This window comes from Stegostoma tigrinum, chromosome 1 (assembly GCF_030684315.1).
Source record: "Stegostoma tigrinum isolate sSteTig4 chromosome 1, sSteTig4.hap1, whole genome shotgun sequence".
NCBI classification, from domain to species: domain Eukaryota; kingdom Metazoa; phylum Chordata; class Chondrichthyes; order Orectolobiformes; family Stegostomatidae; genus Stegostoma; species Stegostoma tigrinum.
The window spans coordinates 179,595,836-179,667,924 of NC_081354.1; the positions used below are offsets into that span (position 1 = coordinate 179,595,836).

General features: G+C 42.3%; 1 protein-coding gene across 1 annotated transcript; it reads right to left on the reverse strand.

Moving 5' to 3' along the window:
* Window positions 1-7,342: 7,342 nt before the first annotated feature.
* LOC125454891 (interleukin-12 subunit beta-like) lies at window positions 7,343-31,579 on the reverse strand. The gene is made up of 8 exons (XM_048536193.2): window positions 31,574-31,579; window positions 30,709-30,790; window positions 25,558-25,791; window positions 20,612-20,702; window positions 18,216-18,400; window positions 14,127-14,293; window positions 11,749-11,883; window positions 7,343-7,402 (listed from the first exon to the last, which is right to left on the reverse strand). The coding sequence occupies exons 1-8, from the start codon at window positions 31,577-31,579 to the stop codon at window positions 7,343-7,345; spliced, it is 960 nt and encodes a 319-aa protein (XP_048392150.2).
* Between the last annotated feature and the right edge of the window lie 40,510 nt (window positions 31,580-72,089).

The following is a 72,089-nucleotide window of genomic DNA, read 5'->3' on the forward strand; positions in this document are numbered from 1 at the left end:
TTTATAATCACCCCTTTCAGATCTCCATTTGGTATCATTTGAGCCTAAGTCAAATTGTTGTACCTCGTACACCTCTCTATTGGTAAATGGTATTACTGTGAGAGGGATTCCAGATTCTCCATGGTGTGGGATTGCAGCACATACCCAACAGTCGGTACGCTCCGTTACTCTAGCATAATTGTGACATAAAGCGGTAAAATGATTCTTCCCAACCCCCTGGGCAACTAGCGCCAATACTATCGTAATGACATAAAGCTGCCTGCTCATTTCAGCTTCCCAACCCCTATCTGTCTATTCTCTAACCCTTTAAATACCCGGGAAGTGTGAGTTCACGCAACGCTTACAATACAAAATTTCTAACCAATACTTGATAGTCTTTCAAATCAGTTCAGTTCATTCTTTTTTTTTTGCTCAGCTTGACTTTCAGAGGGTTGTCTGTAGTATGAACTTGCCGGAGGGGAAGGAGCGTCCACCGGACCCTTAACACGAGTGTGATGACTCCACCCTTTTTCAGCAGTACGGACGGCTGTTTCAGTAGTCAGGAGGGTCAGGAACGGTCCCTCCCAGCTTGGGTGTAGTTTGGTATCTTTCCAGGTTTTGATCAAGACCCAATCACCCGGTCGTATCTGATGTACTGCGAACTCTAGTGGAGGTGTCTGGGTCAACAGACCCTTTTTCCTAAGGACAGACAAAGAAGAACCGAGCAACACAATATAGTTCTTTAAAAACTTATCGTTGAACTCTACAGTCGGAAATTCCCCTTTTCCACCCAAGAAAGGTAACCCAAACATCATTTCATAAGGAGAGAGGCCAATATCACGTCTAGGCGCAGTCCTAATGCGTAACAAAGCGATAGGTAAATATTTTGTCCATGGTAATCGAGTCCCTAGGATTAGCTTAGACAGTTGCTTCTTTAAGGTTTGATTCATTCGATCTACCCGTCCAGAAGAAGGCGGGTGCCAGGGAGTGTGGAATTCCCAAGAAATGTCTAACCCCACCATTACCTCTTGTAGGATCTTAGAGGTAAAATGGCTACCTTGGTCCGAATCTATACTTTCCACCACTCCATATCGAGGAATTATATGCTCTAAAAGAGTTTTTGCTACTCCCTTCGAGGTGGCCGAGGACATTGGAAATGCTTCCACCCACCCAGTTAGATGATCTATTAGGACTAATAAGTACTTTTGCTTCCCTACTGGGGGTAATTCTGTGTAGTCTACCTGTATCCTCTGAAAAGGTCTTGCCCCAGGGTTTCTTCCACCTTTTGGCCCCTCTCTCATTACTTTCTTATTAATCCTTTGGCAAGTCGGGCAGCCTGCACGTACCTGCTGAGCTAACATGTATATCCCTTTGCATCCATACTTTCTTAACACTATGTCACACATAGCTTGGGAGCCCCAATGACTGCCTTGGTGCAAAGTGGCTAGGATGTTTCTCATGACTGGTTTGCTCAACAACTCCCTCCCATCCGGGAGGATCCACCTTCCTTTGGTTGTCTTAGTGGCCCCCATCTCCTGGAACTCCTTTTCTTCTTCTTCCGTGTACACGGGGCTCACGGAAGGGGACTCCACTAGGGGTGTGAGAACCCGTATTTCTGTTACTGTAAGGTTCATAGCAGCCTCTTTGGCTGCCTCGTCTGCTAACCTATTCCCTCTTGCTTCTAGGGTACTTCCCTTCTGATGTCCGGGTACATGGACTATAGCTATTTCCCGGGGTAATTCCAAACTTTTCAACACTGTCCTATCAACTCTTCGTGTATTAACTCCTTTCCCCGACTATTGATTAGTCCACGTTCTTGCCATATTTTTCCGAAAGTATGTACCACCCCATAGGCATACTTAGAGTCGGTATAAATTGTCCCATCCCGGTTCTCTAATTGCTTTAAAGTTTGGTTTAATGCATACAACTCACAAGTCTGGGCCGACCATGTGTTAGGCGGTCGATTAGCCTCAATGATTCGATTCTCATCACCGTCCAGTATTGCATATCCATTGTGTCCTTTTCCTTGTATCGCTCTTGATGACGCATCTATAAAGAGTCTGCCCCCATCATGTAAGGGGATATCCTTTAGGTCCTGTCTAACTTTGGTTTGATACTCTATGATATCTAGGCAGTCATGTTCTAATTCCCGTTGGTCTAGGGGCTCTCCCTTCCATAGGAAGGTAGCCGGATTTAAACAGGTGTCTGTTGCTAACACGAGGTCATCTCTCTCCATCAGGATGGCTTCGTATTTTAATATTCGTGAGTCTGTCAGCCATCTCCCCGCCTTTTGATTTAACACAGTTCTAACTTGATGGGGGTACTCACAACCAGTGCCCCTCCAAAGGTAAGTTTACAGCTTTCCTCTACCAGTATGGCAGTGGCTGCCACTGCCTGTATACATTCAGGCCAACCTCTTGAGACAGGATCCAAGATCTTGGACAGGAAAGCTATGGGCGGTCTCTTTCCCCCTCCTTTTTGGGTTAACACCCCTAAGGCCGTTCCATCATTTACTGGCACAAAAAGGTGAAATGGCTTATCTAGGGAGGGCAGGGCTAACACCGGAGCCTGTATTAGACTTTGCTTCAATTCACACAACCCATCCCTTTCCTCTTCTGTCAGTGCAATCTTTCATGTCCAGATTCTGTCAATTTATAGTACAATCCCTTCGTTTTCTGGGCGTATGCTTCTTTCCATAATCTACAATAGCCCAACAGTCCCAAGAACTTCCATAATTCTCGTTTGGTGGCCAGGAGGGGCAGTTCCAATATCCCTTTAATCCTTTCAGGGTTAATGCGCCTGGTACCTTCACTAATAAGGTGTCCTAAGTATTTCACTTCTTTCTCTGCATATTGTAGTTTGTTCCTAAATACTCTTAAACCCTGTTGCCCTAAAAAATTTAGCAGTCCAATTGCGGCCAAACTCACATCATCTCTCTTTTGTCCTGACACAAGTAAATCATCCACATATTGCAACAATGACGTTCCCCTAGGCATTTTGTGTTGTTCCAGGACTTGTTCCAGTACTTGTCCGAATAAATTAGGTGACTCTGTAAATCCCTGGGGGAGTACTGTGCACCGGAATTGTGGTTTTCTACCCGTGTATGGGTTTTCCCATTCGAAAGCGAACATATCGCGGCTTTCTGAGGCCAAGGGACATGCCCAGAATGCATCTTTTAAATCTATCACACTAAACCAACGGTGATCACAAGGTATTTTACCCAACAAAGTATAGGGGTTGTGTACTACCGGGTGTCGCGTTCGAACCAATTGGTTCAACGCTCGGAGGTCCTGCTCCATTCGATAGGTTCCGCCTGGTTTGCGGATGGGTAGTATTGGAGTATTAAAGGGCGACATACATGATTCTAGCAGTCCAGTTTTTACCAGGGAATCTATAACGGGTTGTAGATCTTTACGGCCTTCTGATGATATAGGCTACTGTCTAACCCGAACCGTCTCATCTTTTCGAGTTAGTGTGATCACCAACGGGGTAATAGTTAGGTGCCCTGCGTTATCAGCCCTTGCCCACGCATCAGGACTGATTTGTTGTTCTTCCCTAGGCGTTAACATAGCCATTGTTACAGCTACTGCACTATTCTCTACCCCAATTTTTAAGCCCAGCAATATAATCAAATCCCTACCCAGTAAATTACTCCCAAAGTCGGGAATGTATAGTAATTGTCCTGTCACTTCCTTATCATCGTTTCTAATTAGGGTTGGCTCAAAAATAGGCACTGGGAATCCATCGCCTTTTACTCCAGAAACCCTGAGATACTCATTAGTCAATTTAACACTAGTAGGTATGAAACTTAGGGATGACCATGCCGCACCAGCGTCCACCAAGAATACTGCCTCCTCCCCTTCAGGTCCCACCTTCAAGTTTATCAAGGGTTCCTGGTGGGCCTTAGGAGGAAGGAACCCCTGACTCCCCTAATCCTCATCGAGGGCCATTAGGGAGACCGTTTCCCTTTCCTGTGTTAACTCTGGGCATTCCCGCTTAAAATGTCCCACTCTTCCACAACGGTAACATCCTGCCTGTCATCTCCCGTGTCTAGTATCTGCCTCTTCTCTTTGTCTCTCTCTCTGCCTCCGTGTTCCCTGTTCAACTCTTTCTTTCTTTGTCACTTCTTTAATGGCGGCGGCCATCATTTTTGCTCTTAGTTTCTGCTTCTCGTCATCCCTTTTTACATATACCTTCTGCACCTCTCGTAGTAATTCCTCCATCTGTCTCTCACTCCATCCATCTATTTTCTGTAATTTCTTTTGTATGTCCAGTCACGATTTAGTTACAAACTGGACTTTTAAAAGTCCCTGAGCTACCGGATCATCAGGATCCATCCCCGAATACTTCCTCGTGGCCTCCTTGAGCCTTTGAAGAAATGTAGAAGGAGTTTCATCCTTCTCTTGTCATACTTCAAAGGCTTTAGCAAAATTCTGCGATCTGGGTGCTGCCTCTTTAATTCCCAATATTACCATTTCCCTCAAATCCCGCATTGATGCTCTATCGTGTCTATCATTATTGTCCCAATGAGGATCGGCATTTGGGAATTTCTGATCTGCGGGGATCACATTCAGTCCTGCTGGGTGTCTTTTTCCCCACTCCTGTAAGGCCGCCCTCCTAATCATACCTCGTTCTTCCCCCGAAAATAGGGTTCCTAGAATTGCCATCAGTTCTCCCCAGGTATATAAATTGGGCCCTAGGAATTGATCTAACTGTTCGGCCAGTCCGACCGGATCGTCTATTAAACTTTTCATTTCTTTTTTAAAGTTTCTGACTTCGCTACTGGTTAAGGGCACGTCCACATACCCAATAACACCATCCCCAATCGGGACCTCCCTTAAAGGATATAAGTTTTCCTTTTCCTTTACTTCTGCCCCTTCTTTAGGTGTGGCAGATCGTGTAATTCTGGACCCCCTAGGTTCCGTGTCTCTTACCTCAGAGTCTGGCTCTTTCTCAGGTGCTGGGGTTTGTTCTGGGGCTGTGGGCTCGTTGTAGGGAGGTGGCAAACATGTTAGGGGATCCCATTGTGGTTTCTCTTGTTCTTCCTTTCCCTGCCCTCCCCCTGATCTTTCTGTAGTCATAGGATATAGTCCTACCTTCGGACCACCTATCCAACAAGCCGCATAGTCTGACTCTTGTTGACTAAATGGCTCTTTCCAATTGACATATATATTTAATTCTTGACACAACCAATCCTCATCGGACCCATATTTGGGCCAAAAAATATTAGGTACCTTAATGCTTTCTCTAGACCAAACAAAACAACAATAATTTATCATTGTGGTCTTATCTTTCTCCCACGTTCGGGAGCTGGATTCCCAACTGCTCAACATTCTTGCCAAAGGGCTGTCGGGCGGAATATATTGTCATTCTTTACAGATTGTTCGCTACTCAGGCAACTCCCCTTGCCTCCCATTGTTGCTAATTTAATTAATCTTGTTGAGATCTGGTGGTGCCTTCTTCCACACCCGCTTCAGGGTCCTAACCCTCGCGTGGGGATTTCCCTTCTTAACAACCGGTCTAAGTCTGGGTGCTCGAATCAGGCAGACACCTTACTCGTCCAATTAATGAGGCCAATTAAATACTTTTTATATTTCGCCAATTCCCCGTACTGTCCATACGTCCCAACCACCAAGGCAATACTTAAAGGTCAGTTTTCTTACCTTGGTCCATGCACGGAGTTACCTGGTCGTTACAACTCTTCCCCGTACTTCCCGTACGTCCCCGTGGCAATACCTGCAGCAAATACCGCTGCTCCCCCGGTCACCCGGACAGATCTTTAAGACCTTTCCTGACCCGGGTCTTGTGCACAAGAGTTACCCGACTGGACCCGCCGTGTCTACCCGTCTTGTTTCCAGGGTCTCCCAGTCCGGATCACACTGGCCCAAACCGCAAACGACAAACAAGGGAGTTGGGAGATCGCCGAAATCGGCGAGGCGTGCCTTCCCCGTCGTCCCACGAGTGTCGAACGGTCGGAGTGTCGGATCCCGGACGAGCCCACAATTGTGAGAAACAGTCCCCGCTCACAAATTCAGCCTGAGACAAAGCCTTGGAAACAAGACAATTTTATTCTGTACGATTTATTTATTTATTTATTTATTTATTTATTTATTTTTTATTCTGTGCCTGTCTAGCAGACACCCTTTCTTGCAAGATCGTACAGAATAAAATTGGCTTGTTTCCAAGGCTTTGTCTCAGGCTGAATTTGTGAGCAGGGACTGTTTCTCACAATACCACCTAGAAAATAGCCTCTTCATGTTTCTAGAGTAAGTCTTGAGCTCAGTTCTAAAACAGACTTGACAGGGCTACTCATCGAATAACTACAGACTCATCAAGTCATTGCCATCAGCTTACTTGATAACCTTAATTGATTCACTTTCTCATCCTTTACCAAATACTTCACTCTCAAAGGTCATGTCCTATTATCAATGGGTCTGTTTAACTCCAGTCTCTGCTTTCACCACATTCTATCTCCCAGAAAAAAGATTCCAGCTATGTTATCGCCTGTTCGAAGAGAAGATTGTAGTTCTAATAGACCTTGTCTTCACTTCCCAATGGGAATGTCCTTATTTGGTGAGTAATGGAGAACAAGGACAAGAGAGCTGATGATGAGCTTACTTGATTCATTGCCATTTAGGTTTTCAGTTCTCAAGGACAGCAAGGCTTTGTACCCATCACAAATTGGCTTTTGATGATGATGAACTCCCACAACACTGCCACCTCCTGCTGACGTCTGTCTAATAAATAATATGCAGGTTGGGGAGGTAGGGGGTGGGGGTGGAAGGTGAATGGCTGATCACAGTTCAAACCATTAAGACATTGCACTCAACATGTAAGACATTAGACACCAAATTGGAAATTGTCATGAATTCTTTATTTTACTAAGAAACGCATTGTGTACAGATTGATCTGCTGTACTTATAAAACAATATTACATTGCATTCCAAGAAGGAAGTGAATAAATAAATAACATTAAATAAATAAATAATATGGCTTGCTCCATTATTACAATAAGAGATAAGAAAACAGTCTGAATTTGACATAATTCCTTGAAAACAATTTCCTATTTTTGGTCAGATTGTCAAATACTTGTTGGTAAACTTGCATCTTTAATATAGTCCTTTAAAAACTCTGACTAGAAAAGATCAAACATTCTCATAAAGACATAAGGGCATGGTTTTGGTCAACAGCATAATTTTAGCTTTTCTTTGCCAAAACAACTACGCACAAGAAACTTTGCTCAAGAAGCTCTGCCCAATTTCACTAACTATAAATCCTAGTGTTGATTGGGTGTGTGGTCTCTTTAAACCGACAAGACATTCTCTGTTTCCCTAAATTTGACACAACAGTCCATGGATTTATTTTAATGGTGTCGTCTTGATGGGTGCAGGGATTTTATTTTTGTCTTTTTGCCTTTCTTCTTCTAAAGGAGAAAAAGCAAAAGAGAAAAAGGAGTAAGGATTTGCAAACCTTTGACAGTTTTTGCGCGTGCATAATCTATCTCTGACAGGCTGGGGAAGATGTGAAACCACTACTAAATGGGGCTGTGGATGAATAATCTCTGTTTACTGTTTACTCCGCAGGCTGAGGCAGCAATTGGTCAAGCATATAGTTTGGGAATGCTCTGGGTTTAAACAGTGTTGTGTTCTTGAAGGGGATACTCAATAGATATTAAAGATCGCAGAAAAAGAGTCCATTTGGCCCATTGTTCATGAGTTGGCTGGCAACAAGTTCCATTCTAAGTACATTTTTTTCTTTATTTATTACAAGATGAGGGTGTCACTGGCTAGGCAGCATTTATTGTCCATCTTTAATTGCCCAGAGGGTAGATAAAAGTCAATCACATTGCTGTGGGTCTGGAGTTACATGTAGGTCAGACTGGGTAAGGATGGCAGCTTCCTTCCTTAAAGGAAATTGGCGAACCAGATAGGCTTTTTCCAAGATTAGACTCTTAATTGAAGATTTTTTCTTAGATTGAAATCAACTTCTACCATCCACGGGATTCAAACCCAGGTTGTCTGAACTTTCCCTGGATCTCTGGATTAACAATCCGGTGATGACACCGCTGGACCAAGAAAAAAACGCCAATATTTTCAGGAAGGAATGGATTACGCACTGTATAACTGCATAGAGAATGATCAGGGAAAGCAAGATATTCTAATTAGGGAGTCAAAGACAATATTGATATGATGGGTATAAGGGCCTCCCTTATTTATCCAAATGCTTTTTGAATGTTCCTATTGAATGAAATTTCACCTTCCTTTCAGCCAGCACAACTCAAATCACAACAACTCAGTGAGTTTAAAAAAAAACTTCTGTCATCTTTGGTTCTACTGTCACCATTTCAAGCTTGTACCCTTTGGTTTCACTCCATCTATTCTATCAAAACTTCTCGTGATGTTGTGTAAGGGTTAAATTTGGCAGCGTTGCCACGTGACCACTGAGAATGGACTTTTGCACATTAATGATGGTCGCTCAACAGGGAGGATCAAGTACAATGTTTCACTTCTGTGACCTGGAATCTAACATGGTTTTTCACAACCCGCTGGTATCTACATGCAACAATCAAACACTTGGCAGGCATTGATTTAATAGAGAAAATCCACCCCAACTTGGCACTAGCTGGGATTCTGTCACAGAGAAAGCCACAGGATAGCTGTTGTGAGAATTGAAATAAAGGCCATTGGAAGAGTGCTAGTGGTTGTTTTGAGCATGCAGCTATCATATATTGCTGACAAGAGCAGAGGAATCTTCCTGGATGAGTACTAAAATCTTATGACCTAGAAAAAAAACTCCAATATTTTCAGGAAGGAATGGATTACGCACTGTATAACTGCATAGAGAATGATCAGGGAAAGCAAGATATTCTAATTAGGGAGTCAAAGACAATATTGATATGATGGGTATTAAATTTACTCTTCCAATATTAAATTTCTGTCATTTTATCATTTATATTCTAATCAATGATCTCCACTATAAATTAAATAATAGGATGTACGACCTGATAAACATTAAATACAATAATGAACACAATAAATACATAGTGTAAAACACATAAATAATGATTAAAAAGATAATTTAGTATGTAAAAAATGAGCTTATTATAATTCCAGATTGAGCCTATTACTGGCAGTGTAATACTTGACAGTTTATTAATTAATTACTATAATAAATTAATAATTAAGTATCCCTACCTTCCTTAATAAATTAATATTAATATCACTATAATGCTTATAAATAATATTTAAATATTCTTAAAATAGTTTTAAGCCAGTCTGATTATATAAGAAATAAGAACAGGAAGAGGCAATTTGGCCCTTCAAGTCTGCTCTGCTGTTCAATGGAATCAAAATAAATATCTTCAAATTAATGTTAATTCATTACTTTTAGAGAAACCTAGCTCATAAGTCAATCAAGAATTTCAAAAGAGATAGTAGGAACTGCCGTTGCTGGAGAATCTGAGATAACAAGGTGTAGAGCTGGATGAACACAGCAGGCCAAGCAGCATCAGAGGAGCAGGAAAGCTGACGTTTCTGAAGAAGGGTCTAGACCCTAAACATCAGCCTTCCTGCTCCTCTGATGCTGCTTGGCCTGCTGTGTTCATCCAGTTCTACACCTTGTTATCTCAGATTCTCCAGCATCGGCCTTCCTACTATCCCAGAAAAGTTTCTGCTGTGATTTGATGTTATCCTTCAGAATCTGTAGGCCGCTCATGGACAATGTGTCATGAGTTCCCAGTCCTGGCATTGCCACAGTTTAATATTGACTAATCAGCAACTTGAAACGATCGTTTGAAATTCTTAGATAACAAGGTGTAAAGCTGGATGAATTTACAGCAGTTTGCCCCTCATGAGAGAGCAGTGGCTGGCTTGCAACGCAATGAAAGGCTGTGTCCTGCCTTGTTACACTGTATACACATTGGCACAGAGCCAGCAAAACAATCAGTCCCCTACTGATCACAATGACCACAGCTTTCACAGCAACTCTTTTCAGCTCAGAGCACTACTTCCTTTGTGTGTGAGGGTTGAGAAGCTGGCAATTTCGCTCAGTGTTTCCAACTCTGATCAAAGGCACATGTCACAAACCAGGACCTGCAGTGCAAAAACGGTCACACTTGTTGTGACATAATGTGGAACAGTGCCATTGTTTGATACGTTGCATTGAAAATGCAGCTTTCAGAGTAAATCTCATTAAATTAAATAGCCCTAAGTGGGAACTAATGGATGTTCATTAAATAATGGCTATTCTGGAACAACACCAAATAAATATAATGCAGTTAACTTTTAAATATACCTCAATTAACTAACAATTCCTTCTGACGAAAGAGCTGTGTGTTCAATTGAAATGAATTGCAATAAATATCCTTTATACATTTTACGTTATTAAATTCAATTGAAATTACTCCTTGATGTTTCAGTTTTAGTTTGGTTGAAATGGCTTTCAATATTATTTTCCCTTGACATTTAATCATAATTTTATTGAAGAGACAGATTTTCTTTGCTGTTGATCTTAGAAGCTCGCAGTAGGGTATATCCACTAAATATTTGATATAGTCAGAGATGTTGGCCTTTAGAAATTTTCACATTTTGAATTCCCTAGTCTTAACATTTAAATCTAGGATCCAGTATAAAGTTCAGGGGTCCAGATCCAATCTACTGTTACAGTCACGAGACAATTTCCCAGCCAATCTTTGTTGTTACTGCGCCAAACTTTGTTCTACTTGTACAGTAGGATGGGCAAAGATGATAGAGCAGCATCTGTTATCCATTCCAGATCTCTTAATGAGATGAAGAGTCAACTCTATGGATATTTTGGGAACAGATGGCTGGTTCTATCTCTTGGTGAACCAATTCTGTTTACGTCAAAGTCCTGCAGTGACACCATATCCAATTGCAACTCTACATAGAAACATAGAAGATAGGAGCAGGAGGAGGCCATTCAACTCTTCAAACCTGCTCCACCGAACCCTCTCATGGCTGATCGCCCAACCGACTGACCATTGCATGCAACTAGCCAGAGGTAGTACGTAGGTAAGAAGTTCATCTCCTCAGTTTGGGATCTACATTTGATTCTGAGTCCATGGTTGTCTCAAGTCCTGCATCACCAATTTGCTCGTTGGGTTCCTGAAACAAATGGCTGATCTGTTGCAGGACTACATCAAGTATGGATTTCCAACAGGGACTGAAAAGGACCCTGAGATAAGGTGGTCAGGATGGGTTAACTAGCAAGGCACAGAGTATGTGGGCCTGAAAATTAGGTAAGAAGTATATAAACACTCATAAGGCAACAGCTGGAGTATTGTGTACAATTCTCTCAGTGCATAACAGAACAATGTGATCACCCGAGATAAAGGTAAGGAAGAGACTTAGGATATTGCCAGGAATGGTTGAGAGGAAGGATGGGATAGGCTTTCCTTGAAAGAATGGTGGGCAAGAAGAGGTTTAATAGAGGTGAATAAAACTTTTTGGAGCCTGGATAGAATGGATAATATTTCTGTCAAAATAGATTAAAATAATTGGTGGATGGATTGGAATGAAGTCAAGAGGCCACTCCTTCACCTGAAGGTGATATAATTCATGCAGTTGTCCTGATATCAGGATGACACTGCTCTGACCAATTGTTTTGGGCCATAACTGGCCAATCATTGCTTGGTCAGAATATTGTTTCAGTTCAATGGCTAAAGAAAATCTGTCTCTTGAAGATTTAGGTGGCTTTTTTCTAAACTTTAAGTGTCATCTAGAGAAACCAAAGTTCAAATCAAACTCCTACACGTTTGCTATAGATCCATTCACTCCATTCACTCCAAGGTGAGCTTAAGAACCTGTCCTTTGCCTTGATACGAACTCTGCGAACTTTTGCAGCTGGACTGGGTTCGATCAGTTTGCTGAGGCCATCTATCTGAACCTTGTGAGAAATACAAAAGCAAATTAAAGTCAAAAATCCACAGTAACACACCCCTTCAAACTCCAGATCAGAACTCCTTCTCAGAGCTAAAGAGGGGTCACTGGACCTGAAACATTAACCCTGCTTTCTCTCCACAGATGCTGCCGGACCTACTGAGTTTCTCCAGTGGTTTCTTTTTCAGTTTCTGATTTCCAGCATCCACAGTTCTTTGGTTTATCTGCAACATCTGTACAGGTTTGCAATAACCACCCACTTCACAACTAATCCTCATTCTTTTTTAATCATTAACCGCTCCCCACTCAGCCAAATCTCTACACTAACTTTCTCCAGAGCAATTTCCAGATGACCTTGCCAAGTGTGGCTATATTCCGCAATTCAATATTCACTATAGAATGGTTTACAACAGAGGGCACCACCAAGCTACAGAAATGACAAGATTAATCTAGTGACCTGAAGGATGATTCTGCAGACTGATGATTGAAAATCTCAAATAGGTAAGAAGGACCTCCACTTTGGGAACCTGGGAAAGATATATTTGAGGAACTGGATGCCATTTCACAGCAGTAAAGGAAGCTGTTCACCCCATCATGCCTATTCTAGTTCTTAGAAGAAGCTATCCCATTAGTTACACTTCTATACCCTGTAGCCCACATCTTTCCTGTTCTCAACTATGTCAGTATTAGAAATTACAGGGGAGCAAGGAGACTTATGCAGTTACCTTAGTGAGCTGCTGCAGTGCATCCTGACAACTGTACCCATTGCAGTGATGGTCAAGGAGTGGACCATTATGTTCAACATCGGGGATCTGATCAAGTGACTTGCTATGCCGGGTTTGTGTTTCTTGAACAACGTTACGATAGCATCCAAGTGAAAGATGAGCCTACTACACTACGCCTGAATTAAGAAATGTGAGTGAGAATGTGGACCAGTTCCGTTTGTGGTTAATGGCGATCTCTATAATGCCTTCGGTATTTGTCATTCCAATGAAGGGCCCAGGCAGATGTGGTGATATAGGACAGTTCAGAAACAGAATCATGACGCTGCCACAGCACATCAGCAGGTCATTTGAGCTGCTAGGGCTTTGAAGGAACAATTTCTCCTGCGCCACTCCCTCGCTTTCACCTGTAAGCCTGCCCTGCTTTTTTATCTGTAAGCCTGCCTATTGTCTATTTGGGATAATTATCCAAATATCTCTTGAAAGCCTTAATCGAACCTGTGTCCACCATGCTCTCAGGCAATGCCTTCCAGCTCGCAACAGGTCTCTGTTTGCATTAGCATTTTCTCTTGACTTCGTTACTCCTTCTGACATATGTACCCTCATGTTCTCAATCTTGTGACTGCTGAGTACAGTTTCTACCTGTTCACTTTATCTAGATATATAGATATATCTGAACATCTCTATCAAATCTCCATGTTCTTCTCCAACAAAGACAGCATTAAATTCTCCAAGCTTTCTGTTTCAATCAAATTCCTCATCCCTTGAACCATTTTAGATTCTGTTCTACACCTTTTCCAATACCTTCACACGTGAGCAGTGCCCAGACCTCGAGCTAAAGCCAAGTTAGTGTTCTATTCAAGTTAAACTGCATCACTTCTTTATTGTTGCACATTATGATCCTATTAATAAGGCATAGGATATTGTAAACTTTATTAAACACTCACTCAAACTGTCCTGCTACCTTCAATGATTCATGCACATATACACCTAGATCCCTTTGCTTCTGTACATCTGTTAGAATTTTATATTGTCTTTCTTTTTCTTCCTACAAAATAAATCACTCCATGTTTCTCAGTGCTAAATTTCATGTCCTACTTGACTGCTCATTGCACCGACATGTCTCTCTACCCCTTGATGAAAACCAGAAGAACTGCCGATGCTGCAAATCAGGAACAAAAACCAAGTTGCGACAAAAGCTCAGCAGGTCTGGTAGCATCTCTGCATGAAAAACAGAGTTAATGTTTTGGGTCCAGTGACCCAAAACCGGTCACCGGACCCAAAACGTTAATTCTGTTTTTCCCTCCTCAGATGCTGCCTGACCTGTTTTATGTCTATACTCCTTGCCCCTTCATGGTTTACAATGCTGCTGAGCTTCAAATCATCCACAAAGTTTGAAATTATGCAGCGTATCAACTTCTAGTTCATTAATCTATACCCAGTAAAGCAAACCTCCTGGTACAGACCTCTGGGGAATTCTAGGGCATTTGTTTACATCCAGTCACCAGTTATAATACACTTCTCTTACCCTTGTGACCGATTTGCCATAAGCCTTCTTCAGTTTGTACTCCATCTCAAAGTGCAGTGGAAAATAGGAATACGGTTCAATCCAGGTGCATGGGTACAGCCAGGAGACATTCCAAGTATTGTTTCCCACTTGTGTAACTGTAATATTCTGTGGAGGATCTGGTATAACTGTTTCAGAAGGGAGAAATAACACATAAATGTCGACTTCATTGTTCAGTTAGCAGGCAAGAAACAACATTCAATTGATTCTGATGCCAAAGGAAGAATTGCATTTACATAGCCCTTTACACATCTGTACTTGTTCCAATCCCTTTACAAACAATGAGGTAAACATAGTCATTGTTCAAATGTAAGAAATGTGCCGCACATAGACAGCAATGGGATAATAGTGAAGAGGGTGTAATTCTTTGTGGTAGTGATGGGGTGATTACTATTTCAACTGTCTCATATTAACTTCATTCAGGGTGGCATCTTTCTGCTTGATAGGCCTAGTTTAGGAACCAAAGTACTGAGCAAGGATCCAACTCTTCATGAGTTAGTATCTGGAACTGCAGCAAAGACAAACTTTTTTTTTAAAGAAAGCCCATTGGATGGGAGGATTGCTGACATTTACTTTCCTATTTGCCCTTGAGATGGTGGTGGTCAGGTATCTTCTTGAAATGCTGCGATCCGCCTGATATCGATAACACTAATATAGAGGGCCTGCAGGATTTTAACCCTTCATTGTTCCTTTACCTACATGATACGTTATGTGCACAATGGGGCGATGCCCATATTATGTGGCAACAAACATAGACCATTCAGATGTTCTACCATTCAGTGAGATCTGGCCTGATCTGATAATCATTAACTCCACTTTCCTGCCTTTTCCCCTTAACCCCTCATTCCCTTCCTGATTAAAAATCTGTCTCAGCCAGCAGTTCACCTCATGCCCCAGCCTCTAGAGCCCTCTGTGGTAAAGAATTCCATAGGCTCACTAACTTCTGAGAGAAGAAATTCTTCCTCGTCTCTGTCTTAAGCTGGGTGACCCCTTATTTTGACAATATGTCATCTGACCCTAGTCTCTCCCACAAGGGGAAACAATCTTTCCCCACCTACCCTGTCAACTCCCCTAAGAATTGTGTATGTTTGAATAAGGTCACCTTTCATGCTACTATATTCAAAGACTACAGGCTCAATCTACTCAAACTCTCCTCAGAAGACTGCCCCTCCATACTGGAATCTGCTTAGTATGTCTTTAGACTGTCTCCAATTCCTTAGATAAGAGGCTAAAACTGTTCACAGTATCCCTACAGAAGCCATTTAGCCCATCGAATCTGCAATGACCCTCCAAAGAGCATTCCACCCAGACCCAAAACCCCATCCTATCCCCACATTTGTCATAGTCAATCCTGCCTCGCCTGTACACTACAGGTTAATTTGGTAAGGCCAATCCACTTAAATCGCACATCTTTGCACGCTGGGTGGAAAGCCATTCAGATATGGGAAGACTGTGCAAACTCCACACAGGGGTTTCACCCGGGTCCCTGGCACTGTGAGGCAGCAGTGCTAACCACTGAGCCAGTGTGAATATTCCTGATGTATTGTTAAAACATAACAGGGAGAGCATGGTGTCTTTGATGTGTGATTTGTGCCAGACTCTCTGTAAAAGAGATGGTCTTGTCTGGTCTTAAGGACTCTGTTTATCCTAAAGAAATGTCCTATACTCTGGTATTTGCATCCTACTGGCTGCTGTTTAAAGGAACAGTGCTGGTTGCCCGTGGAGTAGTTATCTACTCAGCTTCAGAATTTGCCTATTCCCCAGAACTACTCTTTTCTTGTTCTGATTGCCAACACTATAGTGGCCGTATCATTAACCATCCCTACATACCCTGACAGCTGAGGGTTTTAAAAGATTGGGAGTGTTTGGAATTGGCAATAGATCAGATGAGACAATAGCTGCAGTGGAACAACTGCTTCTCAGGCAACTGAAGATTTTTCACTATCATTCATCTCTATTGCCATCCCCACCAATTGTGCAAATGATTGAGTTCAATGTGCTGTGGTGTTTCAGAACCTCCAATTTGCATCTACTGCCTCCCAACACTTTGTGCGAACAAATCAGCTTCTGCCAAGTCCTTAAACCTCCTTGTTTCTCTCTATGCCTGAGAAAGGTGCTAGAAACAATGCCAGAATATAATAATGGAAGTGTAGAGTCATAGAGTCATACAGCATGGAAGCAGACCCTTCGGATCCAACCTGTCCATGACGAACTTGCTCCCAAACTAAACTAGTCCCACTTGCTCACCCTTGGCCCATACCCCTTTTTAAACTTTTCAAATTTGTGAACTTCTCCAATGTCTTTTGTAAATGTGCCTGCTTCCATCACTTTCTCTGGAGTTCATTCCATGCATAAAGCACTCTCTGTGTTAAAAAGTTGCTCCTCATGTCTTTGTTAAATCTTTCTCTTCCCGCCTTTAAAAATATGCTCTCTAGTTTTGAACTTCCCCATCCTAAAGAAAAGACCTTTGCCATTCACGTAATGATTTTGTAAACCTCAGTGAGATCACCCCTCAACCTCCTCTGCTCCAGTGAGAAAAGTCCCAGCCTTTCCAGTCTATTTTAAAATCTCAGACCTTCCATTCCTGGCAAATTCCTGGTGTATCTTTTCTGAACCCCCTCCACCTTAATAATATCTTTCCTGTAAAGGGTGACCAGAACTGCACACAATACTCCAGATTAGGCCTCATCAATGTCCTGTCGAACTTCAACATGATGGACTGGGCTACTTATCTCCTCGGGCTCCTCTGATATCTAATAAGATTGTGAAAGCTCTTCCCTCTCACTTTCACCTCCCTGTCATCCTCCTCGAGTCTAAAAACCAATCGATGTCAACCTTTGATATACCCAATGACTAGGTATCTACTTGACAGTAACTTTTTGAGAGACGCAGGATATATGAACAACACACTTTGAAAAGGATGTGAAAGAGATTGTGCAGAGGAGAATTATAAGCATGTCAAAAATTGTTTATGTGTAGCAACTTGCTGATGATATTCTTTTCAAGAGCCAGGAAGGTTAAGAAAAGATTTAGTGGAGATCTTTTCATGAGAAACAGTTTCTACTGGCAGACAGGCCTGTAGCTAGAGGATGCAAATTTCAGACAATTGTCAAAAGTACCAGAGGAAAAAAATGTTGTACAGCTAAGTACATTATGACCCATAGAATCCCTACAGTCTTGAGGCAGTACATCCAGCCCATCAAGTCCATGCTGGCCCTCTAAAGAGCATCCAACCCAGACACACAACATTCCTGTAACCCCACATTTCTTATGGCTAATCCACAAAACCTACACCTCCTTGGACTCTATAGGCAATTTATAGAACATAGAACATAGAACATTACAGCACAGTACAGGCCCTTCAGCCCTTGATGTTGTGCCAACCTGTCATACCGATCTCAAGCCCATCTAACCTGCACTATTCCATGTACGTCCATATGCTTATCCAATGACGACTTAAATGTACCTAAAGTTGGCGAATCTACAACCGTTGCAGGCAAAGCGTTCCATTCCCTTTACTACTCTCTGAATAAAGAATTTTACTATGGCCAATCCATGCACATCTTTGGACTATGGGAGGAAACCCATGCAGACATGGGGAGAATATGCAAACTCCACACACACACACAAACACGCAGTCACCTGAGGGTGGAATTGAACCCAGGTCCCTGATGCAACGAGGCAGCAGTGCTTACCACTGAGCCACAGTGCTGCTCAGGAATGTGTTTCTTGAAAGGATCTAACTAGTAGATTCAATAGTAACTTTCGAAATGGAGTTGTGATATACATCAAAAAGGAAACATTTTCAGGGTTACGTAGAAAGAACAGGGCAATAGCACCAAATGGATGGCGCAGGCATGATGAGCCAAGCTGCCTCCTTCTGTGCTGCATGGTTCTGTGATTTGACAGGGGCATCGTGAAGTCCCTTTTGTTCCACAGAAACCCGAGTGTTTCCACCACATCCTCAGGGCATTGCAGCTCACAATTTGTACGAGCATCTGCTATTATCCAGCCACTCCCACTTCTGAGGCTGCACATGAAGGGACTTACCTATGTTCTCCACATGAAGGACAACTTGCTGCTTTTGGTAAGAGGCACTGTTTATCGCCTCCACAACAAAAATATAGGGGCTGTATTCCTCTGCATAAGGTGAGTAGTTGTCCACTGTGAAATTGTAAATGTGGTTAGTTCCAGAATTGGAGTAATCCAAATAGCGACAGCTGCTGTCTGGAATTCTGGAAAAGAGAAGAGTGGGAAAGGATTATCTCAGTAAATGGAGGCTAAGGAAGAAAAATGAGTGTCAAGGGTAATATATCTGCATGCTGGGACCACATTAACTTACGATTCTTACTCTTAGAATACCTGGTAGAGTGTTGCTAATATAACTCTTAAAGAGATCACAGAAATTGTATTTATCTTTACTGCAAGGCAAAAGCCAGGCAAGACAAGGTCAATCAGTCTGTGCTTACAAACCTCAGAACATAATAACCACTGTTATTGCAATTGAAAATCATTTATTGAATAATCATGACTGTGCTAAGAGTTACACCAGATACCAACATAAGATAATCAACTAGGCTTGCAGTGTGATGCACTCCCATGCACCAGGAGCTACATACATTAAGGGTCTTTGATATCAGGAAACAAAATTGTGCACCAGGGCAGCATGGTGGCTCAGTGCCTCACAGTGCCAGGCACCTGGGTTTGATTTCACTCTTGGGCCACTGTCTGTGTGGAGTTTGCACGTTCTACCCGCGTCTGCGTGGGTTTCCTCTGGGTGCTCTGGTTTCCTCCCACAGTCCAAAGACGTGCAGGCTAGGTGAACTGGCCGTGTCAAATTACCCATAGTGTGCACGCTAGGGGGTTGAGCCATGGGAAGTGTGGGGCTACAGGGATTGGGGTGGGCGGTGCTGGATCTGCGTAAGATGGTCTTCAGAGGGTCGGTGTGGACTGGACAGGCTGAATGGCTGGCTTTCACACAGAAGGGGTTCTATTCTATGATTCTATATTGTACCTCTTAAAAAACGGAGCATTGCTAGCTCTTGCAAACCACCTGACAACAGCTGAGCCAATGAGAATGTACCAGCCTGTTCTAAGAATTAAAATTTACAGCTAAGGATTCTCACTACACCTCCATGCCAATAATGGCCCAACCAGCCCGTACCCTCTTTGCTTGTTGTCTAAATTAATGCTTCTGTTTCAAGTGTGTCCCTGTCCTGATGAATGCAAGATGAAAAACTTTGCCTTTGTGCCTCTTTGCAGCAATGTTTATGTCCTCTACCAAGCCATTGCACAAGAAAAATTCCCTGGGACTGTTTGAAGAGCTGGCGAGATCTCCCCAGTGTCCAATTTATCCCTCAGCCAGTGTGACTAAAACTCGGCTGTTTATCTTATTCTGATCTGCGGAAGTTGCACAGAACAAAATGGCTGCAGTGTTTCCCCACTACAAATGCGACTACATTTTAAATATAAAAATGAGCTGGATGCAAAACTCTTCGCAGCCTTCTACAGGTAGGAATGATTGGATTGAAATACAGAATCCTGCTTCCTTTGACGATTTTCAGAAAATAATAAAATGAACAGAGATGACCTATAGGGCCTTTTGTTGAAAACTGTTGAGTTTACAGGGAGGGGGGGTTAAACTGAAATGTTTGAGCACAGCAAACCAGGAGATGGAAGCAATTCCAAGACATTGGCATTACCACAAGATAGAAGCGCTTGGGGTCATTGGTGAAGAAGCAGATAGATTTGGGATGAAATGAAACACAGCTAAGTTGGTTCCATAAGTAACCAACCAAAGGAGATTGCAATGAAGTGCAAATAAAAGTCAAATAATTCACACAGAAGGTGGTGTGTGTATGGAAGACTCTGCCCGAGGAACTGGTGGAGGCTGGTACAATTACAACATTTAAAAGGCATCTGGACGGGCATATGAATTGTAAGAGTTTAGAGGGATATTAGCCAAATACTGGCAAAAAGGCTCGAATAATTTAGGCAATCTGGTCGGCTTGGACGAGCTGAGTCCAAATTGTGTGGTGTAACTCTATGACTCTACTCATGTGCCAAATGCAGGTAAATGGGATTAGTTCAGGTGCAGAAACCTGGTAAACATGTTCCCATGCTGTATACCTGTATGTCTGTAGTGGAAGGAACTGTAAGGGGAACAGTGAGGCCAAGCTTTGAAAACCAACCTGTTAGCATGGCCATCTTAGTGTTGCCACTTAAAGGCATGTAGCTCTGAAGTGTCTCCATGAACCTTTACGATACACCGTCAAGAAAATAGAATGGTTTTCATTACTCAGCACAAAATTAGTCAATATTAATTGGGGGTGTTAATTGAGTCAACAATTTCCATTCTATTTCAGTCAAACAATGGGTCTGTTTTCAGTGAGACCGAGGTGGATTTTCAGTATACTGTACTGACAGTACTTTTTTGTCCTACATACCTCCTGTAGTACGTCAGCTTGAAGACTGCTGCACTGCGGGTTTGCCAGGAGCAGATGATGTTACCATTGAATGTTCGGTCACGACAACGTACTGGAAGACAAAAAGAGTGTTCTCACATCTTGGCGCCTGTTAGACCTCAAGTAGGCCATTTGGCCCCTTGAACCTACTCTGCCATTCAACAGGATCAAGGCTGATCCAACATTCCTCATATCCACTTTCTTGAGTTTTCTCCACAACCCTTCATTCATCTACTGATCAAGAAGGTCCTGTAATATATTCACTTCCTGCTCCCAGTATGTATCACAAAATTTGGGGGAGGCAACGGCCTAGTGGTATTATCGCTGGACTGTTAATCCAGAGACCCAGATAATGTTCTGGGGACATGGGTCCAAATCTCACCACAGCAGATGGTAGAATTTGAATTCAATAAAATATTTGAAATTAAGAATCTAATGACGACTATTGTCGATTATTGGAAAAACCCATCTTGTTCACTAATGCCCTTTAGGGAAGGAAACTGCCATCCATACCTGGTCTGGCCTACATGTGACTCCAGACCCACAGCAATGTGGTTAACTCCGAACTGCCCTCTGGCAATTAGGGATGGGCAATAAATGCTGCCTAGCCAGTGATGCCCTCATCCTGCGAATGAATTTTAACAGAGTGGTCAAACCATAGGCAAGTGAAAGATTCTACATCTGGCCCAAACCAACCATCAGTTTGTATCGGGCCATAATAACTTGCTGCATCAGGACAGCAAAATAGATGGCTAAGAGAGGATACTGGGAAAAGGCAGGCACTCCTTACAGCAATGAGGCTGCAGGACATGATTGACCCAGGCTCCTTAAGCTTCTTTTAGTTTACTGTTCCAATCCCATAGCATATTTACTGCAACTTGCATAGGTAACCTATGTGATAAAAATGCAAAATATTGCTCTTAGGGTTCATGTTGGGAATGCTACTGAGGTCTGTGGTGCCGCTCAAGAAGCTTGATATCATCCTGGGAAAAGCAGCCTGCTTGTTTGACACACAATGTAATGAATCTACAAGTTGCACTGTAGCAATTCACCAAAGATCCTTAGACAGAACCTTCCAAGCCCATGGTGATTTCCATCTAGAAAGACAAGGGCAGCAGCTACATGGGAACACCATCAACTGCAAGCTCCTCTCCAAGCTCACCATCTGACTTGGAAATATATCGCCATTCCTTCAGTGTTTTGCTGGGGCAAAATCCTGGAATCCCTTCCAGAACAGTGCTTTGGGGTACTAATCCCCAAGGACTGCGGTGACTCAGAAAAGCAGCTCACCACCACCATCTCAAGGATTATTAGGAATGGGTAATCAATGCTGATTGAGCCAGGACCACCCACATTGTCTGAAAGAATATGTGGTGTTTTACAAAAGGATTGGAAATGAAGGGAAAAGACCCAATAGATGCCAACATATCTCAGACCCTCAGACTGTTTTCTGCTTATTCAAAAAATACTGCAATTGTTGACAACAACCAGTAGAAAATATTTGTTGAGTTTGTTAATAGAAATAGGGTTCTTTACATTAACAATGTTTCATAATTTGTTGGTAGCACAGAGCTTAAGTATTGTTGTATAAAGTGACATGTTGCTGTAATATTTGGCCTTGCAAGACATGGCAAGAAGACCAGATTTCAAATGCAACAACAATTTATATGACTTGAGAAACATGATGCTGATTTGTTGACAAGGAGATCGCATTCTTATAGATTTTATACGCATTCAATAAGAGGGAGATTAGCTCAAGTAAAGGAAACTATTATTAACAGTGAAAAAGTATCAGATAAATTTGATCAACAAGTTTCCAGCCTATTCTGAAGAGATAATGGCAGAGATAGTAGATGTCCTACACATACCTTTCCATAATTCCTTAAATTTGGGAATAATCTCACAAAATTGGATGTTGGAAAGTATTACAGTGCTGTTCCATGAAAGAGGGAGATAGAAGACAGCAAGCTACAGTTCAGTCTAACAACAGTCATGAGGAAAATGTTAGAACCTTTTATAGTATCTGATGACAACAAGTCAACATGGTGTGTTTTGGTTCTCTTACTTAAGGAAGAGTGCATACATGTTGGAGGCAGTTTGGAGAGAGTTTAATGCCAGGTGTGGTGATAGATTTGCCTTATGGTGAGAGATTACACAGTGCAGGCCTATTCTCACTGGAGTTTAGAAGGTTGAGTGGAGATCTATTTGGGTATATCAGATGCTAAAGGGGATTGACAAAGTAGACATAGGGAGAATGTTTTCTCTTGTGGGGCAATCTAGAATGAGAGACCATAGTTTTAGGATGATGATTAGCAGATTTAAGAGGAGAAATTATTTATTTCATAGGTCATAACTCTGTGAATTCAATACCTCAGATTGAAGTGGACATGGAGTAAATTTAAGGAGGAGACAGATTTTACATTAATTTTTAATGAGTTAAAAGGTTATGGGAGGTGGGTTGGAAAGTGGAGTTGAGGTCGAGATAAAATCACCCATGATCATATTGAATGGTTTGAGGGGCTGAATGGCCTGCTCCTGCTCCTAGTTCTTGAGCTCTTATGAGAGGTGTTCGCATTGAAAGGTCAGGGCGTTGACAGGAGCCTGATAAAGGGAAAATTTTGGGGCCACAGTCTCAGGATAAGGGCCCAATCTTTGAGGATGAAGAGAAGGAGAAATTAGTTCACACAAAGTTTCGTAAGCGGGTTGGAGTTCTCAACCCTCTGAGTGCATGGATGCTTCATTATAATAGGATTACGATTAGGGAGACAAAACTTTGGTCTCACATGGCATCAAAAGATTTGGACAGGACCAGTCATGAACCTATTCACAGAATCACAGAAGTGCTATTGAAATAGAAGGGGCCCCCTCGGTCCATTGTGTCTGCAAATGTTCATTAAATAAGCATCATTACCTAATGCAAATCTCTTGCTTTTTCCCCATGTCCTTGCAGGCTATTTCTATCCAAATAACCATCCAAATGCTTCTTGAATGTTTCAATTGAATCTGCCTCCACCACATTTCTGGGCAGCGCATTCCAGACACTAACCACTCACTGTGAAACGTTTATCCTCAATTCACCCTTGTTTCTTTTACAAATCACTTCAGAACTATGCTTCACGTTTTTGTTCCTTATACAAGTAAGGATGGCTTCTTCCTATCTACTCTGTCCAGCCGGCCCTTAATTTTGTAAACCTCTTTCAGATCTCTTCTTAACTCTTCTTCTCTCCAATGAGAACAGTCCCAACTTTTTCGATCTATCTTCAGAACTGAAGTTCCTCACCCCTGGAACCATTCTTGTAAATCACTTCTCACTTTGAAAATGAAAATGATTTTCTGAAGAAAGGTCTGGGCCTGAAACATCAGCCTTCCTGCTCTTCTGATGCTGCTTGGCCTGCTGTGTTCATCCAGCTCTACACCTTGTCATCTCAGGTTCTCCAGCATCTGCAATTCCTGCTATCTCTGCACTTTCTCTGATGTGTTCGTATCCTTCCTATGTTATTGCACCAAGACCTGCACACATTACTCCAGCTGGGCTCTAGCAAATGCCTTGTACAAGTTTGATATCACCTCCTTGCTCTTGCATTCTGCTTGTTAGACTGGGTTATACCATGGGTGTGGCACAGTGAGTCATATGGAAAATTGTTCCAAATTCCTGTGCTCTTACTGCTAAACCCTCTGAGTGTTTGATGCATTTCTTTGTCCTTATTTCTGTTAGCTTGAAGTGCTTTTATGTCGTACATTCCAATTTACCAGAATTTGAATTGTGACTGTCCCAAACATTGTTTAAGAAAATTAGTAATGACCCAGAGGGAAGTTGAGGGTGAATTATTTTTGTGCAATGTGATTTGGAATGTTTCACCTCAGAAGGTGGTACAAGTAGATTAAACAATAAACTGACGCAAGGCGAATGGGAGCAATTGGTCCTCCATCAAAAAAATCAGCAGATCAGGTGGGCCGAATGACCTCATTCAGTATTGCATCATTCTATGATTCACACGGAGTGGGGTTTGATCTTGCAGTTGTGACTACATTCAAACGCTACTCCTCACGGCTACACTTAGGCTGACAGAGCATTGATACTTTAATTTCTAAACAAAGAAAGGTTGCAGGAATCTGAAGCACAAAGTGACTTGGAAATCATAGTCCAGGACTCTCTTAAGGTTAACGTGCAGGTTCTGTTGACAGTTAAGAACGCAAATGTAATGTTAATATTCATTTCAACAGGGCAAGAATACAAGAGTGAGATGTAATGCTGAGGCTGTGCATGTAGAATATTGTGAGCAGTTCTGGACCCCTTATTTAAGGAAGGATGAGTTGGCATCGGACGGGGTCCAGAGGAGGTTTGCAAGTATGATCCAGGGGATCAAGGGATTACCAGATAAGATTGAAGGCTCTGACTTTGTATATGATGGAGTTGAAAAGGATGAGGAAGGATCTTGAAACTTACAGAATACTGGGAGGCCTGGATAGAGTGTATTTGGAGAAGATGTTTCCACCAGTAGGACTAATGGGCACAGGCTCAGGGTGAAGGGACAACCCTTGAGATATAAGATGAGGAGAAATTCCTGTGGAATTCATTGCTGTGGAGGAATGTGGAGACCAAATCATTGAGGGTATTTAAGACAGAGATAAATAGGTCCTTGATTAATAAGGGGATCAAAGGTTACAGGGAGGAGCCAGGAGAATGTAGTTGAGAAGCATATCAGCCATAATCGAATGGCAGAACAGACTCAATGGGCCAAATGGCTTCATTCTGATCCTATATTTTATGGAACTGTGTTCTAATAATTGTGGAGCCAAGCAGTTAAACTGAGTTCTTCACAAGTAGGAATGGGAATTACTGTTTGTGAGGTAGAGTATATATCTCATAAAGAAGCTGGTCATCCACATTTTCCCCATTGTTTCAGCCCCACCCCCGTGCCACTTACTTGTATTGGAGAAAATGGGTGATTGATCCTTCTCGCTGATCACCAGGTAGGTGTGGTTCACCATTGTCCCATTCTGCCAGCATGTGTAATTTCCAGCATCTGGCTGATCCACATTCTCCAGGGTGAGCTCCCTCCCAGGAGGAAAAGATTCTCCATCCAGTTTCCAGGTGACCTCAGTGGAAGCTGGTGCCTTGCATGCCAAACTGATGCTCCCTGTCCGTTCCACGATACTCACTGTCAGAAACAGTCACTCTGAGAGTCACAATCTCATCTTTGAAGCAGGGGTTGAGACTTTGTGCCTTAATCTAGAGACCTGAACATATGTAATATCTAGGCTGGTGTTCTCAATACCATACTACAAGAGAGCCACACTGCCAGCACCGTGGTGGACATGTCAAGCCAGGCTCCATCAGCCTAAGCAGTTAGACTTTAAGATTCCTTGGCGCGATTTAAAAGAATGATAGAGTGGGGTTCTCCTTCTTAGCATCTTTCCTTCAATATCACTAACACAAACAATTGGGCCGTAATCTCAGTGCTCTTTTAGCTACATCATGCTATAACCATGAGTTTAGTCAGATATGGTGAAGTATAAATCTTTGGGATGGTTTAGAATAGTAAACTCCAAGATATTACATTGCAAGAAAGCAGCTTTTAGCAATGCTGTGAAGATGTCTCTGACCGTGTTTTATGTTGAGAAATGATGCGTTGGGAGCAGACATTCCCTTACTATTATTGCAAGCTCTTTAAGAATGTAAGATTAACTTGTGTTTTCCCCTTCTTTTCTGCCAGTCCGATCTCCACCTGCCTCCCCTTTCTTCATATTACTAATTTTCTTTTTCAAGGAACACACTTATCTTTCCAATCTTTAAAGGCATCATGGTTATGAGGAGGAAGTAGGAATAAGAGTTGAGGTCAAGGAACACCCATAATCACTTTGAATGGCGGAGCAGAGCCGAATGGTCTACTTCTGCTCCTCATTTCTATGATTCCACATATCCACTCCAATACTCTTCTGTTCACTCAGTCCTTTTGACAACATTATACCTATCATTCTGGCCTTAATCGTCGCACAAGATCCACTCTTGTGCTTTGATGAGCCAACTCTGACCTAGACCAGTACGTTGGCTGGACAGGTGCTTTGCAAAGCGGTGTGATGCCAACAGCGTGGGTTCACATCCTGCACCACCTGAGGCTACTGTGAAGGACCATCCCACTCAACCTCACTCCCTCACCTGAGGCAAGGTAGCCCTCAGGTTAAATCAGCACCAGTTATCTGTCTCTCTAATGAGAGAGCAGCCCTATGGTCTGATAAGGCTTTGAAGACACAAAAACAGGTCCTGAGCTCTGATAAAAACCAAAAGAACTGGAGATGCTATAAATCAGGAACAAAAACAAAGTTGCTGGAAAAGCTCAGCAGGTCTGGCAGCATCTGTGGAGGAGAAAACAGACTTAACATTTCAAATCCAGTGATCCTTCCTCAGAACTCAGATGCTGCCAGATCTACCGAGCTTTTCCAGCGACTTTGTTTTTGTTCCTAAGCTCTGAAATTGGCTCTGCACACATATCTTTCCTCATCCTGTCTACACCTATCTTTCCTCTGCTTTCTCTCTCTCTCTGTCCACATTCAGAAACCTTCAATCCTCACATGTTTGAACAAGCTGTTAATCAACCCACTTAATATCCCACCGAGCTAACATTTTGCCAGGTTATGCTGCTGTAATGTATCTGAGATGTTTTGTTACATTGAAGTGCTGCAGAAATCCATGGAGTTGTTCACAAAAATTGCGACATATGCTTGGCTTGTATTTTTAACATCTTAATTCGATTTCCCTTGTATATTCCTCAGCATGAGAACAATGCCCGCTTTGCTTGCTTATGATGGATGAGGTCTTCAGTTAAATGAGAGAGGCAATGGGCTTATGCACAAGATGCATTTTGGAGTTGTGGAAAAAATGGATGAAACATGCATTTAATATAAGGCAAGTAAGATTGTTCTGGGGGTACATGTGCACCTTTGAGTTTTGTCAGACATATTGAGAAAAGAGTTAATAATGCATTTACTTTCTAGAATAATACAAAAGGAAGGAAGTTTTATAATCTAAATAAATCCTGGTTAGGTTCAGTACATTATGCAGTTCAGACCATCTGACTACAGGGAAGGTGTGAAACTCCTCGAGAGATACGAAAGAGATTTTACCAGAACTGTACAAGGGGCAAGGGAATTTAGCTGCTAGGTGGGAGAATTTGCATTGTTTGTTGGAAGCATAGGAGATTGAAGAAAGACCTGGTTGGAGACGGAGGAGAAAGTCCGTAATTAGAGAGCAGTGTTAACATCACTGGACCAGTAATCCAGAATCCTGGAATGATGTTCTGAGAACATCGGTTCAAATCTCACCAACGTGGTTGATGGAAATAAGTTAAACTAATAAAGGTGGTATTTGGGCAGAAGGGAAAAGAGGGAATGAGCTACATAGGCATCAACAAAATAGACAGGACAAAAAAGGAAGTCCTGCAGATTCCATATGTGGAGCTAGAGGCCAAATTAAGAAGCAGAACATCATAAGTGATCATTTCTGCGTGGGCGAAATCAGCTTAGACAGAAGCATATGCATCACAAAGACAGTTAAGAGAGATTTTGGTTTGTGAAACACTGGAACTAATCCTGAGGAAAGTGCCTTCGGTCACGATGGGATGGACTTCACCTGAACCATTCCTGAGGCCAGTGTTCTTGCAACCTTATAGCTTGGGAAGGAGAAAGGATTTTAAACTGAATAGTGGGTGCAAGGGACTCATTTAGGAATCTGTGGTGAATCAAAAAGTAGAGACAAAGCTAATCGAAGATATGCATACATATCAAATATATATAAAAGAAATGAGAAACAACCATAACAAGAAGGGTTCCAGAGTCTGAATCTAAGCTTAAATCAATAGATAAGATGAGCATTTACAGAGACAGTAAATGGATAAAACTGATAGCTCTGTGCCTGAATGCACAACAAAAAAGGTAAACTATGTAACTGGAAATAAACTAAATGATCTAGTCTCTGTTTCAAAGATTTGGCTGCAGTGAGAGTGGATTGAATTGTACAGGATGTTTGGGAATGGCAGGGGTGTTATTTAATGATTGTTTTATCTCATTAAGAGAGATGCCAAGATGTAGAAACAGTTTGAGTAGAAATCAAACAGGATAAAGTCAAGAAGACATTTGTGGGAGTGTTGTACAGGCCACCCAATAGGTAACCATACCATGGTTCTCATATTACGAAGTAATGAAAATTGATAATCATTGGAAATATTAATCTGCATATAGATCAGAAAAGTCAATTGGGCAAAGGCAGCCTTTATGAGGAGTTCAGACAATATTTTTAGGATAATTTTTAAGAGCAGCATGTTTTGGGGACAACCATAGAGAATGTGTGCTATGCAGCAAGGTAGGATTAATTACTAATGAATCATGAAGGTGTCCCTAAGTCACAATGACCAGAATATGTTTGAGGGTGGCACGGTGGCTCAGTGGTTAGCACTGCTGCCCCTTGGTGGCAGGGATCTGGGTTCAATTCCAGCCTTGGGTGACGATGTATATGGAGTTTGCACATTCTCCCCATGTCTGCGTGGGTTTCCTCCCACAGTCCAAAGATGTGCAGGCTATGCAGATTGGCCGTGCTTAAATTGCCCATGGTGTTCAGGGATGTGTAGCTTTGGTTGGTTCTCGGGGACAGGTCTGGGTGGGATGTATCAAGGGTCGGTGTGGGCTTGTTGGTCTGAAGGGCTTGTTTCCACACTGTAGCAATGCTATGAGATGACTTTGTTTAAATTTAATTGAGGGCATGTAGACAGAGCTGGCTGAAGTGAATTAGCAGATCAGCTTAAGGGATAGATTACTGGAGATGCAGTGGCATATATTTAAGGGGATATTTCAGAAAACACAGAAAGAAAAATTCCAAGGGACTGACCCACCATTCACTGTTAACTACAAATTTTAAAAATCACATCAGACTGAAAGAAAAAAAAAGCATATAATGATGCAAAGTCAGGTGCCACGTCAGAAGATCGTGCAGAATATAACAAACAGCAAAGTGTCCAAAAAATTAATAAGATGTGATAAATTTGAGTACAAGGGAAAACCAGCCAGAAAAATAAACCCAGACAGTAGGAGGTCCTATCAATATTTAAAGTAGGAAAGAGTTGACAACATGAGTGTTGTTCCTGTAGAAAATATGCGTGGGGAATTAATAACATAAAGTAAGAAAATGACAACAGATGAAGTAGGTATCTTCTAACAGTCTTCACTGTGGAGTATACAAATGACATCCCAGATACAGCGATAAACCAGGAAATGGGAAGGAGGAAGCAACTCGGGGAAAATCACAAACATCAGAGAAGGGGTACTGAGTAAATTGGTGGAATCATAGGCCAGTTAGTTTAAGACCTATCATAGGGAAATGTTAGAAGCTATTGTTAAATACATTATTGTAGGGTGCTTGGAGTAGTTCAAGATAATCATGCAGAGGCAACATGGTTTTATGAAGTAGAATTTTTTTTGCCCAGACTATTAGAGTTCTTAGAGGAGGTAATACATGCTGTGGGTAAAGGGGAACTGATTAGTCTACTGTTTGTTCATGTCCAGTAGGCATCTGATAAGGTACCACATCAAAAGCTATTGTGGAAAATAAAAGATCCTGGTGTATGGCATGGATAAAAGATTGAAAACTAAAACAACTGCGGATGCTGGAAATCTGAAACAAAAATGGAAATCTCAGCAGGTCTGGTCGTATTTGTGGAAAAAAATCAGAGTAAACGTTTCAGGCCCAGTGATCCTTCTTCAGAAAGGATAGAAGATTGGCTATCTGGAAGGAAACAGTAGGTGTAAAAGAATTTGTTTCAGGTTGGCAAAATGTAATGACTGGTGTAGCACAGGGATTCGTGCTGGGACATCAAACATTCATAGAAATGATTTGTATAAAAAGCATTGGGCCTACTTCTTTTATTTGTGCATTCATATGAATTTGAGCTGCTGTTATTTTGTTTTAACAAATTACATTAAAGTTGTCCTGTCTGAAGAGGAATGTATTTTCCTTTTGATGCTGGTGGTCACTGCAAAGCCAACAATATGTAAGACAGAGCTTGAAAATCTGAATCTGAGACACTTACGTTTGTCTGGAAATCTGTCCAACTCAGAGCAACTGGCCAACATGGCAATAGAGATAAGCAGGTGAAGGGAGAGGAACCACATCTAAAGCAGAAATAAAGACAATAAGATCCTTAATCATTCTAATGTTTTAAACACAAAACCATCACTTAAGACAGCTTCTTGTCCCTTTTCCAATGGATTATATTTTATTAATCTTCTGCTTCACATCTCTCTTACTTTTAAATGCTTCATTGCTTTCAGTCTTTTCTAAATGTCAAAGAGAAAACCTCTGTTTCTCTGTTTACAATCTAGTTGAATGTTTTGTGGGTAATCTATCATGTTGGCTTTGAAGGCCTCAGGTACTTAAAGCCTGACAATGCCAGCACATTCACGTTATTTTGGCTACCCTGACCAACTTTGGATGCTAATGCTTATCCCAGATTTCCATCTGTACTGCTGTCTTTTTTTCCTTTATCCATTCACGGGATGAGGGCGTCACTGACCAGGTCAGCATTTATTGCCCATCCCTAATTGCCCAGAGGGCAGTTCAAAGTCAACCACATTGCTGTGGGTGTGGCATCAGATGTGGGCCAGACCAGGTAAGGATGGCAGTTTCCTTCCCTAAAGGACGTTAGTGAACCTGGTTGGTTTTTCCCAACAATTGACAATGGATTTCACAGTCATCATGAGATTCTTAATTCCAGATATTTTATTGAATTCAAATTCCACCATCTACCATGATGGGATTCGAACCCAGGTCTCTGGGTTAATATTCCAGCAATAATACCACTAGGCCACTGCCTCATCGCCGCATGTTTACCTGATAAAAAAAATTCTCCGTTTTTCTCACTCACTATGTTTCTTTTCCTTTCTTCCTACACATACCGCCATCCCGATGCCCTGTCACTGTTCACCTTCCTCTGTCAGTATCTGTCTTGCCTTACGTTGCGTTGCCTTAATTGCTTTGCTACGTTCCTTCGGTTTGTGGTCTATTTTTCCTATTTTCCCCCTCTCACAGTTGCTGTCAAACTTGCTTCTTTGTCTCCGCCATTGGCACTGATTTTATGTCACTTCTTCTGCTCACTCGCACAGTTTATTTTCCTGTCTGTATCAATGGTGCTGAGGCGGAGGTTGCCATGTTTCTGGGAGTAAATATTACCCATAATCTGCCCTGGCCAATCCATGTTGAAGCTACACTCAGGAGAGCACACCTACTGCCTCAGAAGGCTAAGGAAATTCAGAATGCGCACAATAACTCTCACAAATTTTTATCAAGAAAGCATCTTGTCCGAATGTGTCACAGCCTGGTTTGGCCACTGCTCTGCTCAAGACCACAAGAAATTACAGAGAGCCGTGAACACAGCCCAGTCCATCATGCAAACCAGCCTTCCATCCATTGACTCCGCCTACACTTCCTGCTGCTTCGGGAAAGCAACCAGCACAATCAAAGACCCCGCCCACCCCGCTTATACTCTCTTCCACACTCTTCCATCAGGCAGAAGGGACAAAAGTTTGAAAACATGTACCAACAGATTCTTCCCCGTTGTTATTAGACATTGAAATGGACCTCTTGCAGAACAGAGTTGATCTTCCTCTGTGCTATATTCTGCATTTTGTTCTACTGCCCTGATATACTGATATAAGATATGATTTGTCTGGGTATCGCGCGAAACAGTACTTTCCAGCACCTCGACAATAATAAATAATTGATTCAAAAACCAAATCCTCCTCAGTCTCACACTTGTCCCCGATCCCTTCCAATTGTTGGCTTTTTGTATCCCTCTCTGCCTCTTTGCCTGTCTGAATACTCCTGTTTCTGTCTCCTCAACACCACCTCTTGCTCACCCTGTCATTCATATCTTCCATTGCCACACCCGTCCAACTTTGACCTTATGATTCTTCCACATTTAGTGCTATTCCCTTGCCTCCAGATGACTCAGACGTAACTGGACAAAAACTGACTGGTTCTCAACCAGGGTTTAAATATCGAGAGAAAACTGAGGCTCTTGCTGAGGGGAAATGAGAGGGTGGAGGAGAAACTCACAAATGACTTATGTAGATTTTTGCATTTTACATAGAAACCTAGCAGTGAGGTTCTGCTCGTGCTCAGGACTCTGGTGTTTTAATTTTATTTTCGAAGGATGATGCAATTTATGCAAATTTCCAACCATCCTCAAAATGATATGTGCCGCACTGGAGTGGTGCAACACTGCACATGAGAATGGTGCTGCAGATCAATGCAATACTGTGCTAGTGCATCCAGGACTGTACCGGATTAAATAGAGCACAATGTCCAAAACAGCCAGAATACAGCCAGGAGCAAATCTCCAGTCAGTCACCACAAGGATAGGAAGACTTGCATTTATAAAGCGCTTTGCAACAACAACATCTCAAAGCTCTTCACAGCCAATGAAATGTTTCCAAAGTGAAGTCACTGCTGTACTGAAAACCAGCCAGCAATTTGCGCATGGTGAGATCCCATAGACGGCTTTAATTATCTTTTCTGTGGTCTTCATTAAAGGGGAGATACTGGCTAGATCACCTCCCCTGCTCTTCCTTGGAATAGCACCAGGGGATCTTTAACATGCACCCAAGCTGCGGAGCATTGTTTTAACATCTTATCTGAAAGACAGCACCTTTGACATTGCAGCACACTGTCATTAATGAACAGGAGTTCATTCCTTCATTTCTTACCTGGCCTTCATTTTTTAACACAGAAGTGGGAGTTGAACCTGCAACCCTGAGATGTCAGGAAGAAGCTGTTGAGCCATAGCTGCAACAAGACTGAGCTAGCTATCCATATGAGATATCACATACAATTACAAGCAATCCAAATGGATTCTATTCTTAGTCTTTTCACAATTAGATCTGTATGCAAGTTAGAATATGAAGTAGGTCAATAGATAGGAGCCTTTGTAAATACAGGGACTGTTCATATGTCAGATCATTAAAATTACTCCCCTGTAGGAGGCCACTTTTGCATGTACAAGAATTGGTAAATCGGTTGTTCGTAAATTAGGGATCCCCTACACTCAAAAAAGACACCACTCCAGTCTCCACTCAATTGTTGGCATAGACCCATCTGGAAACAATTACAATTTAACGAACTTGACAAGCTTTGAGTTCTTCCATCCACAGTAACCAATAACATCTAACCAAGAGAAACCAAGGTACCAGCATCCTCCTGCCTCGCTCCACATTCAGGAACTAATCCGTCAGAGTCTCTACCTCTACACTATCAGTTTTTTTTTATCCTACCCATCAGATACTAATGAGCTTTCCATCAGCCAATATCCCGTCACCAAATTGCTGGGATTTCAGTCTCCAGTTTTTAAGTGTAGTCAGTTGGTCTAAGTCAAGAATCCCTTACATCCAAATCAGATGGTCATGGGTTGAAGGTTAGAGAAGATGTAACATAAGAGCTTAGGAGCAAGAGGAGACCATTCTGCACCTTGATCCTGCTCTGCCATTCAATGCTTGATCTCATCTTGGCCTCAACACCATATTCCTGCCCACTCCTCATAGTATCTGTCTATCTCCACCTTGCCTTAATTCATTGCCCTGAGTGTCCATTGCTCAGAGGGGTAGGGAAGTCCACAGATTCACGATCCTTTGAGAGAACTAATTCCTCCTCATTTCTGTTTTAAATCTGCCACAGTTTATCCTAAAACACCGACCTTGCTTTCTAGGTCACCACACAAAGGGTAATGTCTTGTCGATGACTACATCAGCTCCATTGCAGGAGTCAGGGAGTGCTGCCCTGTCAGAGGTGCTGTCTTTCAACTCAGGAATTAAACTGAGACAAGTAAGAGATGCCATGGTGCTGTTTTGAAGATGAACAAGAGGACGCTGATTTCTGAGTTTTAAGATGGCACTGGAGAGTGGCAACACTCCATAACGCTTTTCATTGTATTTTGTGACGATAAATAAATCAAATATTGCTGTTTGTGGGATTTTGCTGTGCAAATTGAGTGCTGTATTTCTCCCGCATGACAATAGTGGCGCAATTCTCTGGGCGGAGCTCATTTGTTCTTCTCTGTTTCTAATCAATGAAAATAATAGAACCACTAGTGGAGAAGCAGGACATTCAGTCCATCAAGTCCATACCACGCCTCCAAAGAGCATCCCTGAGACCCTGCATTTTACCTAGCCAGGACATCCCTGGACTCTTCAGTGCAATTAGCATGGTCAACAGCTAACTGCTGGGTCACCATGCCACACTTAGGAGAATATTCGGCAAAATGCCAACCTTGCTGCCAATTCTTCACAATTTGGCTTTTGCAACTAAAGCCAAAGTGAAATGGACCTTGCCTCCCCCAACATTGATTCTTTTTGTCGAAAAAAGATCACAAATTGTGAAACCAAAACTTTGCACTCAAGTTGCATACAGCTGGCCTGCTTTGCATGAATAGATTTTATGAATCCAAAGTGGATCTCATGATATATCTATGATCATAGGTGCAATAGATAAGGTAACAAGTGTAGGCCACTTGACCCTTCGTGCCGTCTTTGCCATTCAATAATATCGTGGCTGATCCGATTTTAACCTCAGCTCTACATTCCTGTGCATCCCCGATTTAATCTTTCATCCCCTAAGCATTCAAGAATCTATCTATCTTTTCCATAAAACTATTTAAAAGTTCCACATCTGCTGCATTTTGAAGTATTAATATATCTCTATTTATTCCTAAAATATCCCTATTTTTAACTGGCGTCCACTTCTTCAAAAAAAATTTTCTTAAACTCTATAGAGTCCAGACAAAGCACAGCATTAAGCATGGAGAGGGTGATAGAGAAATAAAGAACTTGCACTTGCATTATAATAAAACAAAGATCTGCAGATGCAGAGATCGGAAACAAGAAGAGAAATTGCAGGCACATCTCAGCAGATCTGGCAACAACTATGGGTGAAGAGCCACCGAACCTGAAACATTAACTCCGCTTTCTTTCCACAGATGCTGAGATTTATCAACAATTTCTGTCCTTGTTCCTTGCATTTACATGTAATGACGTGTTTTCAAAGAATAGTTACTGTTGCCATCTCACTGTCTGGGCAATCTGCACACTTCAATATTGCACACACAGTCAACAAATGACAACATCAGCATTTTATTTTTGACTAAGGGATTGGCCCCGGGTCTTGGGAGAATCTCCCTAAGGTGTTTTGAGCGGTGCTGAATGAAATCTTTTGTAGCCACTAATCACTGCAACTTCTCAGCAGTGAACCTCCAGCTATTTCCCAGTCTGCTGCTGCTGAAGAATCACCCAAGGTCTTTGAGCTCAAGACCCTAGAGTGAGCTTGATCATGGAGCATTCTAAGTCTGGGGCAGGAGTACAGCCACAACATAACTCTGATCCACTCACTCAGACCATACCTTGATGGCAGTGTGAATAAATTGTTTGGAGCAAAATCATTTAAAAACTTTTGTTTTAAGAAATGGATTCAATCAAAAGCAACAAGGGAAAAGCTATCAAAGGTAGACTACGAAAGCAATTAACTCAGAAGAGCAATCAAACTTCCAGAAAGACCACAGCTAATCAAAGGAGGGGAGCAGGAATGGAGAAAAAGAGAAAGGTAATGAAGTAGAGTGAAGATGAGAGAGTTTTGAAGTGTGAATGAATAGGAGATAAACAAAAACACAAAACAAGAAACAGTTGTATCTGGCAAAAGGAAAATAATAGTTTCATATTTAAAATAAATGCAAATGTCTGGGAGAACTAAACAAGACAGACTCCTTATTAAGAACCCATGAACTCATTACTTAAACTTCTCAAACTTTTCAATTAGTTTCTTCGAAATGAGTTATTTGAGAATTGAAGCCTAACTAAGGCTGCTGGTTATATTGAAGGGTGACTTGAACTCCTTAGGATAACTGTTCCCAGTGCCTATTTTAACAAACTTAGCTACTCACTGAGTCTCGGCTAAAACAACAGATACAGGAAAATGGTAACAAATGTCTTCAATGGTCTTTGTGCTCTGATTGCTAACAGTGGTTTCTGCTAAGGGCAGGCATCTCATTTTGATCAATTGTATCTGTGTACACAGATTTAACTTCCCCTATGGAGATCAGAGATTGCCTGCCAGACTGTCTAATGCATAAGGATTAAGTTCAACAATCAACTTGTCTAACTCTTATTCTACTCTCAGTCAATCAGCAGTGGAGATGACTAGAGCTTTGGACTTCTTCAGGTCTAAAGGTGGTGAGGCAGTTGTAGCAGATGCTTATATCTGCTCTTAAGGGCTTGTTTCTCCTCGAATGAACTGTGGACCCCTGTCAGAAGCTGTAGCTTACAGAGTGCCACTTTTGATCAGGCAGTCTCTCCCAATCTTACTGGTTGGCATAGGCCGGTTGAAAGGATACAATCAACCTGTTTGGTCACATTGAGAACATGTTTTCCATTGCCATCAAACCCTAGAACAGGACTTGAACCCAGAACATCTCAGAGTACAGTGCCCCTGCCACTCTACACCATGAGACCTCTATCCCAGAGTTTATCAACAGTTTAAATTTTCTGAGCAAATAACAAATAAAAAAATTGCAGAAATTTTCCAAGTGATTGATTCAGTCTGTGGTACATGTAAATATACAAGATAATGATTTAAGAGACCATTTGGAAACTGTCATTGATCTGTCATTTGCCTTAATTATAGAACTGCCAAAACAATCAATAATTTTACCCATGCATCGAATAGGGATCTACTTCGGAAGAACCTATCTTATTGCATTTGGAAATCTTGTTCATGTCGATCAAACAAAGTGCAATTTTAAGGCAATTAATTTTTTCTTATTTTGCAATTGCATCAAAAACTAATATAAATAAAAGTCTGTGAAGACAAACAGGCAAAAAGGCAATAGCGCATAATTAAAATGGAAAAACACTGAGAATAAATTGAGATATATTTAACACAAACATGGACACTAGATACTGTCAAAGACAACACGCTGTTTCACCTACCCTTATTGCTTTTTGTCTGCTCCTATTGAAGTCAAGCCTGCTTTGGTGATTTTTCGACAGCAAAGTGTTGACAGGAGATGATGTTTTATACATGATTACGCCTCCTCATACCAAAAATGGATTACGCCAATCCAAGCTAGTAGGTTTGCTGATGACACAAAAAAAATTCTTCCATTTCTAGGAACACTTACAACTGAGAAAAAAAGAATTGGAAACCCCTCAGCCAGGTTAATAATGACTCCCATTGCTCAATTATTCAACACATAGGCATTAGCAAAAGCCAATGAGAAATGAGAACAAGTTCCTTCCTGTCCTTCATGCTCTTCCCCCACCCACAGGCAGCACCACAAGAAGAAATGGTTTCCCATTTGAAAACACTAGCTTGGTGTCCAGTTTCTCAATGGCTGTCCTACCACAATAGCCCCTTAATCTTTTGTGTTGTTCTACTCAATCACTGTATTCTAGCTTCTTAATTTATTTATATCAATGTTACTATACCTGTTGTTCAATCAAATGGCCAAACGAAATATCAACAGTTGATTCAATTTTGAGTCAATTTCTCAATTTCTCCCCAAACATTGCATTTTACGTCAACGTCCGAGCAGTTAGTTGAGGGTCTGAGTGAGAAGGCTCCCTGCTAGAAAGTTTAATTTAAGGCAAAGTTGCATTAGTATTCAAGTGATTTATACTCTAAATTCTTCATCCTGTCCTTATCAACACTTTGGACCTACATTTAGAGTCAAAGGACGACCGCCTCTTGACATTTCCCACCCCAGGCTGCTTTTGGAGCATGGAAAAAGGCAGAACAAGTAAATCGGCTGGCAAAATGTTTAGCAAGTGGATGATGATTCAGACTCCCGATTGGAAAAAGAGTTGAGTGGGGAGGGAATCTGGAACAGAGGAAGAGAGGGCAAAATATTTACTAATCAGATATGCTTGGGACAAATGGCAGATTGGGTCTCTGATTTGATTTTAAGCTTTACTGCCATGTACTCAAGTACAGTAATACAAGAATACCATCAAAAGTATACAATGCCACCACACAAAGTGGTGTCTTGGGTACAAACATCCCAAAGTAAAAAAGAAGTATTAACGAGAAACAAAGTAAAAGTTAAACACTGCTGCTGCTCTTGGTGGACGTAGAAGAACGAAGAAATAAGGTTAAGAGTTAACATTATCATATTTCCTAGTATTAAGTGGAAAAATAAAGAAATAGAGGTAAAAATTTGTGAGTCACTCAGACAGGGCATTGGTGCTTCAGGATTTCATATAGAATTTTAGCCTAAATTTAGTGCCCACAATCTCTGGAGTGGGCCTTGATTGCACGAACCTTCTGCTCTAAATGATAAGTGCAATTGTATGGAAACCATGGGTTGACAGATTGTAGACTGGAGTTTGAACATAGCCCAGGCACAATCAGATGAGAGTCTACTTTGTTTGTTGATGGAAATACATCCCACACCTTTGAGATCTTCTCATATCCTGTTGTTAATGGACACATGTCATACTGCAGTTACTGAGTCAATGCCCTAACTAATCAGGCAATTCATTGAGAACTCCCACGTGATCAGTTGGTGTTGGAATTGGGAAAGCAGCAAATTTCTGGGCATTCAGTAGTGCGGGGTGGGGGAGTGGGGCGTTGTGGGGTGGGTGGGTGGTGTTGAAGGCACACTGCTGGTTTAGAGAAAAGACCTTTTCTGGCTTGACGTTCCCAGCAGTCTGCCCTGCCAGGTCAAGCAAGGTTTGTGCAATGCCAACTCCATATCATGAGACCACAGATCACAAAGCCACATCCTGAGGACAGATCTACTTCCATAATTGAATGGGCTTGGCCTCCTGAAAGTTCATTCCAGCCATTTTGCTAGCTTAGCCTCTCTACAACAGTCCTTGTGAGGTACCAAGCCACATTTTCACTCAAGTATGCTCCCTCCATAAGCCCCAACAGGTATTCATTAAACTCCCGTCCTCCCACTGGGAAAGAAACCTGGAGAACATGCCACTAGCATTTCAATGGAATCTGTGTTCTGCCGGTTCTAGCCCCTTCTCTCACTTGTAATTTTCCTTAGCACCTTCTCTGCCCTGAGGAATGCGTTACACATGCTCTGGGAGTGTGTGATGCTGATTTTACAGAAATTGGACAAGATTAGTGGCACGGTGGCTCAGTGGTTAGCACTACAGCCTCACAGCACCAGGGACCCCGGTTCGATTCCACCCTCAGACGACTGTCTGTGTGGAGTTTGCACATTCTCCCCGTGTCTGTGTGGGCTTCCTCCAGGTGCTCCGGTTTTCTCCCACAGCCCAAAGATGTGCAGGTTAGTGGATTGGCCATGGGAAATTGCCCGTAGTGTTCAGGGATGTGTAGATTAGGTGGGTTATAGGGGGATGGTCCAAGGTTCGGTGTGGACTTGTTGGGCCGAAGTGCCTATTTCCACACTGTAGGGATTCTATCTAATCTATTCTATCTATTGTACCTCACAGGAGCTCAGAAAGCATAAAACCATCAGAGTGGTTGAGGTGAATTACTTGTAATGTATTCAAAACGATGCTCTATACGCATGCAAGAGGAAACAAAATGGAAGGATATGTTGTCAGGGTGAGATGAAGAGAACGAGAAGGAGTGTCAGTTAATGGCTCAACTGAGCTGCTTGTGTGCTGTCAGTGGTCTGCACCTTACTGAGTAGCTGGCTATCATGGGTGAGGGTTGAAATTGAGGACCAGCAAGGAAATGATCCATTGCAACCCTCAAAGGTCAACCCAGTCCTGACTCTTCCTATCACTCAGGAGTGTGATTTTCAACTGCTGCCACTAGATGGTGATACAACCGGGGGTTGAGTTGTGGAAACCAGTTTGACTTCTCCCTCTGCCAGCTGGAAGATACTGAGATCAATTCTGGTTCCTCAATGTCACAGCACCAATTAAAACAGGAATGTCCCACGTTTGTTTGGTTTAAATTTCACATCCCAATATAATTACATTCATACACTGAATAATTGGAAATGCCTCTCTAATCATTATTTTTAACCATTGCATTGATTAACGATGGTAAGGACAGAAAAGACCGTTTGCATTCATAAAAGTACAGCCTTGGGAAGTTCCAAAGCACTTGACAATCTGTGAGGCACTTTTGAAGTGTAGTCACAATGGCAATATGAGAAACCCAGCTGCCCAATTTTCGCACAGCAAGTTCCCACAAGCAGTAGTACAATACTTGCCGGAGATAATGTTCATTTTTCTTCCCTTATTGGCATGAGTTAATACAGAGAAGTCACCTTCTCATTTTCAAATAGTGCTGGGGGATCTTTTATGGCCAATTGAAAAATAGCTTCTCTGACAATACAGCATTCTCTCAGTACTAGGTACAGGTCACAGAATTATCACATTATAGAAGGAACTATTCAGCCTATCATATGCCAGCACCGGGCTCTCTATGCACTTTGACTTAGCGATGCTACAAAAACAGGATGGGGAACAGCAATTGCATGCTTTCATGCGTCGCTTTAAACTGTGTTCATTACCAGGAGACAGACAGTGTTAGAAAGTAAGATAGCAGGTGGAAATTACAAGCAAACAGACTGCTGGTTAAATGTTTATTTTTCTACCAGCCTTAAAGAGATATTACTACTTTTGACTCCTAGCAAGTGTTTTTCATACGTGCAGCCAGGGACAAACCCATGAAAATAGGAAAAGTCCAACTCTACTGGTAGGTGCGAAAGTAAGATATGATCTGGCAAACTTTGTTTAAACAGGCAGCTTGTGAACCAGCACACTCAATAAACTGCAAGAATTATATACTTCAAAATACCGCAAAATTTTTTTGTATTGTTCTGCCCGACCACTGTAGTATACCTTCTTAATTTATTTATCTCAATGTAATTATACTTGCTGTTCAATCAACTGGCCACATGGAATATCAACAGTTGATTCAATTTGGAGTCAATTTCTCCTTAAATTCTGCAACTTACAGCAACATCGAGCAGTCAGTTGAGGGTCTGAGTGAGAAAGCTCTCTGGTGATAAGTTTTATTTAAGGCAAAGTTGCAGTAGTATTCAAATGATTTATGCTGTAAACAAAGTATGATCATGTTGTGTATACCCCTGTGTTATGTTTCTATTACTTAGTGTGTGAATTATATGGATCAATTGATTATCTGGGATTTTTGATCATCGGGAAACTGATGTCCTGGCAATATTAGCGCTGGGCCGTTATTCCAGAGACCCCAGATAATACTCTGGGGGACCTAGTTCAAATCCCACCCTGGCAGATGGTGAAATTTGAATTAAAATTTTTAAAAATGGAATTAAGAGTCTAAATGATGATCATTGTTGATTGTTGGAAATCCCATCTAGTTCACCAATATCCTTTAGAGAAGGAAACTGCCATCCTTACCTGGTCTGGCCAACATGTGACTCCAGACCCACAGCAATGTGGTTGACTCTCAACTGCCCTCTGGGTAATTAGGGATGGGCAATAAATGCTGCCTGGCCTGTGATAGCCTCATCCGTGAATGATTAAAAACAAAAATGGCACACTCCTGGTCCCATATGTGCCAGATTATAAAATGTGTACTGTGTACATACTTTTGTAAAAGTTAAGTTTCTAAGGCTAAGATTTTAGTTGGGAGTGAGATGGTCAGCCTTTATATGAGTAACAGTTTGAAGGAGTTGAAGTCCACCCTCTCCTGTTCACTTTACAATTGCCACAGTCTCGTCATAGGTTGCTCCTCTCAACTTGACCCCATAAAGAGAGCAAATGGAGCCAAATTTTAATATAATATTGCTTTTCATCAATAAATTACAATATCCCTTAAGACAAACATTGACTGTGCGATAAATTCATTACATACCAAATTTGAAACAAAAGCCATACATCCAAACTTGTACAATTTCACTCAGCACTCCTTTCAATATTTCAAAAAAATACCTGTACCCATTGGAGGCAGGGCATATGCTGTCACATATTGAAATCCACAATAAAGATCCTCCTCCTCTTCATCATCAGAAAAAAAGAACTTGCCTAGGTCATATGAACCATCATTATATGCTCCACCAGATTTTCTACGCATAATCATCTTCAGTGCCATCAAAAGCTTTGGATATTCTCAATTTTTCAATCATTTGACAGTGTCCATTCCGATTTCATCTCAAGCCTTTAGAGCTCACTCCCACGGGACAATTAATATCCTCCCTAATGAATATTTTCTCTCCACTGGCTAAATATTTCTGATATAGCTACGTTACAGGCTGGAAAATGGGATGAGAATATTTAGGTGGCTGCTTTTGACCGGCACAGACTCAATGGGTCGAATCGTCTTTTTCTGTTCTGTAGTCCTCTGTGACTATGTGGCAAAGTTTGTTTGGTAACACGCTCATGTGGGTGTCTTTGGATGTGGATCTTTTCACTCTTTTAAAGGTTCTATATCAATGTAAGTTGTGTTGACTGGATTAAGTTGGGAAGGCAATAACACCTTGGTTCTCAACCATTCTGCCAATCCACTCACTGATTCACATACAGGCTGACAATAGTAATGTAAGTGTTAGACTATTAAACCAGAAACTCAGCTAATATCCCAGGGGCTTGAATCCTTCCATGGAATTTGAATTTGGTTAAAAATAATCTGGAATTCAAAATCTAATGATGACTGTGGAACCATTGTTGAGGGGTTAAAACAAATCTAGTTCACTAATGTTCTACAGGGAACAAAATCTGCCAACCTCACCTGGTCTGGCCTACATGTGACTCTTGATCCACAACAATGTAGATGATCCTCAAGTGCCCTCTGAAATGGCCCAGCAAGACACTCAGCTCAAGGGCAGTTAGGGATGGACAATAAATTCTGACCAGCCAGCGAAGTTCATGTCCCATGAGTGAAAAAGTGTGCATTGAGAGGCAGGAGGGATAACAGCATACTGCTTGGAGGAATTATTATCCCTGACCACTCCCATTCACAATAGACTGAGCTCAATATTTGGAAAGGAATTTGGAGGGAATGTACCCTCTGACATAGTTCCCATAGTTTGGCTCTCTTACATGAAAGTAAAGGCTGTCAGATCTTAGTGCCAAACATCGTACCAACGACAGGAGAGGAGTTAGCCTAAAAATTGAGCAATGCGTTCTCTACAAGCAGAAAACAAAATGTGAGCCAACACACTTAGTGAAAGAAAAATGATCGTAGAAAAGGTGATTCCCAAATATGGCTCCAGCATAAACAATAAGAGAAGGACAATGAGTTACAAGTTCAAAGGTACAAGGTCTGAGACCATGGAATTGCTCTCTACATAAATTAAAATCAACTTCTGGAGTAAATTCATTGAGAGTACTGAGGTCTAGAACCACTTAAGAACAACTGGAAATTGGAATGGGTGAGGACTTTTAAGTTGGATCTGGACATATGAACAAAAATTGGCCAATTGGTCTTTTTGATCTGAGGTCTTCCTTTTATTCATTCATGGAATACAGGCATTCCTGTTTTTATTTTCTAACCTTGATTTCAGTTCCAGTTCTGAGGTGAAGTTGCCTTTTAAACAGCACAATCAAGGCAGAGGCAAACACATTCTTATCTGCTCTTGTTGTGCACCACTTGCCCAGTCGGTGGGGCCTGTACAGAGGATATGGCTCAAAGAAGGGAACTGAGTAACAAGCTTCATAGTTTCTCCTAGCACCTCTCAAAGCCAACCACATCTGAACAGTCCCATTCATGGTTTATGAATGGGACTGTCCCTCAGTGTGCTTCAGTGAGTAAGATTCTTTTAGAGAAGGTTTGAAAGCAAACCTACATAGATTAGAGGCACAACTAACACAGGAATGTACATCAAAGCAGGCTTGAGGATCAGGATATTTGTTAGGTGGAACATAAAAGTCTCAAGAATAAATAAGACGTATTATTCTTTTCTACAGCACTTTATAATTTTGTTCCATTACCACCAAGTTGTCACATACGAACAATCTCCCAAGATTTCTACAAAATCCTGAAATCCCCTTCCTAACTGTATTTTCTTCACAGGGACTGGAGTCCTTTAAGGAAGCAGTCTATCACTACCATCTCAATAGAGGCTGCAACAAATGTTGCAGGGCCAACGTCATTCACTTACACAGAACAAAGATAAAAACAAGAAACGTTGAAACATAGAAGATTGGAGCTGGATGAGGCCATTCGGCCCTTCAAGCCTACAATGCCATTCTTCACGATCATGGCTGATCGTCCATCTCAACCGCCTAATCCTGCTTTCTCCCCATAACCTTTGATCCCATTCACCCCAAGTGCTATATCTAGTCACCTCTTGAATACATTCAGTGTTTCGGTATCAAATACTTCCTGTAGTAATGAATTCAACAGGCTCAGCACTCTTTGAGAGTGTAATAAAAGTCTCTAATGTGAGAGAGTAACAATGTAATTAGTCTCTAATGTAAGAGAGTACTAATGTAACAAAAGTCTCTAACATAAGAAAGTAATGGCGTAATAAAAGTCTCTAATGTAAGAGAGAACTATTCCACTAATGTATCCAGTTCTGGTCTACAATAAAATGAACCAGACCTTCAGCTGTCAGAAGCAGTCATGCAATTGATTCACTGTTTTTTGTCTCTAAGCAGTAAGGAAGGACTGGACATATGTGGATCTTTGTAGATAATAAAATGTGAGGCTGGATGAACACAGCAGGCCAAGCAGCATCTCAGGAGCACAAAAGCTGACGTTTCGGGCCTAGACCCTTCATCAGAGAGGGGGATGGGGGGAGGGAACTGGAATAAATAGGGAGAGAGGGGGAGGCGGACCGAAGATGGAGAGTAAAGAAGATAGGTGGAGAGGGTGTAGGTGGGGAGGTAGGGAGGGGATAGGTCAGTCCAGGGAAGACGGACAGGTCAAGGAGGTGGGATGAGGTTAGTAGGTAGCTGGGGGTGCGGCTTGGGGTGGGAGGAAGGGATGGGTGAGAGGAAGAACCGGTTAGGGAGGCAGAGACAGGTTGGACTGGTTTTGGGATGCAGTGGGTGGGGGGGAAGAGCTGGGCTGGTTGTGTGGTGCAGTGGGGGGAGGGGATGAACTGGGCTGGTTTGGGGATGCAGTGGGGGAAGGGGAGATTTTGAAACTGGTGAAGTCCACATTGATACCATATGGCTGCAGGGTTCCCAGGCGGAATATGAGTTGCTGTTCCTGCAATCTTCGGGTGGCATCATTGTGGCAGTGCAGGAGGCCCATGATGGACATGTCATCAAGAGAATGGGAGGGGGAGTGGAAATGGTTTGCGACTGGGAGGTGCAGTTGTTTGTTGCGAACTGAGCGGAGGTGTTCTGCAAAGCGGTCCCCAAGCCTCCGCTTGGTTTCCCCAATGTAGAGGAAGCCGCACCGGGTACAGTGGATGCAGTATACCACATTGGCAGATGTGCAGGTGAACCTCTGCTTAATGTGGAATGTCATCTTGGGGCCTGGGATGGGGGTGAGGGAGGAGGTGTGGGGACAAGTGTAGCATTTCCTGCGGTTGCAGGGGAAGGTGCCGGGTGTGGTGGGGTTGGAGGGCAGTGTGGAGCGAACAAGGGAGTCACGGAGAGAGTGGTCTCTCCGGAAAGCAGACAGGAGAGGGGATGGAAAAATGTCTTGGGTGGTGGGGTCGGATTGTAAATGGCGGAAGTGTCGGAGGATAATGCGTTGTATCCGGAGGTTGGTAGGGTGGTGTGTGAGAACGAGGGGGATCCTCTTGGGGCGGTTGTGGCGGGGGCGGAGTGTGAGGGATGTGTCGCGGGAGATGCGGGAGACGCGGTCAAGGGCGTTCTCAATCACCGTGGGGGGAAAGTTGCGGTCCTTAAAGAACTTGGACATCTGGGATGTGCGGGAGTGGAATGTCTTATCGTGGGAGCAGATGCGGCGGAGGCGGAGGAATTGGGAATAGGGGATGGAATTTTTGCAGGAGGGTGGGTGGGAGGAGGTGTATTCTAGGTAGCTGTGGGAGTCGGTGGGCTTGAAATGGACATCAGTTACAAGCTGGTTGCCTGAGATGGAGACTGAGAGGTCCAGGAAGGTGAGGGATGTGCTGGAGAGGCCCGAAACGTCAGCTTTTGTGCTCCTGAGATGCTGCTTGGCCTGCTGTGTTCATCCAGCCTCACATTTTATTATCTTGGACTGTCTCTGCCTCCCTAACCGGTTCTTCCTCTCACCCATCCCTTCCTCCCACCCCAAGCCGCACCCCCAGCTACCTACTAACCTCATCCCACCTCCTTGACCTGTCCGTCTTCCCTGGACTGACCTATCCCCTCCCTACCTCCCCACCTACACCCTCTCCACCTATCTTCTTTACTCTCCATCTTCGGTCCGCCTCCCCCTCTCTCCCTATTTATTCCAGTTCCCTCCCCCCATCCCCCTCTCTGATGAAGGGTCTAGGCCCGAAACGTCAGCTTTTGTGCTCCTGAGATGCTGCTTGGCCTGCTGTGTTCATCCAGCCTCACATTTTATTATCTTGGAATCTCCAGCATCTGCAGTTCCCATTATCTCTGTGGATCTTTGTACCTTGCTTGGAGTTATCTGTGTGATGAATTTGGAGAGGGATAGCAAGCTGTTATGATAGTAGAAAAGGTGATTCACAAATATGGCTCCAGCATAAACAGTAGGAGAAGGACAGTGAGTTACAAGTTCAAAGGTACAAGGTCTGATACCATGGAAATGTTCAAGGTTTATAAAAACCAAAAGAGCTGCGGATGCTGTAAATCAGGAACAAAAACAAAGCTTGGAAAAGCTTGGCAAGTCTGGCAGCATCTGCAGAGGAGAATACAGAGTTAACGTTTTGAGTCTGGAAGGGTCACTGGACCTGAAACGTTAACCCTGGTTTCTCCTCCACAGATGCTGCCAGACCTGCTGAGCTTTTCCAGCAACTCTCTTTTTGTTCAAGGCTCATATTTTGCTTTCAACTAGCTGGGAAGTTGGGGGAGTCTATATGTCCCTGATGTTTTGTCTGTAGCAATGTCTAGGTCAATCGGTGTCAATTTGAACAATCAGTCCCCTTGTTTAAAAGTTAGCATTCTTGCTTCTGTTCTGATGAATGCAAAAAGTCGACGTTTGCTGATATTCAACAATCCGCGAGTTTTGAACTACCAAGTGACTTGTATTAACACAGTACCTTTTGTGACTGCTAGAAACCCCAAAGCATTTTATAGCTAATGAAGGTTAGAAGAATATGTAAGAAACATGATAGACAATTTAGAGATTGCAAGCTTCCAAATTGAAACCATACAAATATGACCAAACTGTACAAGCATATAGTGCAGGCAGGAACAACCAACCCAAGGTGACTAAGATGAAAGAAAGAAAGAAAGGAAGAAGGAAGATAAGAAAGAAAGGAAAGAATTTGTATTTACGTTGTGTTTTTTGTAACATCAATGTGCCTCAAAACACTTTGCAGGCAAGGAAGCGCTTTCGAAATTGTAGTCACTTCTGAGGATAAGTGTATGTACAACCAATTTGTGTGCAGCTAGCTTCCAAAACCAGCCAGGGGAGAAATGGCCGAACAATCAGATGTTGTGCAAGGCGCTAGCATTGGCCATAAGACCTTACCTTTCTTTTTACTGTGTAGTGGGAACTTTTACATCTTGGTGAGAGCTCAGGCAGTTCTTCAGTTCAACTTCTCAACTGGACAAGGGACTGAAAAATGATAAGGACTTTGAAGTCAGGTCACTGGGGTAGATGAAGTCATTGGATCTTGTTAAAAAACGTGACGGGAATATGAGGCAGAGAGAGAGTTTTGTTTTGTAGTGAGTGTGTGCAACAGTTTAAAAGAATATTCAAAGGAATTTAACAAGAGGTTAAAATGTTAAATCATTGTCATGTTTCATTGCTTATCATACTGTTTGTGCCTGTAGCCTTGTACCCATGTTGTAACTTCTTTGGATGTGTTAAAGATGCTAGAAAAGACAAGATTAATATGACAAATGACAATTTCACACTTTTCTTCTGGGGCTAAAATGCAAAATTGCAGTAAAAAGGGGTGCTTTCCTCTGCTTGTGATTTAGAAGTAATTAATGCTGACATTGGCATGGAAAACTGGGAAAACATTCCAATTCCTTGTACTTACAAGCAATTGAGTGCAAAAAGTTACAAAAAAAATTATCATCTTAAAATAGAAGCATAGAGTAACATAGAATGTTTCTCAATTCATAGTATTTCTTGTTGAATGCAAGAGAAAAACAAATATTCAAATTTCCCCTTCAATTCTCAAAGATTTAATTATGTGCATGTGTTAATGGGGATTTCTTTACTATTTCTGCTTGTTCACTGAACTTCACATTCTCCGCCCACCCCCAATGTATGTTCACCTGCCTCGTTGGACACTTCAGTTCTGCCATGACATCAAGGTGATTGTCATTCAACCTAAGACTAAGAAAAGCAGGCTTAAAAAATGTTCTGGGTTTTCTTTGTCACTTCCAACTAGACCCCACCCTCAAGAAAACCAAACTGATTGCATAACGTTTCTATAATCATTCAGAACACTTTAACACGTGACAGAAATATATTGCAGCACAGCACAGAGAAGCTCATCACATTGCTCCTAAACTATCAGTGACTGATAATGTGGACCATACATTTGAGAAACACTTGCACAATAATACTGTATTTGTGCAAACCACCAGTTGGTCTGCTAGCTCTGTTGGTGCTTGTTGAGGCACCAATGTTGGTTAAGTCCCTTCGGAGAAATTTTCGCACTTTGGATCACGAAATTACAGCAGAGCAGAAAAGCCATTTAGCCTTTTTATGACTCAGCAGCGCTGTAAGTTCTTTTCCCAATTCCATGGTGGAGCTAAGTGAAAAATTACAAACACCAGCCTTTTAATTCTTACCAGAGGCATATTCAAATTGACACAGGGTAGGTGAGATTGGGGGAATAAATGTACAGTTCAAAATGACACTAAAATTGATGGTGTAATGGGCAGTGATGACCATTCTCTCATAGTACAGTGGGACCTTTATCTGATGGGCAAGTGGGCTGTGAGTGGCAGTAAGGCACACATGGAGAGGGTTTATACACTTAATGGTAGGGCCCTGGAGAGTGTTACTGAACAAAAACCTCTTGGGGTACACGTTCAAAATTCCTTGAAGGTAGAGTCACTGGTAGACAAGGTAGTGAAGAAGGTATAATTGCCTTAAGTGGTGAGTGCATTGAGTATAGGAGTTGTGAGGTCATGTTGTGGCTGTGCATGACATTAGTAAGGCCGCATTTCAAATACAGCACATAATTCTGGTCTCCCTGCTATAGGGACAGTGTTGTTAAACTTGAAAAAGTGCAGAAAAGATTTACAAGGATGTTGTCAGGTTTGGAGGGTTTGAGCCACAGGGAAAGGCTGAATAGGCTGGGCCTATTTTCCCTGGAGCATCGGAGGCTGAGGGGGCAACCTTATAGAGGTGTAAAAAATCATGAGGGGCATGGATAGGATAAATAGCCAAGATCTTGTCTCTAGCAGAGGGGAGTCCTAATCTAGAGGTCATAGGTTTCCGTTGAGAGCAACAAGATATAAAAGGGGCATAATGTGAAGTCTTTCACGCAGACTGTGGTGTACGTATGGAATGGGCTGCCAGGGGAAGTGATGGAGGCTGGTACAATTACAACGGTGAAAAGGCATCTGGATGGGTATGTGAATAGTGAGGGTTTAGCGGGATATGGGCAAAATGCTGGCAAATATTTTTCTATTCATTTGTGGGATGTGGGCATCTCTGGTTGGCCAGCATTTATTGCCCACCACTAGTTGCCCTTGAGAAGGTGGTAGTAAACTGCCTCCTTGAACTGAAGCAGTCCTCCTTCTGCAGGTTGACCCACAATGCCATTAGGGAGGGAATTCCTGGAACTTGACAGTGAAGGAATGGGGATATATTTCCAAGTCAGGATGGCGAGTGACTTGGTGGGGAGCTTGGAAGCTGGCTTTCCCATGTGTCTGTTGCTCTTGTGCTTCTAGGTGGAAGTGGTCGTGAGTTTGGAAGGTGCTGTCTGAGGATCTTTGGTGAATTTCTGCAGTGCATCTTGTAGATAGTACACACTGCTGCTACTGAGTGTCGGTGGTGGAGGGCGTGGATGCTTGTGGATGTAGCGTCAATCAAGCGGACTGCTTGGTCCTGGATGGTGTCGAGCTTCCTGAGTGTTATTGAGGCTGTACTCATCCAGGCAAGTGGGGAGTGTTCCATCGCAGTCCTGAGTTGTGCCTTGTAGATGGTGGACAGGCTTTGAGGAGTCATTCAGTGAGTTACTTGCTGCAGTATTCCTAGCTTCTGGCCTGCTCTAACCGCTGTGTTAATGTGGTGAGTCCAAATGATTTACTGGTCAATAGTAACCCCCAGGATGTTGATAGTGGGGGATTCAGTGATGGTAACACTATGGAATGTCAGTGGACGGTGGTTAGATTGAATCTTATTGGTGATGGTCATAACCTGGCATTTGTGTGGTGCGAATGTCACTTGCCATTTTTCAGCCCAAGCCTGGATATTGTCCAGATCTTGTTGTATGTGAGCATGGGCTGCTTCAGTTTCTGAGGAGTCACAAATGGTGCTGAACATTGTGCAAACATCAGCAAACATTCCCACTTTTGACATTATGATGGAGGCAAGATCCTTGATGAAGCTGCTGAAGATGGTTGGGCCTAGGACACTACCTTGAGGAACTCCTGCAGAGATGTCCTGGACCTGAGATGATTGACCTCCAACAACCACGACCATCTTCGTCAGTGTCAGATATAACTCTAACCATCAGAGAGCTTGTCTTTGATATCCATTGGTTCCAAATTTTCCAGGGCTTCTTAATGTCAAACTCAGTCGAATGCAGCCTAAATATCAAGTGCTGTCGCTCTCACCTCACCTCTGGAATTCAGCTCTTTTGTCCATGCTTAGACCAAGGTTGTAATGAGGTCAGGAGCTGAATGGCTGTGGCGGAACCCAAACTGGGCGTCACTGAGCAGGTTATTTCTGAGCAGGTACTGCTTGATAGCGCTGTTGATGACATCTTCCATCATTTAACTGATGATCGAGGGGAGACTGATGGGGTGGTAATTGGCCACTTTGGATTTATCCTGCTTTTTGTGTAAGGAAATACTTGGGCAATTTTCCACGTTGCTGGATAGATACCAGTGTTGTAACCGTACTGGAACAGCTTGGCTCAGGGAGCGGCAAGTTCTGGAGCACAAGTCTTCAGGACTATGGCCAGAATGTTGTCAGGGCCTGTAGCTAGATTAATTTCGGATATCTATTCAACATGGATGAGTTGTACTAAAGGATCTATTTATGTGCTGTCTATCTCTTTATCTCTATGATTTATGAGATATAGCAGTAATACTGGGGAAAGAGGGAGTTGCTCCATTTTGGGTACATGTCTGAACCATGCTTGGACCAGTGTCCAGGAGATGTGTATAACCAGGGTTTAAAAAGGACTTTGAATAAATTATTCAGGTAAGGGTTCAATTGAATGGAGTTGATGGATGAATAGAAACATATGAATATCTGACTTGACTGCTCCTGAGTTGTTTCAAGGTTTTTAGTTCCCATTGTTCTACTAGATATTCCGGTGTGGTCAAAATAATTTTCTTCTTGAGAACACCTCTTGAGATTTTCTAAGAGGCGACTTTTTGATTAACGGTGGCTATGTTTTGGTATTTGGGGGAACCTTCACCCATTTTCACTCGCTCCTTCATTACATGATGCAGTCACATCCTCATAATAATAAAAATGATAATGCTTCCTATATTTGTGTTGATTTCTGGGGTATTTGCCTCACACAGAAGTAGCGGTAGATAGATTCTTGATTACCAAGGGGATGAAAAATTATTGGAGGTATGAGGGAATGTAAAGTTGAGGTAGAAGTCAGTTCTTCTTGAATGGTGGAACAGGTCAGAAGGGCCGAGTGACCAACACTAGCTCTTTGTTTGAAAGTTTGTAGAAGCAGAAGTTGAAGAATTCATCAATATCCTCAAAAAATGATCACTGGTTCATTAAACTCAGAGCTATAGGAAGAGCATTAATTTCCTAAACACAGCGGTATTTAATTTGGCAGGAAACAATAGGCATTTTGTAGAAACAACTTATTTCTGAAATAATTTACACACAATTCTATGCACAAAAAAGCCATGAACCTACGCGTCCTTTCCATGAACCATTAATGTCATGGGTAAGTGGTTGAATCTTTGTCTTGAACAGTCACTGCATCTTTATGAAATATTGCATGTTGATTAAACAAACAAGGGCAGGTCTTATACAGTTAATGGTAGGGTCCTGGTTGGTGCTGCTGAACAGAGGGACCTGGGGATCAGGTACATAGTTCCTTGAAAGTTACATCATAGATAGACAAGATGGTGAAGAAGGCATTTAGCACGATTGCCTTTATTGCTCAGGCCTTTGAGTTTAGAAATATGGAGACCATGTTGAGTTTGACAGGATGTTGGTGAGCCCTCTTCTGGAGAACTATGTACAGTTCTGGTCACGCTGCTATTAGGAGGATATTATTAAATTGGAGAAGGTTCAGAAATGATTCACCAGGATGTTGCCAGGACTGGATGATTTGAGTTATGAGAGATGGATAAGCTCTGAAGTTGAGGGGCAGCCTTACGGAGTTTTTAAAAATCTTGAGGGGTATAGATAAGGTGAGTAGGTTGGGGGAGTTCAAAAGCAGAGAGCATATTTTTAAGGTGAGAGGAGAAAGATTTAAAAGGGACCTGAAAGGCAAATTTTTCACACTGATTGTGGTTCGGATATGGGATGAAATGCCAGGAGAAGTAGTAGATGCAAGTATAGTTTCAACATTTAAAAGACACTGGCACAGGTGTGTGAATAGGAAAGGTTTAGAGGGATAAGGGCCAAACACAGGCAAATGGGACCAGTTTAGATTGGGAAACTTGGTCAGTATGGATGAATTGGACTGAAGGGTCTGTTTCTGTGCTGTGTGAATCAATGATTCTATGTGAGATGCTTTAAGGTATGGTAATATATGCTCATGAAATAAAATATCCAAATGATATGGTGCTGATTACAACAGCATTCACTCCATAACCCTACAAACTTATGCCCCTGAACTCCTGCAGTCATCAACTGAAGACACCACATTCATTTGCAATCATTATCTCAGATTTCCTGGTTTCTAGTTAGCTGAGTATTCCATTATTGGAACTTTTCCATTGCAGACTGCCTTCTCCACCTGTGCAGGCCCCCTTCCACTCTTTGCAGCCTCTCTCTTCCTCAAAAAATCATCTCTTTACTCAATCTGCCTCACTAGGCTCTCTTCCAGAATCCCCTCCATCATTTGCCCACTTCCTGCAGCCTCAGTAACCATACCAACTGCAGCCTCTCACTTTCTCGAAGCCACTACAATCATGAGGGTTTTGAAGCTTCTCTCTTTGAGCCTATCAGCAGCTGAAGCAAGAAAGAAAAAGCCCATGATTAGACGATCATCTCCTCACAGATTCTGGCTATTCTTCTTGTGGAGATAACATTGCACTGATTGGCTGCTTTGCGAATGAACATTTCCTGTATATTTCGGGGACTTTTGAGGGTGAATTCACTCGTTGCTCTTGTGCATTTTGAATGTTGGATTCCAATGTCACATTACCTTGACGTTGCTGTGACCTGACAAAGTTGCTAATGAGCTCACACAGAAAAGATGGGTAGCAGTAATGTCACTGGGTTCGTAAACTAGAGACTCAGGTGAATGCTGTGTGGACATTGAATTGGTTGAATGGAGTCTGGAATGTGAAGCTAATCTCAGTAATGGTAACCATGCAATTATCCTCAATCGTCAGCTGGTTCACTAGTTCCCTTCAGAGAAGGAAATCTGCCCACATTAGACTCCAGAATCACAACAGCGTGGTTGGTTCTGAATTGACCTGTGAAATGGTCAAGCTAGGATACTCAGTTCAAGCACCAAATGCTTGTCTCACCAGTGACTCCCACACCACATGAAATAATAAATAAGAGGAATATAAGTGGAGCTCAAGTACACAAGTTACTGAGCAAATTCATTCAGACAGGTTGGTATACCAAAGACATAAGTTTCAGTCAGGCTGCAAACAAGGACCAAAAGAACTGTGGACACTGTAAGTCAGAAACAAAAACAAAGTTGCTGGAAAATCCCAGCAGGTCTGGCAGCATCTGTGAAGGAAAAATATAGAGTTAACATTTCGGGTCCGGTGACCCTTCCTCAGAATAAGGAGTAGGATTGCAAGCGCTGCTCATTCTTGATTTGATTTGGTTTGATTTATTATTGTCACATGTACCTAGATACAGTTGAAAAGTTTTGTTTTGCATGTAGTACAGGCAGATCATGCCACACAAAGTGCGTGAGGGTAATAGGACAGAGCGAAGAACACACTGTTACACCTTGAAGAGATGGTGCACAGACAGTGAGGTCAACATTGAAGTTAAAATTTGAGAACTCAATTCAGAAGTCTAATAACAGCAGGGAAGAAGCTGTTCGTACATGTATCCAACAGAGTTATAGAAGAAGATCCTCCTCACTCCTTGTAACTACATGGACTCAATTGCAATTGCCTGCTGTCTATCTAATGTGGACTTTGGGCTTGTGAGGCCCAAGAGATATTGCATTTCTTTGATCTATGGTAGATCACCTTTCGTATCCCAAGTTGATTAATATCCAAGGAAGTACTTCCAAAGTAACAATCTAGAAGTTACAGTCTATGATTCTATACTTTATCAGGGTCACTGCTGAAGCACCCCAGAGTGCAATAAGAACAATCTGTCTCTCAACATCTGCAAAACTAAAGAACTGATCATCGACTTCAGAAAGAAAGGAGAAGAACAAGCCCCCATCTACATCACTGGAAGTAAGGTTGAGAGGGTGAAGAGTATCAAATTCTTCAGAGCGATAATAATTGACGACCTGACCTGGGCTTCCCACGTAAACGCATAGTCAAGAAGGCACAGCAATGCCTGTTCTTCCTCAGGCGGCTCAGGAAGTTTGGCATCTCCATAAGGTCCCTCACCAACATCACCATTGAAAACATATTGTCCGTGTGCATAACGGCCTGGTACGGCAACTGCTCTGCCCTGGACCATAAGAAACTACAGAAGGTGGTGTGCACAGCCTGGACCATCATGGAAGCCAACCTGAAACTCACACAGACACAGGAAGAATGTGCAAACTCCACACAGTCACCCAAGACTGGAATCAAATCTGGGTTCCTGGAAATGCAAAGCAGCAGTATTAAGTGCTGAGCCACCATGCCACCAAGGCTATATATTATTGGAGATGATCATTGCTTGGTATTTGTGTGGCATGAAGTTTATTCATCACTTGACCACCCAAGCCTGCATATTATCCAAATCTTTCTGCAATTCGATTTGGACTCCTTTAGTATCTGCGGAGTCGTGAATGGTGCTGAACATTGTGCAACCATCAGTGAACATCCCCATTTCTGATCTTGATAGTGAGAAAGTAATTGATGAAGCAGCTGAAGATGGTTGGGTGTAGGGCATTACCCTGAGAAACTCCTGCAGAGATGTCCTGGAGCTGAGATGACTGATCTCCAACAACCATAATGATCTTCCTTTGTGCCGGGTATCCATTGAATAATAGAATGCTATCAGTTATTAAAAGAGGATTTGAACATAAAAGTAATGCTAGTATGCTTCAGTTTTACTGCACCTTGGTGAAACCACACCTGAAACACTGTGTGCAATTTTAGTGCCTATCTTTAAGGAGGGATGCAGTTGCATTGAAAATAGTTCAGAGGAGAGAAACCAGACAGCAATGAATGGGTTGTCCTATGAAAAAGCATTAGACTGGCTACATTTCTTTCCAGTGGAATATATAGGAGTGAAGAATGATTGGATCCAAGTGAAAATGATCCTGAATGGTCTTGATAAGGTAAATATGGAAATGATGTTTACAGTGTGAGTCAGTCCAGAACTAGGCATCACTGTTCTAAAAAAATTAGTGGTTGCTGTCTCAAGACAGAGATGAGAAGAATATATTTTAATAACAGTTATTTTAAAGTTTGTATTTCATAGAATCCCTGCAGTGTGGAAGCAGAACCTTCGGCCAAACAAGTCCACACTAACCCTCAGAGCATCCCACCCAGACTCATTTCCCTATAACCCACACATCCCTGAACGCTATGGAGCAATTTAACAGGACCAATCCAATTAGCCTGTGCATCTTTTGGATTGCGTGAGGAAACCAGAACAAACCCATGCAACACAGGGAGAATGTGCAAACTCCACACAGACAGTCACCTGAGGGCAGAATTGAATCCAGGTCCCTGGCTCCATGAGGTAGCAGTGCTAACCACTGAGCCACTGTGCTGCTCCTAATTTGAACTAGTGTCATATAAGTCTGAAGAGGGCTAATGATTAAGTACAAAGAACAACGATCAAAGAACAGTGCAGCATAGGCACAGGCACTTCAGCTCACCAAGACTGAGCTAAACTTATAAGTATTTCGATAGCCATTGTGATTTATTTTAAAATACATTAAGTAGAGACTTTGGGGTGAGTAATGAGACTTTCTTTAACACCAGGAGAGATTGCACGTGATCAAAGTAAGGGGTGAAGTTCATTAGACTTTCAGAGAGAAGATTCTACAACTTTCTTTGGGTGTCAGACAGGAGTTGGGAAGTACAGATTGGGAGCAATTGTTCCACAGAAAGGACACAGCAGACATGTGGAGGCTGTTTAAGGAGCAGTTGTTGTGAGTGATGTATAAATTTGTTCCTCTGAGGCAGGTAAGAAGAGGCAAGATTAACGAGCCTTGGATGACGGGTACAGAGGTGCTTCTTGTCAAAAAGAAAAAGGCAGCGTACGTAAGGTGGAAGAAGCAAGGGTCTAGCACAGCTTTAGAGGATTACAGGCTTGCTCAGAAGGAGCTCAAAAGTGGACTGAGGAGGGCCAGGAGGGAGCCCGATAAAGGCTTGGCAGGAAGGATTAGGGAGAACCCGAAGGCATTTTACTCATATGTGAGGAATAAGAGAATGATCAGGGAGAAGGTAGGTCTGATCAGGGATAGTGTAGGGAACGTGTACGTGGTGCCTGAGCAGATAGGGGAAGGCCTCCATGAAATTTTTGCTTTGGTTTTCATTAAGGAAAGGGACCTTGTTGTGAATGAGAACTTTGAGGAGCAGGGAAACAGGCTTGAACAGATCAAGATTGAGGAAGTTGATGTGCAGGAAATTTTGGCAAACATTAAGATTGATAAGTCCCAGGGCCAGACCAGATTTATCCTAGGTTGCTCCGGGAAGCGAGAAAGGAGGTTGCTAAGCCGCTGGCAAAGATCTTTACTTCCTCACTCTCCACGGGAGTCGTACTGGAAGATTGGAGGGAGGCAAATGTTCCTCTTTTCAAGAAAGGGAATAGGGAAATCCCTGGAAATTACAGACCAGTCAGTCTTACGTCTGTGGTCAGCAAGGTTTTGGAAAGAATTCTGAGCGATAGGATTTATGACTATTTGGAAAAGCATAGCGTGATTAAAGGGAGTCAGCATGGCTTTGTGAGGGGCAGGTCATGCCTTCCAAATCTTATTGAGTTCTTTGAGGAGGTGCAAAGGAGGTTTTCCAGGATGCTGCCTGGACTGGAGGGCTTGTCTTACGAGGAGAGGTTGACTGAGCTTGGACTTTTCTCACTGGAGAGAAGGAGGAAGAGAAGTGACCTGATCGAGGTGTACAAGGTAATGAGAGGCATGGATACAGTCGATAGCCAGAGACTTTTCCCCAGGGCAGGATTGACTGCCACAAGGGGTCATAGTTTTAAGGCGTTAGGAGGAAGGTATAGAGGAGACATCAGAGGGAGGTTCTTCACCCAGAGAGTTGTGAGCACATGGAATAGTTTGCCAGTGGTAGTCGTGGAAGCGGAGTCATTAGTGACATTTAAGCGACTGCTGGACACGCACAAGGACAGCAGTGAATTGAGGGGAATGTAGGTTAGGGTATTTTACTTTTGGATTAGGATTATTGCACAGCACAACATCGTGGGCCAAAGCATCTGTACTGTGCTGTATCTTTCTGTGTTCTATGTTCTATGTAAAGGGACCACTCATAGCTTAGAAAAAACAGCTTTTGTTTTCAGTTTGATAGCATTGAAGAGACCTTGGTTAAAACTGGATGTGTAAAAAAGTTACTTCTGAGAAAGGAGGGTTCTTTAAGATTATTAAGTGAGAGGTTACCTCAGTGAGCAGGGGAGCTTAGTTTAAATCTTCTCGACATCTTCTAGTTTGTCTAAAACTTTGAAAGGGTTATGCAAAGCTGAGAAAGTCTAAGCTCAATTATATGAAAAATCAAGGAAGAGGCTATCAGGTTTTTATGACCAGGAACTAAAGCCACAGCTAAGTCAAATGCAGTGTGGGATTGGGAAGGAAATTTTCTCTGATGTTTGAGTACTCTTGTGTAATGCTGTTAGGATTAGCGGGTTTGTCGTTTTACCAAAGTCAACATAGTGTGGAGCTGGAGGAGCACAGCAGATCAAGCAGCATCAGAGAAACAGGAAAGTTGATGTTTTGGATTGGGACCTTTCATTAGTTCCTCTGATGCTGCCTGACCTGCCGTGTTCCTCCAGCTCCATGCTGTATCGACTCTGACTTCCAACATTCTTTTTTTGTCTGGAGTCACATGTAGGCCAGACCAGGTAAGCATGGCAGTTTCCTTCCCTAAAGGGCATTAGTGAAGTGGATGTGTTTTTCGCCAACAGTTGACAAGTAATTCACAATCTTCATTGGACTTTTAATTCCAGATATTTATTGAATTCAAATTCCACCATTGGCCATGGCAGGATTCAAACCCAGTTCCCCAGAGCTTTATCTGGATCTTGAAGTTAACAGTCCAGTTACAATACCACTGGGCCATCGCCTCCCCCAAGATCTGTAGGTCTTGCTATCACCTTGTTATTTTACCATGTGTTTTCAAATCTTTAAACATGTGTCATATGTAAATGGCCTAGTTTATTCTATTTAGCTTAATTTCTTTTGCATAATCATCTTCTGTATTATTACGAATCTGAACCTGCATCATTGCATGTTTGTGTTTCAGTGAAAAATCACATCATTAAAATCAAAAGCATAAAATACAATCTATCACACCAGATTTCAGTCAGGAATCTAACTTGCTCAGTAATAATGTCAGTTGGGAGCATAATGCATGGAACAAAAGTGTTGATAGCAATGTGGGATCAAAAATTGGTGGGGGGTAGAAAACAGAGAAAAATGGATAGTTTTCAGGTTGAATAAAGGTTGTAGATGAGCTCCCCAATGGTCTACATTGGATAATAAAATGTGAGGCTGGATGAACACAGCAGGCCCAGCAGCATCTCAGGAGCACAAAAGCTGACGTTTTGGACCTAGACCCTTCATCAGAGAGGGGGATGGGGTGGGGGCTCTGGAATAAATAGGGAGAGAGGGGGAGGCGGACTCCCCTTCCCCCACCGCATCCCAAAACCAGCCCTGTTCGTCCCCTCCCCGCACTGTACCACACAACCAGCCCAGCTCTTCCCCTCCACCCACTGCATCCCAAAACCAGTCCAACCTGTCTCTGCCTCCCTAACCTGTTCTTCCTCTCACCCATCCCTTCCTCCCACCCCAAGCCGCACCTCCATCTCCTACCTACTAACCTCATCCCACCTCCTTGACCTGTCCGTCTTCCCTGGACTGATCTATTCCCTCCCTACCTCCCCACCTATACTCTCCTCTCCACCTATCTTCTTTTCTCTCCATCTTCCTCTCTGATGAAGGGTCTAGGCCCGAAACGTCAGCTTTTGTGCTCCTGAGATGCTGCTGGGCCTGCTGTGTTCATCCAGCCTCACATTTTATTATCTTGGATTCTCCAACATCTGCAGTTCCCATTATCACTGTCTACACTGGATCCTTGATTTTCTTTTATGTTAGGTATTAGACAAGTTGATAGAAGGGGTGGATAGATGGTCAGTATTATTGAATGCAGAGAAGTGTCACCTACCACTTTGTTACAAAGAACATGGAGAGGCAGAATAAAATAAAGATTCTAAAGATCCGAAGGATGTGGAGGAGCAGAGACACCTGGGTGTATTTACACGCTTGTCACTAAATTAGACAGCAGGTAGACAGGACAGTTAATAAAGCAGACAACATTCCAGCTTTATAAATATAGGCATAGGATTGAAGAACATGAAAGTCATGATGAATATATGTAAGGCACTTATTGTGCCTCAACTGGTGCATTGTGTAGAGTTCCAGGCACCATGGAAGGGTGTGAATACATTGAAAGGTGTGAAAACATCATAAATGAGGATAGATTGGTGAAGTGGGAGCTGTTTTCTTTGGGTTTGATTTGAATCGATTTATTATTGTCACAGGTACCAAGATATAGTGAAGAGTACTGCATTGCTTGTTAACCAGACAAATTATATCAGGGTTACAGATTAGAGTGCACAATGTAGGGTTATAGCCACAGAGAAGGTGCAAAGAAAGATCAACTCTAATAGATAAGAGGTTTGTTTCTAAGTCTGATAACAGTGGAGGAGAGGAAAAGGCTAAGAGAAGATTTGATAGGTGTTTTCAAAATCATGAAGGGGTTTGGACAGAGATGATAAAGAGAAAATGTTCTCATTTGTAAATGGATCGAGAACCAAAGGTTTTGAATTGGTTTGCAAATGAAGCAAGCATGAAGTGAGAAAGAGTTTTTCCACACAGCCAGTGGTTCAAGTTTGGAAGGCACTGCCTGGAAGTGTGGTGGAAACATTTCAATTGAAGCATTCAAGAGGTCATGAGATGGTTATTGATTAGTATTGGGATACTAATACTGAGGGGATTGATTGAGGGATTGATTAGTAAACGTAGGTTGGATGAATTCACGATAATAAAATGTGAGGCTGGATGAACACAGCAGGCCGAGCAGCATCTCAGGAGCACAAAAGCTGACGGATGAATTCACAGTGTTTTTTGCAATAATTAATTGTAGAAGCATATCATAGTGTCATAGAACCACACAGCATAAAAACAGGTCCTTTGACCCTTCATGTCTGTGCCGACCAACAAATACCAAACTACAATCATCACAGTTACCTGCATTTGTTCCATAGACTACTATACTCTGGCATTATAAATGCTCATCCAGATGCTTCTTAAATGTTGTGAGAGTACCTGCCTCCCCAACTCTCCTGGGCAATGTATTCCATGTTTCCACCACTCTCTGGGTGAATACTAATTCCCTCAAATCGCCTCTAAAACATTTACTCCACACCTTAAACTTACAACCTCTGGTCTTAGACATGCTTATCTATTCTGCTTGTTACCACCTCAGAGGATTGCAGTAAATTTGTCAGTCATGCTTTCCCTTTCACGAGGCCATGCTCAGTTTGATCTGATTTAATCACATGGAGGATTGTATGTGTGTAGTTTCTTTCAATTCTTGGATCAAGTCAGAAAGAAATGAAAATGAACTTGTATTTCAATTGTGCCTTTTGTGACCCCACGATGACTCAGACAGCTTGCAGCTAATGATGTGTTCTTGTAATTTTAAGATTGGAATTGCAGAAACAAATTTTCTCATAGCAATTCCCTGCTAACCACAATGTGGTAATAAACAGTGGATTTGTTTCTTCATGGTATTGATTGTGAGGTTAATATTTTTTAATTCATTCACAGGTTGCAGGCAACACTGGCCTGGTCAACATCGATTGTCCGTCGATAATTGTTCACCACTCACCTTACGTCTTTCCAGTGACAGTAATCTGAGTTTATATATGGCATACAGTGTATGGTGAATGCTGTGGTTCAGTCACCACCGAATCTGGATGATTATTTAGAAAGACAAGAAATATTATTCCCAAACTTCTGTAGCCCCACCTCTATCTCTTAAGGTCAAATATCTGTGAGTATGCATATGTACATGTAATACACCTTGCATATCTGCATGCATATATAAGTACTTATGTACCTGGCTACAAATTATGTAGAAACATAGGAAATTGGAGCAGGAGTAGGCCATTCAGCACTTTGAGCCTGCTCCACCCCTCACTATAATCATGGCTGATCATCCGACTCAATAGTCTGTTCCTGATTTCCCCCATATCCTTTGATCCCTTTCACCAGGAATGCTTTACCCAGATCCTTATTGAGATCATAAATGTATTTTGACCTTGAATGCTTTCTGTGGTAGCAAATTATTGATTGGGATTGTTTTAAGATCCATGCTTCCACCACATTGTTATTTGATTTTTGAGACATATTTTAGTGCCTTATCCTGTGAACACAATTACAAAATACTGCTTAATTTCCTTATTCCCCATTATGAATTCCCCAGTGTCATCGATCAATGAACTAATCTTTCATAGGGACATCGTCTTCCATAACGCCATAAGGGACACAGGTCTTACACATTTCTTCATCTTTCAGTCTAACCACCGCCACAATCTAATTGGACAACACCATTGTCCACTGTCTCATAAAATCTTTCAGTCATTGACTTGATTGGCTGACTCTTTGTACCTATTGTATTCACAGCTCTTCATTAGGCTATATTAAAAAATACGTCTGACTCAGAGATTGTGGTGCAAAGATCATCTTGGAAATTTCTGTGTGACACTTCATTACTGTACTGAGTGGTTTTTGCACTGTCCTAACTTTCATTAGGGATGAAGTAATGGCAAAGTCTCTGGAAATCCTGGGATTCTCTTCTGTAAGTCTACCTATCACACATGAGACAAGGTGGTTCATGATGGCAGCTCGCCACCACTCCCTCGAGGGCATTTAGGGTCCAAATAAATGCTGCCCCAGCCAGCGAGGCTGGTTTCCCATTGAAGAATAAAATCAATGAGTAATCCAGAGGCCAAGGCAACTCAAATTCAAATAGCTGGTGAAATAGAAATTCAATTCATAAACCTGGAATGTCAGGCTAGTTTTGATATTTGTGACCGTGAAAATATTATCAATTGTCAATAACATGCATCAGGATCGCTATTCCTCTTCAGTAAAGGAAATCTGGCACCCTCACCTAGTCTAGTCTCCATGTGGCTCCAGACCAACAGTTGCACACAGTTGCCGCTTAACTGCTCTCTTTAATGGCCTCGCAAGGGGCTCAGTTTAAAGGCAAGTACAGGCTGACAACTGATCTTGTCAGAGACACCAACATCTCACAAAGAGTTTTTTTTAAGAACGAGTGTTAGAGCAAACGTTTGTTGATGTGGAGACGGCAGCGTTGGACCGGGATGGACAATGTCAAAAATCACATGGCACCAGGTTATAGTCCTGCAGGTTTATTTGAAAATGCATGCTTTCAGAGCTCAGCTCCTTCCTCAGGCATAGTGTGAGAGAGAGGGTATAAGATGCAGAATTTATAACAACCCTAAAACTGGCCACCTCTTGTTGAGTCTTGAATCAGTTAGGAAGGAGACTACTGATTAAAATGCAAAATCCAGATTCCTTTCAAGTCCTTGTCCTGAAATAATTAAAGGTTTGTTGAAGATTTGTAGAGACCCAGGATCCCACGGTGTTATACGAAGAGGAACGTGGAAGATCTCCTGGTGTGTCTTCATTGTGTTCAATCAGCTGGTACCTTCCATACAATTCAAAGGCACTGAGTTGGCCATTAATAATTTTTGGTATAGCTTAAGAACATGAATGATGCAGTACAAATGCAAATATCCTTTTTCCCCTTCATTCCTATCCTCCTTCCATCTTTTCCCTCCCTTCCTTTTTTTTCCAATGTGAATAACCCCATGACCCCAGTGTGAGCGTAACTTTCGCACTAAATAAAAACCGAAAGAACTGTGGAAGCTGTAAATCAGGAACAAAAGTAGAATTCAAAAGCAAGTTCAGCAAGCCTGGCATCATCTGTGAAGAAAAAAATCAGAGATAACATTTCAGCTCCGGTGACCCTTCCTCAGAACCAGACTCAAAACTTTAACTCTGATTTTTATTTCTTCACAGATGCTGCCGGACCAGCTGAGCTTTTCCAGCAACTTCTGTTTTTGTTCCTGAGCATAGTTTTCGGTTTGTTGTGGCTGTATGAGTAACTTCTGCTGCTGTAAAACTTAGGTGAAACAATACACAGATAATAGAGCTTTTATATTGTTCACAGCATTCCCTCCCAGGGTTTACCAACAGTCATTAAAATAACAGAAAAATATAGAAATACCTAGGATCACAAATGATAACTGAGAGGTCATGATTTGAAGGGATATGGTCCAAACGATCGGGGCATTTGACTGGCTGTGAAAACTTTTACAGTTATACTGTAATCTAGAGCCATCACAATTTTCGGTATTAACAGGAGAGGCTTTAGTGTTTTCTCATCACATAGCAGCCTGGGAACCTCTCCTGCTCTTGTCACTCACTGATGTTGCACATTAAATGGCTACTCATTCAACAGTGAAAGCCACTTACAGCAGAGGTCACTTGACTATAGCGAGTCACAAGTGTATCACTCAAGATACATTTCCCCAACCATGACCTGTAATGGGTGTATGTCAGCGATGTTTGCATGTTGAGATGATTTGGATGACGATTTAGTTACATTTTGAACGAGCCATCTATAGGCATCAAGCTCACAGATGACACATGAAACTGAAGCTACTGACTCAGAGACAGTGGCATTACCCATTGCACAATACTGATTTACCAGACTGAAGCATGTTATTTGCCACTGACTGTGCCGTAATACTGGGAAATATCAACACTTAATCGACACATGATAGCGAAAGTCATCAGTCCTCACTGATAGTTTATTTTGGGCGTCCATAGAGTCATACAGCACTGAAGCAGACCCTTCGGCCCAACAAGTCCCACCTGACCATTTTCACAAACTAAACTTGTCCCATCAGCCGGTGCTTGGTCCATATTCCTCCAAACTTTTCCTATTCCTGATCTTATCTTTTAAACGTTGTAACTGTGCCTGCATTCATCACTTTCTATGGTAGTTCATTCCACACAGGAACCACTCTCTGTATAAAAAAGTTACCTCTCATGTCTTTTTTAAATCTTTCTCTTTTCACCTTAAAAATGTGCTGTCTTGTTTTGAACTCCCCCACCCTGGGTGGAAAAGACCCTTGTCATTCACCTTATCTCTGACCCTCATGATTTTGTAAACCTCAATAAGGCCACCCCTCAGCCTCCCAGTCTTTCCAGTCTGTTTTTATACCTTAAACACTCCATTCTCAGCAACATTCTGGTAATTCTTTTCTGAACTCTGTCCAGATTAATAATATCCTTCCATACTTGCACACAGTACTCCCAAAAAGGGCTCACCAACACTCTGTACAACCTCAACATGACATCCCTGCTCCTACACTCAAAGGTCTGAGCAATGAAAGGAAATGTGCTAAATGCTACCTTAACCACGCTGACTACCTGTGACACAAACTCCAATGAATTACGTACCTGAACCCTTAGGTCTCTCCGTTCTACAATATCCAGGGCCCTACCAATAATTATATAAGTCTGTCCTTGTTTGTATTAGGAAAATGCAATACCTCACATTTGTCCAAATTAAATTCCATCTGCCACTCCTCATCCCATTGACCCAAAATATCAAGGTTGCTTTGTAATCTTAGATAATCTTCTTCACTGACCACAATACCGCCAATTTTAGTGTCATCTGCAAACTTACTAACCACGTCTCCTATATTTTCATCCAAATCATTCATACAAATAACAAACAAAAGTGGTCCCAGTACCAATCCCTATAGAACACTGCTGGTCACAGGCTTCCAGTCCAAAAAAGACCCTTCACTACTATCCTCTACCACCTGCCATAAAGCCAATTTTATATTCAATCGGCAAGTTCACACTGAATCTCTTGTGATCTAACTCTACTAATTAGTTACCGTGCTGAATCTGGTCAAATGCTTTATTAAAGTCCACGTAGCCAGCATCTACCATTCTACCCTCACCAATCTCTTTGGTTAATTCATTTAAAAAACTCAATCAAGTTTGTGAGACATGACTCCCCTCGCATAAAATCATGATGACTATCCCTAACCAAGCTTTGCCTCTCCAAACGCATGTAAATCCTTTCTTTTAGAATCACCTCCAACTACTTACTCACCACCTATGTCAGACTTATAGATCTGTAGTTTCCAAACTTTTCCTTACAGCTTTTCTTATATAATGATATTACATTAACCAGCCTCCAGCTCTCCAATACTTTACCTGCATTTATAGATGATAGAAATATTTCTGCTAGAGGCGTCACAATTTGCTCCCTAACTTCCCTCAGTGTCCTGATATACACTAGGTCAGGCCTTGGAGATTTATCCATCTTTAGATGATCTAAGACTCCGGCACTTCCTCTTCTGCATTGTTTACAAAGCATTAATATTTATTTCCCCGAGCTTTCTAGTCTCTATTTCTTTCACCACAGTAAAAACTAATGTGAAATATTCCCATCCCCTGATGTTCAGCACACAGACGCCCTCGTTGAACTTTAAGGGGTCCTACTCTCTCTCTAGTTGTTCTCTTGCTCTTAACGTATTTGCAGAATCTCTTTGGATTATCTTTAATGTAACCAGTTCCTGTGAGATTGCAAGATAGGTATGGAAAGTGAACATTACTGGGCCGGGGATGTTATGACCTTGGTCAAAATAAAAGGAAGCATGCATAAGGTCTAGGAGGATGGGAACTGACAAAGCCCTTGCAGTATATAAGGAAAATAGTAAAGAACTTAAACAAAGTATTAGAAGGGCTAAAAGGGGTCATGAAAAGTCATTTGCAAAGAGGATTAAGGAGAATCCCAAGGCTTTTTATACATATATAAAAAGCAAGGGGGTAACCAGGTAAGGGATGACCCACTCAAGGTCAAAGGAGGGAATCTATGTGTGGAGCTAGAAGAGGTAGGTGAGGTCCTAAATGAATACTTTGTGCCAGAATTCACAAAAGAGTTGTAGATGGTGAAGAGGATTGTCAGAGGATACAGCAGGATATGTATTGTTTGGATGCATGGGCAGAAAAATGGCAGATGGAGTTTAATCCGGACAAATGTGAGGTGATGCGTTTTGGAAGGTCAAGTACAAGTGGAAATTATACAGTGAATGGCAGAACCCTTTGAAATATTGATATGCAGAGGGATCTGGATGTGCAGGTCCACAGACCACTGAAGATGGCAGCGCAGATAGATAAGATAGTAAAATTGGCCTATGCATGTTTACCTTCATTGGAAAGGGAGGCAATGACGTAGTGGTATTATCATTAGACCATTAATTCAGAGGCTCTGGGGTCCTGAGTTTGAATCCTGCTGTGGCAGAAGGTGGAATTTGAATTCACTAAAATATCTATAATTAATAATCGAATGATGGCTGTGAATCCATTGGCAATTGTTGGGAAAAATCCATCCGGTTCACTAATGTCTTTTCGGGAAGGAAACTGCCATCCTTACCTGGTCTGGCCTACATGTGACTCCAGACCCACAGCAATGTGGTTGACTCTGAATTGCCCTCTGGGCAATTAGGAATGGGCAATAAATGCTACTCAGTCAGCAGCACCCTAATCCTGTTAATGAATAAAACTAAGAGAGAGAATTGGTGGAGGATGATCTCAAGGAAGTGAGTGCTGATTTTCTAAGTCAAATTGCTGTTAAAAAGGATGAGGTATTGTGCATCTTAAAATATATTAAGGTAGATTAGTCCCTGGGCCCTGATGGTATCTATCCTCTTTGGCCACAGGCAAGGTCCCAGACGGCTGGAGAATAGCCAATATTGTCCACTTGTTTAAGAAAGGTAGCAAGGATAATCCTGGAAATTACAGGCCTGTGAGTCTAATGTTGGTGGTAGGGAAATTATTGGAAAAGATTCTCAGAGTCAAGACCTACACACATGTAGAAGCAAATGGACTTGTTAGCGATAGGCAGTATGGTTTTGTACAGGAGCAATCATTCCTCACTACCTTGATTGCGTTTTTTAAGGAGGTGACAAAGTAGACTGATGCGGAAAAAGTTGTTGATGGGCTTCAGTAAAGTCTTTGACAAGGTCCCTCATTGCAGCCTGGTAGAAAAGGTGAAGTCATGTGGCTTCAGGAGTGAGTTAGCAAGGTGGATACAGAATTGGTTTAGTCATAGGAGACAGAGGGTAGTGGTGGAAGGAAGCTTTTCAGAATGGAGATTTGAGACTAGTGGCGTTCCACAGGGATCAGTGCTGGGACCTCTGCTGTTCGTGATCTACATAAGTAATTTAGAAGAAATCGTCGCTGGCCCAATTAGCACTTTTGCAGATGATACAAAGATTAGTGGAGTTGCAGATGATGAAGGGAGGCATCAGAGGATATAACAGGGTAGAGATCAGCTGGAGACATGGGCAGAAAAATGGTACTTGGAGTTTAATCCAGATGCATGTGAGGTGATGCATTTTGGAAGGTCAAGTACAGGGGGAAATTATACAGAGAATGCCAGTACCCTTAGGAATATTGATATGCAGAGGGACCTGAGTATGCAAATTCACAGATGATTGAAGGTGACACCACAGGTAGATTAGGTAGTAAAAAAGATTAATGGCATACTTAGCTTCATTGTAAGGGGGATTGAGCATAAGGATAGATAAGTTATGCTGCAGCTATATAGAACTTTAGGTAGGCCACCCTTGGAATTTTGTGCACAGGTCTGGTTACCACACTACTAAAAGGATGTGAATGCTTTGGACAGAGTACAGAAAAGGTTTACCAGGATGTTGCCTTGGATGGGGGATTTTAGCCATAAAGAAAGATTGGCTAGACTAGATTTGGTTTCACTAGAATGCAGGAGGTTGAAGGGCAACCTGATAGAAGTTTATAAGATTGTGAATGGCATGGACAGAATGGAACGTATGGGGCTTTTTCCCTGGGTGGAGGCGGCAATTACTGGGGGACACAGGTTCAAGGCGTAGGGGGAGGATGTTTAAAAGAGATGTGTGAGGCAAGTTTTTCACACAAAAGGGTGGTGAGTGCCTGGAATACACTGCCAGAGGAGGTGGTGGAAGCAGACACAATAGCAGTATTCAGAAAACACCTGGACGAATACATGAATAGGAGGGGAATAAAGGGATATGATCCTGTAAGTGGACGCAGTTTTAGTATGGAAGGGCAAAATGTGTCGGTGCAGGCTTGGAGGGTCGAAGGGCCTGTTCCTGTGCTGTATTGTTCTTCGTTCTTGTTCGATCTGCCATGGCTATCACATATCCCATCTTTGCTGTCCTGATTTCTTTCTTAAGAATGCCGCTGTGCACTTTATACTCTTCAAGAAATTCAATTTAGTGGAAGAGTTGTGTGATAACCAGCCGATTACAAATGTTACATATTTGTAAAATATTTCGTTTTGTATCAATATCAGAGCCACACTTAGCACGTGAAACTCTGAATGAGTTAGACCCATTCAACAGCACCTTGGAGATGTTATGAAAAATATCAAATATTATATTACTTTTCAGTTCATGGGATGTGAAATTTTTATTACCTGCCCAAATTGCCCTCCCGAACATGGTGGTGAACGGCCATTTGAACTGTACATTCCTTGGACGTAGGGATAATTACAGGGCCGTTAGGAAGGGAGATCCAAAGACACTGAAGGAATGATGATCTATTTCCAACTCAGGATGCAATGTGGCTTGCAGCAGAACTTTCAGGTAGTGGTGTTCCGCATGAAAGATCTTAAGATGTAGGAACAGATATTGGGCACTGAGTCTACTCTACCATTAAAAGACATTATGGTTAATCTGATAATCCTCAACTCCACGTTCCTGCCAAAATGTTCACGCTTTTTATCCCATGTGAATTATCCAGGATATCCTTATACTTCACTGTTGCTTTCTCCCAGCAGTCCTCCAATGGTGGTGTGACTGGCATTTTATAGTGTTCTAGCATCACCTCCATGCTCTTGTGTTATGTGCCTTGGCTATATTGTTCTTAATCTCCTACACAGACCACAGGAGATCTCAGGAGTGCAGATTAACTTCATAAAAATCAAAAGAACTGTGGTCAGAAGTGGGGATGTTCGCTGATGATTACACAATTTTCAGCACCATTCGTGACTCCTCAGATACTAAAGCAGCCCATGTTCACATGCAACAAGATCTGGACAATATCCAGGTTTGGGCTGACAAGTGGCAAGTGACATTCGTGCCACACAAATGCCAGGCTATGACCATCACCAGTAAGAGACAATCTAACCACCGTCCCTTGACAGTCAATGGAGTTACTATCACTGAAGCTCCCACTATCAACATCCTGGGGCTATCATTGAACAGAAACTGAACTGGACTCACCACATTAAAACAGTGGCTACAAGATCAGACCAGAAGCTAAGAATACTGCTGCGAGTACCTCACCTCCTAAGCCCTCAAAGCCTATCCACAATCTGCAAGGCACAAGTCAGGAGTGTGATGGAATACACCTCATTTGCTTGGATGTGTACAGCCGCAAAAATGGTCAAGAGCCTTGACACCATCCAGGCCAAAGCTTTCCGCTTGATTGGCACTGCACCCACAAGCATCCACTCTCTCTACTACCAGTGCTCAGTCACAGCAGTGTGTACTATCTACAAAATGCACTGCAGAAATTCACCAAAGTTCCTCAGATAACACCTTCTAAACCCATGACCATTTCCATCTAGAAGGACAAGGGCTCCTGTCATATGGGAACACCACCACCTCCAAGTTCCCCTCCAAGCCATTCACCATCCTGACTTGCAAATATATCGCCATTCCTTCACTGTTGCTGGGTCAAAATCCTGGAATTCACTCGCTAATAGCATTATGCATCAACCCACAGATGCAGTGGTTCAAGAAGGCAGCTCACCACCACCTTCTCAAGGGCAACTAGGGATGGGCAAGATGTGCTGGCCAGCCAGCGACACCCACATTCCATAAATGAAGAGAAATAAAATGATATGAGGGTGTGGCAATGTGTCTCTCTTCTGTGTAATAAACAATTTGTCAATGAGCAGACAGTCTGTTTTAGTGATATCAGTGAACAGATGCATATTGGCTCGAGATGCAAAGAGGGTCCCAATTCATGGGAAGTTTAACATTAATTTTTTAAGATGGTGAAGTCCTGGCTGTGTTGCACGGCAGCAGCAGCCTAGCCTTTGCATTCAAGTCCTTGGGTTGGGATACTAAACCCAGAACAATGATGCGAACCCAGAAACATCAGACTCAGCAGTGAAAATGCAAAAGTGTCACTCATTGACTGCTGTTGAACAGTCACACAGAGAGGAGGTTCGTTCTTTGTCCTTCCAAATATTGGAAACGATTGCACATTCTTGCTCAAACTTTGTCAGAGAGGAACTAAGCTTGCAGATATAATAATTCATGTCCAAATATGTTTGGACATGCGATAGTGGAAAGTTCACTGTTTACACCATCAGCCTATAAATGATTGAAAGAAAATTGAAACCTACACACTTCCCCTGTATCAGTATCTTCTGCTGTGTGTCATCAACACGGACAGTATGATAGTTGAGCAGGGCAGGTTCGGATTTGGCAGTGATACATGAAGGAACTGCCACTCACTCAGACTGAAAAAAAAACTGATAGATAATATCAACAAGACTGAAGATGATGCTGTGTAGGCAG

Coding starts and splice junctions, on each gene's coding strand:
- LOC125454891 (XM_048536193.2), bottom strand. Junction 25,792..30,708: donor GGACAGATTTCCAGACAAAC/GTAAGTGTCTCA, acceptor TGTTTCTGACAG/TGAGTATCGTGGAACGGACA. Junction 18,401..20,611: donor AAGCTGACGTACTACAGGAG/GTATGTAGGACA, acceptor TCTCTTTTCCAG/AATTCCAGACAGCAGCTGTC.